The sequence below is a fragment of the Primulina tabacum genome, chromosome 6 (assembly GCF_025594145.1).
Source record: "Primulina tabacum isolate GXHZ01 chromosome 6, ASM2559414v2, whole genome shotgun sequence".
NCBI lineage: Eukaryota > Viridiplantae > Streptophyta > Magnoliopsida > Lamiales > Gesneriaceae > Primulina > Primulina tabacum.
Genome location: NC_134555.1, coordinates 5,272,119 through 5,343,081, shown reverse-complemented (window position 1 = coordinate 5,343,081; position 70,963 = coordinate 5,272,119). Strand labels below are relative to the sequence as shown.

The following is a 70,963-nucleotide window of genomic DNA, read 5'->3' as shown; positions in this document are numbered from 1 at the left end:
AGGATATCTGCAAACATAATATGGTGCAAGTGAAAATTTCTACTGATGAATTTTTATTTGTAAATCTTGAGTCCTCGACATCTATTAAACTTTTTACCCTGGTCAGGTTGATTTGCTTAGAGGTCAGAAAGCAGATAGAGTTGATGTCACATTGGCACCGGAAGAGTTGGAACTCATGGACAATGTTTTGCCAGCCAAGTAAGTTCCACAGCATCCGCTCCCTTTCGTTCATTATTGATTGTTTGATATAATAAGATCTGGCTTATTGTTATGCCACTTATCCTCAGATACGAGGAAGCTAGAGAAGAAGAGAAGCTGCGTACTCAACGGGAGGATTTCAGTGACATGGTTGCTGAGGTACACTTAGTAAATAATATTGCGACCAAATATTATCCTCTTAGCGGCATTTTTATTCATTTCCTTTGGAAGAACTTCTGACCGGGTGAAATTGATACAGAATGAGAAGAAGCGTAAACGAAAGATGCAGGATAAGGAGAACAAATCGAAGAAGAAAGACTTCAAGTTCTAAGTGTCTGGTGGTGTTTTTTAATGAACAACTTTTTTTGTATGGCCTACGACCTCGTATGTTTGTATTAGTGCATTATCGTAGTGTAACAATAATATCCACCTTTTGCACTATTTGTTGGTCTTTATTTTCTATTCTATATTTCTCGAGTTTCTCTGCAGGAGTGAGCAGATCCAGACAATCAGCTCCTGAAGTGAATGTTAAAACCCACACACACAAGTTTAGGAAATTTAACGTATTTTACTTCATATTATGCCAAGCTACGTAAATTCATGATTCAAAATTTTGAACTAAGAAACTCCATCTTTTCTACCTTGACTTTCAGTGCGGGGCCATTCTTTTTCCCGACTAAACCCGTTAAAACTTCACATAAAAAGACTGTCGGTTCCTGTATCAGGGTAGACCTACGAGACTTGAGAAGAACAATCGAGCTGAAGAACAGTAGAGATGCTTGTAAAATTTCATGCTAATTTTCCTTGATTTAAGATAATATGGTCTTGTTCTCCTGTGAATTTCTTGATATAACATTGTCATATATGCTTCGATGTTTCGGCATGTGTATTTTTCCTTTCACGAATGATCATTATTACATCGGCGATTATGCTGCCGACCCTAGTGGTACCCACTCACTACATGGCCAAAGGGGTTCATGCGTTTTCAAGACATGACAATTGACAATCAATCGTGAGTCAATTTGTGTTGGATATAATGATATTTCAAGATGTCCATTAAATATAACATACGATGCGATGCATCGACCATAGGGCCAAATATCTTCGAAGTGGCTATCATTTCACATGGCTCTGCACATTTACGGAAAAGTTTAAGGTCGATATCCATTCACTTTAAAACTTGGACACAATCTTTTTTCTTGTGATCCGACTAATTTTACCCACACATAATGCTATCTCAGTGGGAGGTTTACAATACTTCATTTTTTTTCCTTATTTAAATATCATTAGTCAGGTAGCAGGACTTTATTAAAAAAAAGTTGATGATTTTATGGAATGAATCACACGCCATATAGCAGAGAGCATGCACTAGATATACGGGGTCCAACACAAAAATTTACATGAGAATTTATGTATTATATAATCCAATGGTTTAAATTTTATCGAATATTCATGTTTCTCCTCAACACAATATACGCTTACCCTACAAAATTTTTGAAATAGCGAATGTGTCTATATTTATACATCTCATTAGGGTGTTTGTGTGTTATTCACGCTTATTTGCTTGATAGGTAAGGATGTAAATGAGTCGAGTCGAGTCGAGTCGAACAGTATCAATTTTGAGCTCGGTTGTTTAAGGTATATATAGGCTAGAGCTCAATTCGAGCTTTTGTCATGAGCCTCAAACTCGACTTGTTAATAACCATTTTTCTTATTTAACGAGTCTGACTCGAGTTTGACTCGTTAAGCTGACTTTTTTTTAGCTAATTATACAAGCTCATCTAGCAATATTAGCAAAAAGATCAATTAAGATATGAGAATTTAAGGGATAACTTATCATTTTATAGTATTTCAATCACTTTCCTACACTCAAATTTCGATGTGAGATAATGCAAGTTATTATTGTTCACTCAAGGATCAACAAACTGACTTCCTCGATTTATCAAACAAGCTCATGCGCTAACGTGCCGAATATCCTTAAGCTCGAGTTCGACTCGATAAGTTCAACGAGCAATCTCAAATGAACTTTTTATCAAGACGAGCTCCGAATAGTGCACAAACGACTTGATTCATTTATACCCCTAGAGATAGAGAAAATACACATCATAGACACAAGAGATAAATAATAAAACAAATCATATGAAATAAAAAACCTTCGAATAGTGAGATGCTTTCTACATCTAAAAAATAACTTCCTATGCATTGAAAAATTTGATATGCTCAAATATATACATAAGTTTTAGATATAGAATTCATGTACAATTACATAGGAACTAACTTTTGCATAGACATGATAATTAATGTGTAAAGTGAGTGAATTTTCATGGAACCCACCATAAAACCAGTACATGTGATTGGGCCATAGACTGATCCCCAATCAATAATGAGTCGAACCACGTGGTGACAACTGTACTATACCTATATCTATATCTATATCTATATCTATTATTTCTCTTTATTTTGCTTTATATGAAAATTTTAGCACCTCTACTTTTCTAAGCAACAGGGGAGGGAAGGAGACAAGATAATGAGTAAAATAAGTTTGGTTAAATTAATTTAAAGAATATAATTGAATTACTGGGTTGAATAAATTGGATTATGGAAGAAAAGTTTTTATTATTGCAATTCTCAGATATTTCGGTTTTTTTTTTTTTGAAAAATATATATTTAATTCAATTAAGTTGGTTTTAACGAAAAATCCAACTAATATTATGAATTCAGGTTGTGTTTAGATGGATGCATTTGGATTTGTGGGAGAATTTCAAATCATAGATTTTAAATAACTAGGTTGATGAGTGAATATAATTGAAGCAAAAAAAAATATTTAACTAATATAAGATATTTTAAATCTGTCAGTCTAATTTTGAACCAAATGAATACAATAGATTTGAGGTGTGGATTTGAAATCAAATAAACACAAATACTTCAATCCAAGCACAACTTTTAGCGTTTTAAACTTTGGTTCTATCGATGACCAAATAATGATCGTTAGTAGGATCCATTTTTTACTCAAATATGTATATATATATATATATATGTGTGTGTGTGTGTGTGTGTGGGGAAAAAACACACACAAATAAAATAAATTTTGAATTTTATTTGGTTTTATTAGTTTTATACAAAAAAAGTTCATCCCTCAAATAAAAATGTACATCTGTTTTCATACCTTTAAAAAGATTTCAAATCACACTTCTAAATCTTAGGCACAAGCTCATAAATTCTTCGAATTTTAATTCTAACGAAGTCATTTTGTCAAATCTGTTGTAGAAATGTTCCAACTTGACTTAGAATATGAATAACTAGTACCATTACAAAGTGTATCATGGAGAGAAATGAGACGTTGTCGTTATAATAAAAATTATAAATAGATACGATTTTCATTAATTTATTATTATTATTGTTGTTGTTATAAATATTATTATTTTCCTCTAAATATATCATTATATATATATATATATATATATATATTGAGTTATGTAAAGTTTAAAACTGTTGAAGACGTGAAATGATATATTTTTTAGTAATCACATAAAAAAATTGAATATTATTTTACTTGTATAGAATAATCTTAATTTCATGCATCTAATCAAGAATTTTAATTATATGATCAAAATTATATATATATATATATATTCAGAAAATACATGCTTAATTATTTTATTTGAAAACATTTAATTTATATTGTACGTACCCTGTGTACCAGTAATATGCATGCTTGATGCAGATATGCTAGTGATGTGGGGTTAACGAGGGATGGATTGGGGGAACCAAAGTGTTACGACTGTGCATAGTAGGCACTCAGTTTGCACCCCACATACAGCGATTATTACATGGTCACTCATGAACTCTCTAGCACACAGACAATTTAAATATATTTATTACACATGTATATAATCTTGATACGTTGTCCATCAACTATATTCATATTTATGACCATATCCACTAAGTGTCACATCAGCGATCAATACAAAGATGAACAAAGTTATAGTAGGTCTTTTGTGAGACGGTCTTACGAATTTTTATCTTTGAGATATGTCAATTCTACCGATATTCACAATAAAAAGTAATATTTTTAACATAAAAAATAATATTTTTTTATGGATGACTCAAATAAAAGATCTCTCTCACAAAATACGACCTGTGAAGTCGTCTCACACAAGTTTTTGTTAAAAAGTTAATGAACAACGTATCAAAATTATGTAGTATATACGTATGTATATATATTTATGACTTGGTGGTGGTTATGATGGTTAATTTTTTTATTTTTTTTAAAAGACAACACAAAATTAAAGAACCTAACATTTGTAACATGGATATCATGGTTGCTTAGTGTCCTAATTGAGACCCTTTGGACCCACAATGGAAGAGATGCCTGATCATTGATATCTCCATAGATTTATTTCCATTTTAACAAATAGATTATTACTATACATTATAAGAAAAACAGAGTATATAGATTGGCGATATAGAATCTCACGGAAGTACTCTCACTTCCTTCACCCCTTCCAAGAGTTTCTTTCTTCTCCCTTGTAATCTGCTTCAAGAACACATTTTTTTTTTAAAGATCGAACTTAAATTTGCTGATTGTGGTTCTTTGAGCTGAATTATCGAAATTTGTAAACAAATACATGGGTTGGAGTGTTAAACAGGACGTTTCTGTTAGTGGAGGAGTTGGTTGGAGCCATATTTTGCTGCAGTCAGGAGCGGCGGCGGAGCTGGTAAAACCGCCATTGATGCGGCGGCAACAGCAGCCGGAGTTCTTGAAGTGTCCCAGGTGTGGTTCGACGAATACAAAGTTTTGTTACTACAATAACTACAACAAGTCTCAGCCACGCTATTTCTGCAAAGCTTGTAAGAGGCATTGGACTAAAGGTGGCACTCTTCGAAATGTTCCGGTTGGCGGTGGCCGGAAAAGCAAACGGCCCAAGAAGTCAACTTCCGCCATCCCCATCTCCTCCTCCTCCTCCTCCGCCGCCACTCCACAACACCGATATTTACCAAATTTTCCATTCGCCAGTACTACTAATGATCCTGATCAGAAAATCATGTCCAGTACCCTTTATCACACCCTCTCCCGTTCTTCCTCTCCCATGTTACGAGATATTCAGAAGACTTCCATGGTGGACGAAAATGGCCCAAATAATACCCCAAATTCGAATGTGACAGCATCTCAAATCGAGAATGCAGAGTGTCCGTTCTCGAGTTTAGGCATATTTGACCTGAATTCTTGTTTAAATGTGTACCAAGATCACTACACGTGGAATCTTGATTCTGCAGCGGAATCGACCATTACCTCTGTAAATAACCCCACCATGAGTAGTAGTGTGCAGATTGTGGAAAGCTGCAGTGATACCATGGACTTGGCAAATGACTGGAATTGGAATGAAATTGATGGGTTAGTTTCACCTGATCGATTCAAATATATAATGGGATAATGATCCAATCGTGCAGAGATTGGATTCCAAACAAGATTCCCGATTGCATATATATATAGTGTATATATTGTTGCATTTGTATGGTTGAAGTTTGTATCTATGATGGGCAGTGTGTGTCATAAGTTTGTAGTTTGAAGCTGTCATTTTTGTACCAGCTTCGGTTTAGTCATGTGTATTAATTTCCTAGTGTACGTTGGTTGCTTCCCTATTGTTGTAAAAGAACCAAGGAGTTGAAGTTACTCGGTTACTGGTGGATTTTGACAGTGGAGAATTTCAAGATTTTTATTGTAGTTTCATTTGATGTATGTACGTAAAGAGTATATACTTACAAAAAACAAGCGTGTAGTGCCATAATGTGGAGACATGGGACATTAAAAAAAATATGTTGAGAATTTTGAAGTTGGCGATGCAAGAGGGAAATGGGACCATTGTAAGCTGGGGTGAGGGTGGGGGGAGGGGTGAGGGTGGCTTAATATGTGATGGAAAATTATTGTGGATATTATCTCTGTTTTGTATGGATATACATTGAACAGTTTCTGTCCTGATTTGTTCTGATTCGTTGCAGGTGTCGTGCTTCGTGCTCTGTCATAGACCAATTGCAAGTTGTAAAAATATGAGATATTCTGTGACAAAAAATAAGGTCTTGCTTTCTTGTTGGAATGATCTGAGTCAAAGTTAATTTTCCTCGAGTTGAGTAATTTAGTTCGGACTTTTTCAAGACATGATTAACAAAATAAATAGGTTAATGAGTTGCTCCTTTTTTCTAACCATCATCACTGATAAATAGATGAGTAGGTCTTCGCCCCAAACATTGTTAAAGAACCAATCTTTCAAATATGCTTTCAATTTTTGGAATGTTTCTTCACTTTGCTCATATAGTCTAGGAATTTTCTGGTCTGAACTCTCAGTGTTCACTTACTTGATTTAGCTTCAATATGTAATCCAAAAGTTTTTTGGAAAGTTTGTTTTAGGTCGGATATAAAGTGCTCGAATGCCTTGGTTTTGATTAGGATGTCATCAAGATTTCTTTTTATGTCTTAAATTAATTATATTTTTTTAAAGTACGTATCTGATAACTTTGGGTAGTAACTTAGCAAATTTGCTCATATACCCCAAATTCGAAACATGGAGTCCATCTCATACTGCACAACTTCAATTCATTTGGATGAATTGACATATGATAATTCTTCTTTGAAGTTTCTTGGATCACATCCAGTAATGAGCTCGTCTTGACTTTCTTCAAGAAACGTGTGTTGATAAAAATATATGGAAAAACATGACAGATATGCAGTAAATCAAACAAGCGTGCTGTTCACAGTAGAGTATGACTAATGTATAAAACCAGCAAATCAGTATCTTGAAGAAAACAATAGAATAATGCTTAATTAAATCAAACCGAGGACTGTAGCTTGTACAGTTTCCTTAAAACAGATTCGCCCCCTCCTGTATGTGCTCCGAGGATTCAGCGGACGTCTGTTTCCCAGGATACAACGGGCAAACCAGCAGAGTTGCAGCACAGCACTATGCTAGCGAACAGAATCAGTACCTGAACTTTATCAGTGAACAGAGCAGAAGCAGAACAAGCAGAAGCAGTACTGTAGCAGCAGAAGCAGTACTGTAGCAGCAGAAGCAGTACTCTAGCAGAACGAACAGTACTGTAGCAGAACAGAAGCACTGTAGCAGAAGTACTACTGTAGCAGAATAAGCAGAGGAACTGTAGCAGCAAGAGAAAGTGAATTTTTTGGTCTCTCTTTCTAGGCTAGGCACATCCCCTATTTATACATGTCAATACCATCCATATGAAAGGTCACAGGTTGCCTTAAATATGCCTTAAAGATGGTAGATGAAGCATCAACAGTTGGGGAGATGAAGCACCAACAGTTATGCCATGCGAAATGTCTCAAGGGCATGTGAAAGGTCTTAACAAAAAAAATAACAAAAGATGGCATAGACTGCTAGGCAAATTTTGCCTTGATCGGTCCGACATTCGACGCGCCCAGGTCGCGCTCGTACGCTTGCACACAAGTCAAGCCTTTTTTCCACTGCAAATCGAGCCCATGATTTGCACCCCCATGCGCCTGTGTGCGCGAGAGAGAGCTTCTTGACCAATAATAGTTACACCTCCATAAAGTGTAACACAATATAACTTATCTATATCACTTCATTTTTCCAATGTGGGACAAACCCACATTTCCAAATTTCCATTCACTCACATGGAAAGCCCATAAGCCTGAAAGCCCACCTTTAATCCAACAATCCCCCACATGAATGGGAATTTAAAGTTATGCGAAAGGATTCCACTGATAAAGTTCAACAGTTGAGTCTTGCATAGGATAGGTAGGTGTTACCCTTTGAACCTTCCTTTGTAAAAGCATATTAATTCACTGGTTGACAGTAGACGTGATGTCTTTGAACTGTACATCCGTTTGTGTGAATGGTGATATACTTCACACAAGACTCTCCCTGATACTATTGAGTTCTCATGATTGTGTTCTTTTTGGCCATGAACACACGCTTGGTTCTGCAAGAGGGTCTAGAATTGAGCCCTGCAATTCCTTCGAAGCGGCCCCACTTCTCTCTCACATAGGTGATTCTATATTGCTTCTTATCAGAATCATTAAAAGCCGTAAGCTTATCCTCAACATTCATTGTTTCATAATAGGAATGGATTAGGGATAACCCCCACAGTGATTCTCCAAATTAGTGCGATTAGGTTGTCCCATTGAACCTAGTTCTTGGGATCTCTAGTCAGCGTAGGTTGGGTTTTCCTTCACACCAATTTATTCTATAGGGTTGAGCTCCATTCCCCTTGACATTTTCGCAACTAACTCTCTGTTTAACCCTTTGGTTAGCGGATCCGCTATATTATCTTTTGACTTTACATAGTCAACAGAGATAACTCCAGTTGAGAGTAGTTGTCTAATGGTATTATGTCTACGACATATATGCCTAGACTTACAATTATACATTTTATTTTGTGCCCTTCCAATCGCAGATTGGCTATCACAATGTATGCAAATAGCCGGCACAGGTTTTTCCCATCCTGGAACATCTTCTAAAAAATGACGCAGCCATTCAGCCTCTTCACCACACTTGTCAAGAGCTATAAACTCAGATTCCATCGTGGATCTGGCTATTACAGTTTGTTTGGAAGATTTCCACGCAATTGCTGCACCTCCTAAAGTGAATACAAATTCACTTGTAGATTTTGAGTCTTTCGTATCAGATATCCAATTTGCATCACTGTATCCTTCAATAACAGCAGGATATCTGGTATAGTGCAGCCCATGATCACGAGTGTACCTTAAGTATCTTAGCAATCTGATAATTGCTTTCCAGTGTTCAACTCCATGATTACTCGTGAATCTACTCAATTTGCTTACTGCATAGGCTATGTCTGGTCTTGTACAACTCATTAAGTACATCAGACTTCCAATGACTCGAGAGTATTCTAATTGAGACATACTCTCACCTCGATTCTTTGATAGATGTTGACTAGTATCTATCGGGGTTCTAGCCAATGCAAAGTCATCGTTATTGAATTTCTCAAGTATTTTTTCAACATAATGTGACTGACTTAGGACTAGCCCTTCTGATGTTCTATGGATTTTAATTCCAAGGATTACATCGGCTAAGCCCAAATCTTTCATGTCAAATCTAGAGTTCAATAACTTCTTGGTGGATTTGATCATTTTATCATTACTACCAATGATAAGTATGTCATCTACGTAAAGACATAAAATGACATATCCATTTTCAGTGGTTTTTATGTATACACATTTGTCACAATCACTGAATTTAAATCCACTTTCCAACATGGCCTTATCAAATTTTTCGTGCCATTGTTTTGGTGTTTGTTTTAAGCCATACAGATACTTCACCAGTTTACAAACATTATTTTCTTGCCCAGTCGTAGAAAATCCCTCAGGTTGTTCCATGTAAATTTCCTCTTCTAAATCTCCATTTAGAAAAGCTGTCTTTACGTCCATTTGGTGTACTTCAAGATTCCGCAAGGCGGCAATCGCAAGTATCACACGAATAGAGGTTATTCTCGATACAGGAGAATATGTGTCAAAGTAATCAAGCCCTTCACGTTGATGGTAACCTTTAATTACCAATATGGCTTTATACTTATCTATGGTTCCATCTGATTTCATTTTTCTTTTGAAAACCCATTTACAGCCTAGTGGTTTGCTTCCCGGAGGAAGATTTACTAATTCCCACATATGGTTTTGTAAAATGGATTCCATTTCGGAATTGATAGCCTCTTTCCATAGAGGTCCCTCAGATGAACTCATTGCTTCCTTGAAGCTTTGAGGTTCACTTTCCATCATGAAAGTGATGAAATCCGGACCAAAGGATTTCTCAGTCCTAGCTCTCTTGCTACGTCTAGGTTCTGTGTTTTGATCAAGCTCTTGTTCTTCATCATTTGTTTCATATAATCTTTTGGATGAACTTGGTTCTTCCTTAGATTTGCATGGAAACATGTGTTCAAAGAACGAAGCATTTCTTGATTCTATTATCGTATTCTTGTGAATATCAGGTATTTGAGATTCATGTACAAGAAAACGATATGCACTACTGTTTTGAGCATATCCAATGAAAATGCAATCCACAGTTTTTGGTCCTATCTTTACTTTCTTTGGAGTGGGTACTGCTACCTTAGCAAGACACCCCCACACTCGCAAGTATTGGTAAGAAGGACTTCTATCTTTCCATAACTCATATGGACTTTTATCTTGCTTCTTTGGGGGCACCTTATTTAAAAGGTAATTTGCTGTTAGAACATCTTCCCCCCACATGTTCTGTGGTAAACCAGAACTTAATAACAACGCATTCATCATTTCTTTCAATGTGTGATTCTTTCTCTCTGCAATGCCGTTTTGCTGAGGAGAATAAGGTGCAGTTCTTTCGTGTTTGATACCGTGTTGAGCACAAAACTCAGCAAATGGTGATTCATATTCACCTCCACGATCACTTCTTAGCACCTTAATTTTCTTGCTAAGTTGGTTTTCAACTTCACTCTTATATTGGACAAATTTGTCAATAGCTTCATCCTTACTTTTGAGGAGATACACATAACAAAATTTTGTGCTATCGTCAACAAAAGTGATGAAGTATTTATTTCCACCACGAGTTTGTACACCTTTTAGATCACATATATCACTGTGAATTAGATCAAGTGGTTCACTATTTCTTTCAATAGTTTGAAAAGATGATCTTGTTAGTTTTGCCTCAACACAAGTTTCACGTTTGTGTTGTTTATCAATTTGGAATGCAGGAATGCTTTTCATGTTAATTAGTCTACGAATTGTATCGTAATTAACGTGTCCAAGTCTACCATGCCATAAACAAGAAGACTCAAGAAAGTAAGCAAAAGTATTAACTTCATTCATCACAGGCTTAACAGCCATAACATTGAGTTTGAATAACCCATTACAAACATAACATTTGCCAACAAACATTCCACTTTTCGACAAAACCACCTTATCTGACTCGAATACAATGCGGAAACCATGCTTGTTCAGAAGCGACCCTGACATCAAGTTCTTGCGGATGTCAGGCACATACAGCACATTGTTCAAAGTCAGTTCTTTTCCAGATGTCATCTTTAGGACAACTTTCCCTTGTCCCTTGATCTCGGAAGTGGCGGAATTTCCCATGAATAGTTTTTCACTCTTCATAGATTCCTCAAGAGTAGCAAACATCTCCTTGTCGGAGCAAACATGGCGAGTGGCACCAGTGTCGATCCACCATTCCCTTGGGTTAGAACCCACCATATTAATTTCTGATATTACAGCACAGAGATTCATGTTCGAAACCTCTTGAGATATGTTCTCCACCATATTCACCTCTCGGTTTCTCTTTGGCTTTTTACGTTCAGATGCCTTGTGACCCATGCTATCACAGTTATAGCATTTTCCAGAGAACTTCTTCTTTGAAACACCTCTTTGGGTCTGAGGTTCAACTTCTTGTTGGAGGGAGAGAAGTTTCTCTTTTTCGAGCTTTGGCCATGCTCGACAACATTTGCCTTAGCGGCAACAGGAGAAAACAATCATCTTTCCGAACTCTTGTTGTCTTCCTCGATGCGAAGTCTAACAATGAGCTCTTCAACGTTCATCTCCTTTCGCTTGTGTTTCAAGTAGTTTTTTGAAATCCTTCCAAGCTGGTGGTAGTTTCTCAACTATAGCAGCCACTTGGAAAGATTCGCTCAACGTCATCCCCTCGGCGTGAATCTCGTGAAGAATCACTTGGATTTCTTGAACTTGACTGATAACCGGCTTAGAATCCACCATTTTAAAATCCAGAAAGCGGTCTACAAGAAACTTCTTGGCCCTGGCATCCTCGGTTTTGTACTTTCTGTCAAGGGATTCCCATAGCTCTTTGGCTGTCTTCTTTTCGCAGTACACATTGTACAGCGAGTCTGTCAATCCATTCAGCACATAATTTCGACATAGGAAATCAGAATGATTCCAAGCCTCTAGTGCACTGACGGATTCAACATCTCCCTCACCCTCTTTCAGGTTAGGAGCATCCTCGAATAGGAATCTAGCCAGGTTCAGTGTTGTCAAGTAAAATAACATTTTCTGCTGCCACCTCTTGAAATTCACACCAGTGAACTTCTCAGGCTTTTCACCGTGGCTGGCTGGGACAGTAACCGCAGCAGCACGTGGGACAACTTGAGTAGGCACAGTAGGGACAACATGACTAGTTTCCCTTTGCACGCTGGATTCAGTAGCCATATCTGAACTGAAACCACGTAATGAGTAAATCTGTTTTAAGTTTGTTGATAAAAATATATGGAAAAACAGGACAGATATGCAGTAAACCAAACAAGCGTGCTGTTCACAGTAGAGTATGACTAATGTATAAAACCAGCAAATCAGTATCTTGAAGAAAACAATAGAATAATGCTTAATTAAATCAAACCGAGGCATGTAGCTTGTACAGTTTCCTTAAAACAGATTCGCCCCCTCATGTATGTGCTCCGAGGATTCAGCGGACGTCTGTTTCCCAGGATACAACGGGCAAACCAGCAGAGTTGCAGCACAGCACTATGCTAGCGAACAGAATCAGTACCTGAACTTTATCAGTGAACAGAGCAGAAGCAGAACAAGCAGAAGCAGTACTGTAGCAGCAGAAGCAGTACTGTAGCAGAACGAACAGTACTGTAGCAGAACATAAGCACTGTAGCAGAAGTACTATTGTAGCAGAATAAGCAGAGGAACTGTAGCAGCAGGAGAAAGTGGATTTTTCGGTCTCTCTTTCTAGGCTAGGCACATCCCCTATTTATACATGTCAATACCATACATATGAAAGGTCACAGGTTGCCTTAAATATGCCTTAAAGATGGTATATGAAGCACCAACAGTTAGGGAGATGAAACACCAACAGTTATGCCATGCGAAAGGTCTCAAGGGCATGTGAAAGGTCTCAACAAAAAAAAATAACAAAAGATGGCATAGACTGCTAGGCAAATTTTGCCTTGATCGGTCCGACATTCGACGCACCCAGGTCACGCTCGTACGCTTGCACACAAGTCAAGCCTTTTTTTCCACTGCAAATCGGGCCCATGATTTGCACCCCCTGCGTCTGTGTGCGCGAGAGAGAGCCTCTTGACCAATAATAGTTACACCTCCATAAAGTGTAACACAATATAATTTATCTATACCACTTCATTTTTCCAATGTGGGACAAACCCACCTTTCCAAATTTCCATTCACTCACATGTAAAGCCCATAAGCCTAAAATCCCACCTTTAATCCAACAACATGCACATCATATTACGTGGCCTTGAGACCCTTTCGGATCTCCTAGGAGCTGTATCTCTCTTACTAGTCGTTGTGGTGTGGGTTCTACTATTTCAAGAGTGTGTTTCTCGTATCTATTCGAGTTCTATCATTTCAAATTTTCTATCTAATAGAAACTCCTTCTCAAAGAAGGTGTCATTCTTTAAAACAAACATCTTTGTTTCATTGTGATCATATAAATAATATCTAACGGAATTCTTTGAATATCTCACTAAGAAGTACAAATTGGATCTACTATCTAATTTTTCTGCCAATGTCTACTTCACATAAGCAGGACATCCACTTATTTTTAAGAAAGAATATTTTGGAGGTTTTCTGATCCATATCTCATATAAAGTTTTATCCAATGCTTTTCTATGGACTTGATTCAACAACATTGTCGCAGTCTCAAGCGCAAATCGCTAAAAGGATGACCGAAATTCAGTGAATCTCATCATATATCGAACTGTGTCCATCAATGTCCGATTACGACGTTCTGACACGCCATTCAAATGAGGTGTGGCATGTGCATTCCAATGTGAGTAATCTTGAAATAAAGTACTTAAGTACTACTCTCCGCCTCAATCAGATAGAAGTGTTTTAATATTATTTCTTAATTGTTTTCTAATTCAACTCTAAATTCTTTGAAATTTGCAAAGACTTCAGACTTATATTTTATTAAATACGGCATATACATACCTCAAGAAGTAATAAGTAAAAATAATGAAGTGAGATTGCCCAGCATGCTAACACTTAAAGGACCATACATATCTATATGAATCAAATCAAATAGAACAACACCGTAGATGTGTAGATTTTGAAAATCACAAAAGAGAGAAACATTGTAAGGTCTTCCAACACCAAAGCAAGTTGGAAAATTGTTTAAGTCATATGCGAGTGAAGTCAGTCCAATTGTACGTGGCTATACTTCGAGTCCTTAAGGCCAAGAAGACTCGGGAAGAGTGAGTGGCAAGCTTAAATCCCTTAAAGCCAAGAATCATATTGTTCTAGTGAATCCCTCGATTCAAGGAATTATAACTGGGAAGAGGGGACATGAAAGATTTTTCGTCAAACCTCTACAACATATCCTTATGTCTTTATTGCTTTCATTTACATTCTGCATTTATTTTCTTGTATAATTTTATTTTTAAATTGATTGACTATTAGTCTTTTCCGTTATGCAAACTCAAAAATTTGAGAAATCACATTAAATATGCTAAAGTAACCAATAGAACCTAATTCACCATTGTTAGGTTCTATTGGTTAGACAAAGATCAAGTGAAAAATCAAGTGAAGGAGACAAAGATCGATCTCTTGCAACTCAAATACGAGACATATTAGATGGAGTACGAAGAGAATGTTGATTCCATGTTTAGGAGACTCACTCAAATTATCAATGAGCTTGCAGAACTTGGTGAAAGATAGCCCCCCAAGAAAATTTGTAGAGATAACTTCGAGCCTTGCTTAAAGAATGGGAAGCAAAGAGGACGGCTGTCATTGAATCCAACAAAGGAGAAAGTGCATCCTATATAGGACTTCGATGAACTTCATGACATGCCTTGGTGACCGATGAGCTCGAGGTTTCAACTCGAAAAAAGATCATGAAGGAGGAAGCAAAAGCTACAGGAAAGGGGATTGCCTTGGTTGGAAAGCAAGCAACTTGTTATAATTGTCAAAAACAGGTAATTATGCAAATGAATGCCCTCTAATAAAAAAGTGGACAAGAAGAAAAAAAAGACTTTGATGGCCACACGGAGCGATAGCGATTCCGAAGATGATGAAGTATCCAACCTTTTTTATGGCTCTCGGAGAAGAAGATGAAGAGGATGATTATGAAGTACCATCCTATGCTGAATTGCTTGATGCTTATTGTGGGGACCCGGACGCTAATCATCATCTTAATCATCTTTGGGATTTAATTATCAATTAAGATAAACAGGGTCTAAAAATTTTTTTAAAATGCGGAAGGTAATGGAATCAATCTATTATACAAACCAGTATAATAATACAAATCTTGGACAACATGCTTCTAGTTCAAACTAGTCTAAGGTTTAACTACTAAATTTCAAGTATTAAACCAAGTCTACATCCAAGTCCGGAATCACCACTCTAATCTCGATCTCTCATCATCTTTTTGACCCCGATCTTGTCCCACCTGTTGTCATGCACACATACAAACAAGACAACAGCCGGATACTCCGGTGAGAACAAATCCCAGTATAAATAATGTATACATGCAGTTAACTGAATTAACATAAAAGCATGAATTATATCTTATCACATGTAGCATAATCAAACAACATGTATCCATACCAGTCTGTAAATAAAACATGAATCGTAATCTACGAAACATAAATCAATATGGATCTGTAAATCAAGTTCTAGTCTCGATATCTAAGACTCGACTCATCTCTTATTCTAATCTAGGGATCCTGATCTAATTTAGACTTTGGTATGCTGTATCGAATGTCTACAATAGACGTCGATCTACATCTAAGCCCATCGATACACCGAAAGTCTAGAGTTTACGCGGTTCTGACAAAGACTCGGCGGTTCTGCCCTAGCTAGGCTTATCTGCCCTAGACTCAAACTCTGGCTCTGCTATAATTCAATAGACTAAACATATCAATCTGATAATCTGCAAATATCAATGCAATAAAGTAAAGTATGTGATTTTGGGAAACTCAAGTCAAACCTAACTCGAGTTGTGCAATCCCGAATCAACATTTATTTATACCTTTATCTTCTCGGTCCGACGAAGACGAAGTATTGAAGTCAACTCTGTCCATATCAAATCTGATAATGACAATCATATAAATACCATATCAGTATATAACTCAATTCAAGACATGTTCTGATCAATACTCAAATCGGTATATAATCTGATCCATATCTGAACAAGGTACAATCTAATTCATATCAATGATATCACGATACAATCGAAATTATTACTGAATCTGATCAATCTCAATCAATACTGAATCTGATCACTATCAATCTACTGATGTTTCGACGGCATAACAATACAGTTACGATAACCCCGTCTATCTCAACATCACAGATATAATACCAGAATTCATAACCAGTATCAGTACAACTCATAATCTGAATAATAACACAATTCTGATATAGAATCTCAACTAAATCAACTCTGAAATTCATAACAATTTCATAAACAGTCTATTCTTTAATCTGACTTCGATTCTATGATGTCTAACATGTCAAGAACATCATATATGAATTCCATTTAATTCTGACAACATCATAATTTCAAAACATATCAAAACGTAACAAAACTTACGCCCAGTTGTAGCTGTCATCGCTAGGAACACGGTGTCGTACTCGGATTCAAGTTCGGACGGACGGATCCCAAAATCTTCAATTTCATCATCAAAATCTTCCCTCGTCCTTTTCTCGACTTTCCCTCAAGATTTACGTTTGTATATATATATATATACACCCACGTACATGCAAAAGGACGAGTGGCTTAATCTTTGTAGCACACGTCTCGCGCATATGCGCGACCCCAATCGGCGCATATGCGCGAGACACTCGGTCTCCGCGCGTATCATGCACATCGCCTCGCGCATATGCGCGACTCATCTCCGCGCATATGCGCGAGACTCTCTGGAGTTACTCGCATAGGCTTCGCGCATATGCGCGAGGTCTTCTGCCTGTTTGGCGCATGTGCGCGCATCCGGTCACGCATGTGCGCCGATGCTACTGTCCTCGCACATCAATTTCCACACGCGATCTCATTTCGTGTCTCGGTTAGCCCTTTCATAATTATCTCGATTAAAAATCAATAATCGTAATTTAACACGGCATAAAATCTCGGGCCTTACACTTATAATGAGCTTATTGATCTTCTTGGTAGAACTAAGAAGAACAATAAAATGTTAAAACTGGATTGAGCAAACAAGGAAGACGAAAATAATATTTTGAAAAACGAACTTAGTAATTTGAAGAAATCTTTTTCCAAGTTTAGTAATAGTAGTTTAAAGGCTTGATGAATTGTGTGCCCAAATTTCCTATTATTACAACCAACAAGGACCCAAAGAACAATTGTGTACCAAAGTGTCAAACATTAAAAATTTGCTTTGTATGGAGGTGAAAACAATAAGACTTCCAATTCTTGGTATCGATAGTGGATGTTCAAGACATAAGACATGCGACAAAAAAATTTATTGTCACTCATACCAAAGAGTGGAGGAAGTGTCACCTTTGGAGACAATAGCAAAGGAATCATTGAAGGAATTGGCTCAATTGGTTACTCTTTAACTCCACTATTATTGATGATGTACTTTATTTAAAAGAATTAAGCATAATCTTCTTAGCTTAAGTCAATTATGTGATAGAGGTTGTGAAGTCTCTCTTGCATCACAACAATGCACCGTATCAAATTCATTGGATATATAAGTGCAAATGTATACAAGTTTGATCGACTAGGATAATCTTTCTTCTCAAAATGTAAAATGCCTTGTTACATTGAGTGCTAACAATAGTGTGTTATGGCATAACGACTTGGTCATGTTGGTTTAAGTACTATTGAAAAAATTCGAAAACTTGATTTTGTTGTTGGATTGTCTAATCTTGAATTAAAAGTTGAATTCATTTGTGATGTTTGTCAATTAGGTAAGCATATTAGAGAATATATATTGAATATAAAAATATTATTTCCACTTCTATGCCATTTGATTAAAAATATGCAGTGTGACAACGGAACCGAATTTGAAAGAGTACATCTCTTGTGAGACGGTCTCACAAATCTTTCTCTGTGAGACGGGTCAACCCTACCGATATTCACAATAAAAAGTAATACTCTTAGCATAAAAAATAATTTTTTTTATGGATGACCCAGATAAGAGATCTGTTTCACAAAATACGACCCGTGAGACAGTTTCACACAAGTTTTTGTCAATTTGAAAATGAAAATTTTATAAGTTTTTGTGAGGAAAAAAATTGGTCACGACTTTTCTTGTCCTAGGACACCTCAACAAAAGTTGAAATAAAGAACATGACTTAGTGGAAATTGCATGTTATTTGTTATGTGAATATTTGTTTCCAAAATGTTTTTAAGCCGAAACAATGAACACCGCTTGTTACATTCATCAATAAGACCAATTCTCAAGAAAACTCCACATGAATTATGAAGTCATAGAAAGCCTGACATTTCATACTTTAAAGCATTTGGTTTAAAATGTGTTGTTCAACAACGGCAAAGACAATCTTGATAAGTTTGATGTCAATTTCAATGAGGGAATTTTTCTTGGTTATTCAAATACTAGTAATGTGATACTCTTGTCCTAAATTTTAAAAATTAAAAGATTTAAAATAAATTTATAATAAATTTACAATCGACTGTGGTTGTGGGGCCTGTAAGGGGGTGGGGTACATGGGAAGAGCTCATCCTGGGAGGCACGGCACCCAAGACTGGAACGTCCAGCTCCATTCGCCCCTTCACCTTCAGGTCCACGTTTTCACCCTTCGTTCTATGCCTTCCTTTATGCTTGCCATCTTAAATATGGGTTTTTTTTTGTTTTTTTGTTTACATTTTCTGTTGTCTTTTAAAATGAAATTACTTTTGAAATTAAATAGCAAAATCGAAATTCCCGAGTTTGTGTGTTCTCATAACCCCTTGTAAGCTATATCTAATGTAATCTATATCTAAAACGGATAGCAGTAGGAGTCTCAACTAGCATAAGATTTTCCTGTATTTTATACTTAATACAAATGGCAAAAACTTCCTTTCATTTCAGGCTTGTAAAAGCAAGTACGAGGATCTGCAACGGCATTATTCTGGATCCAGGTAAGTTAAATATTCATTTCTTATCTCACCATTTGTGGCCAATACTTGGTACATCGAATCTTGAGTGGTTTTTGATAAAAATGTGTATCTTATATTGCTGTCATGTTTACTGTGATGACTTACTCAGGGCTTGGTTTGAAGAACTGAGAAAGCAACGAGTGGCGGAGTTGATACTAGAACTTGAAAGATCTGAGGATTCAATCGGACAAGTGCAGATAACAAAACATTTTTATATTTCTTCACATGGGTTGTGGCGTAATCAGCTACTTATTTACTATTAAGTAAATTAACTCTTGTTTCTGCTTTTAATGCAACTCTTTTTGCTCAAAATTCGGGTTGCTGCTTAGATATGTTATGTTGAGTGAAAATGCGGATCCTATTGACTATACCAATGAGCACGAAGTCGTAACTTCCAACATGTGTATATTTATTTATACATCAAGTAATTTTATAAATACATTTGACTTGACAACGAATGCGTTGAGCTTAAAACCCCTTCACTTGCATAGCTTCTGCCTACAAACCTTCAATTTTTGAACAAAGTGACCTTATTTGACTCAAATACTATGGGGAAATCGTTTTCAACTAAAAATGATCCATTAACCAAATTCTTCCGGATATATATATATATATATCTTTTTCGAAGTCATTTCTCAAAGTCAAATAATTTCCACGAGCCATCTTCAGAATTACTCTGCGTTATCTTTTGATATATGAGGTTGTATTCCCCATGAACAACTTCTCCCCATTCCTCAGTGTTTGTTGGAACACGCATATAGGATGACACTATTGTTAATCCGCTATTCTTTCGGGTTTGAACTCATTAGGTTCACAACCGAAATTATGGAACAAAGATTGATATCCAACATATCAATGCAGATGTAATTAACATTGTTAATCTCTTTATTCTTTCTTGGCCGCTTATATTTAGAGGACTTGTGACTTACACCATCAGAATTGAAGCATTTTCCATTGAATTTTTTCTTGGAAATGTCTCCCTTGGGACCAAAATTAATCCCTTTGCCAATTTTCCTTTTCATTTTCGAGCTTTGACAAGATAACATTGGTTTTTTGCTGCAATAGGAAAAATTAAATGTCTTTATAAACATTTATTGTCTTTTCAATATGAAGTTTAACAAGAAGTTCCTCAACATTCATTTCATTCCGCTTGTATTTCAAATAATTTTTAAAAATTTTCCGATCTACAGGCAACTTCTCGATTATAACAGCTACCTGGAAGGATTCACTTGCTATCGTCCCCTCACTGTGAATCTCATGTAGAATCACTGGAGTTCTTGCACTTGGCTGGACTCCGTTTTAAAGTCCAGAAATCTCCATACTATAAACTTTTTGGGATTCAATGTCCATCAGTTTTGTATTTCTGGTCAAAAGATACCAAAAATTCTCAACTGTTTTCATTGTTTTACACACATTGTACAGTGAATCGGCTAAGCCATTCATCATATAGTTGTGACAGAGGAAATCCTAATGATTTCATGCCTCTACCGTACTAATGGCTTCCACATTTCCTTCATTCCCCTCGAGTTTGAGAGCATCCTCTGTCAGGACCAAAGTGGTAAAATAAAACAGCAACTTCTATGGACATCTCTTGAAGTTCAACTTCTCCAGTTTTTCCCCACAAATTGTTAGAATCAGAATCTATTTTTGAATCACCAAGCCAATAGTTAATATTTTATCTCAACTGATGGGAATTTGTTTTAAGTTTGTTAGAAATATTATTGTATATAATAACAATAATAATAAATCACAATTGAGATAAAGTATAATTTCGATTAAACAACATAATAAATAATTGTATACTAATTAACTTATTGGCTAAGTCTAGCAATTGCATTTGCAGGTGAATCCAAAATATTTAAACTCAAACATAGATTGAGTGTTAAACTAATAGAATAATAATTCTTACAGAATATCAGTAGATATTTAATAAAGGTAGAAATTCAGCTAATATTAATTATTAGTTGAGTGATATGGACCTACACTTTAGTCAACAAAAATATATACTCGAAGCGAAATAAATTATCAATACCGAGGTCTGTGAAACTTACATTTTTCTTAAAACATATTCGCCTTCTTACGTGAGTGCTTTGAAAATTAATGAGCCTTCGTTTCTCCATATACAACGGTTCAAAACCAATAACACTTTGAGCACAAATTTTTTACTTCAGGTGAACCAAAAACATATATGAATGTTATCGTTTTGAACAAGAAAAATAGGTGCAGATAACAATTATATATATATATATATATATATATATATATATATTCTAATGGTTTAGTTTACATATTCGTTCTATTTATTCCTTTAGTTCACGATTTAAATGGTACATATATCATTAATATTAGGGCACCCACATGAGTTTGAACAACAACGTGGTGTTAATATCAATGTGGACCCACTTGGCCAACGCCCACATTACCTTTATATATATATATATATGTATATATATTATTTTATTCTTTTTTTTTTAAAAGAGTGAATGGGGTGGACCAAACATTAATTACATGTATTAATATTTTATATATATGTATATTATTTAATTTAATAATGTATTTTAATAATTAAATAAAGATTATTTAATTTTAAAAATATTAATAAAAACATATTATTATTTATATAAAATAATAATAATTTAAATTTTGTAAATAATTTGAAATTGAATTTATGTAACGTAAAATAAGAATGAGATGAATGAGTGGACAGCGAGACCTATAAATAATGAATATTAATGTTAAAATGAATGTGATTGAATAGATGTGTTAATATAATGTGAATGTGGCATGTGGACCCTACGATTTTTGCTGAGGTGGTGGGTGTTATAACAGTAACGTATGCAGATGCCCTTAGTTATTCGGGACACATGTATTACGTGTAATATATATCATATGAGATTGTCAGAACTTCAAACTAAAATTTGTAAAATAGGACAAGATATTATCGCCTAGTTGGGAAACTTATCTACCTCTCACAAACTCGACCAGGCATTACATTTGCAGTGAATCTAGTTAGTTAAATATATGCACTCACCTTGTCTAGGTCATCTGGATGCTCTACATAGAATCCTTGGACAGCTTGAAACAAACTCCGAGGAGAGGATTGTTCTTTGCAAAAAATAACGATCGAAAAGTTAAGACATTTACAAACGTCGATTGGGCTGATTCAATTTCTGATAGAAAGTCAACATCAAAATATTGTACTGTTGTATGAGAAATCGTTACATGAAGAAGCAAGAATCAATTGAGAAGTTGAAGACAATGACGGTAGAAGTTACAGATATACTAAAATGTTGGGAGCAAATTTGGAAGAAAAATTTTGTGTCGCACAAATACAGTTGATCTAAGGTGCTCATCTATTATTTATACTAGTTACTCTGCACACGCGATGCGTGTGTGTACAATCATTTTTATCATTATCGATGGACTAAAGTAAAATTTGACAAATTATGCAGGGACTAGATTGATATTTGAAAGGTTGAAATAAAAATAAATAAAAATAAAAGTGTGTGTTGAAATTTAAAAAAAATCAAAAAACAAAAGTGTAATATTAGTATAATATTATATATATATATATGTGTGTGTGTGTGTGTGTGTGACAAAAACTTGTGCGAGACGGTCTCACGGGTCGTATTTTGTTAGACGGATCTCTTATTTGGGTCATCCATGAAATAATATTACTTTTTATGCTAAGAGTATTATTTTTATTGAATATCGGTAGAGTTGACCCGTCTCACAGATAAAAATTTGTGAGACCGTCCCACAAGAGACTTACTATATATATATAATAGTATTAGAGCTTAATTAGTTATTAGTCGTAGTTGAATGAAAGTTTTTTTTTAATTAATTTTTTGGGGACAAAAATACAATCGGCTTCAAAAAGATAATAATAAAAAATAATTAATGATAATAAAGCCAACTGCATGGTGGCCGACGTTGAAATTGTACCCACTTCAAGCGCAACCTACACCATGTTTAGCTTGTGGATGAGAGGATTGAAGTATAAAACATTATATTTATTAAAATAAAAATAAATATTTTTAACTCCTATTACAATAAAATTTAAGTTAAGCACGATAAAATACAAAATCACATGTAACCAAAAAATATACATTGCCCATTATACGAAATATTAATGTGAAAATCCCTTCATATTTTTACGGGAATATATTTCACATCTCGGGATCAGAATTTTAAAGAATTATTCATTTGATTAACATGTAATGTTTTAAAAAAGCAAAAAGCTTTAGAGGGTAGGTGTGTGATCAGCCTCTGCTTAGTGAATGTGCTTTTTTTTTTTGCTTTATCTCTGTTTTTCCTTCTCGTTCATCTTCATATTTCTTCAACACTTGTTTTGTATCATATTCAAACTCAAATCCATGGCATCTTCCTCCTCTTCAGTCTTCATTCTATATATTCAAATTCTTTTTCGTGAAGTTCCCTCGTCTTCAACATTTCAACCATCAATCCTTGTGATATAGTTGTTTCACTTAGGGATGATATATCGTATGGTATCATACCAAAAAAATTATATTGTATATTGTACCGAAATTTATGATATTAAAAATATTATATCGATATCGTACCGAAAATTTCAGTGTCTCGGTATACCGAAAATTTTCGGTAATATCGATTATACCGAAATGTCGAGGTATGTGATTTCATTACAGTATCGGTATATACTGTTTATACCGAAAAATACCTTATTTATTTTTTAAAAAAATTAACTTTATTATTTAAAAACATAATTTTTTTAAAAAAAATTATATATATTATTTCGATATTTTCATATTTCGGTATATAACGAAAATTTTCAAATATTTGTACCGAAAATTTCGATATCGATACCACAATGTATCAAAAATTTTGATATTATTCGGTATGATAACCTCAGTATACTGAAAATTTTACATTTTTTCTCACCCCTAGTGTCACGCCCCGAGACCGAGGTTAGTCGACACCAGCATTATTCAGCAATCACATAATTGCTAAACAAAAAGTATCGTAATACATTGTAAACCAAAATCAGTTTATATCATAAATATCATCAAATATAATCGTTTGTACAACGTAACCTCTAAAAACGATAAAAATATGTGGAAACGTTTACAACTTGAATTAAAAACTCAAAAGAACATAAAATTAATTAAAATTCTCCATGCGTCCACTACTAGCCCCAAAATTGTTGTCTAATCTTTCTTTCTCTATTTTTTCTTCTGACTTACCTGGGAAAGATAGAGTAAAGGGGGAGTGATATGGTCGTCACTCGGTAAGCGGGGGCCGTTCAAGCATATACATAACAAATATATATAAATTTCGAAAACCACATATCATATTATGCATAACATGATTCTCATAACATGTCATCATCATAACCATAAGCATAATTTTGGCCAAGACACTGATATTTCTCTCATTTTCATGATTGACTGATAACAGTCCCTAATTTTTATTCATCTAAAAGGGCGAGGCCATATAATGGTTACAATACTACCGTGTAAGGGCCATAAACATATCATGCCCAAAACATAAAACATACGATAATCGTATCAAGAATGGGGTAGAAGAAGAATTGTACTCGACCGTAATTTTCGGAAATGAAATAATTCATAAACGAAATTATAATTTTAAAATAAGCCCACTTATATTAGACCCGGAAGAAAATATGAAGAATTCGAAAATCATTGAAGAATCACGCAACCAGCACTTCGAAAACGCATCAGCACATCGACCGAAAAATCGGTCGTTTTGAAAAATTCTTTCCTTATTGAACCATTGGATCGGGCTTAAACTTTTACAGTACGTCAAAAAATAATAAAATGTGGAGATCGGGTTTGGAAGTCGTTTTAACCTGCTTATGAACGAAAAATCGTAGGTATGTTGTTTCCGCCTAGAATCTGAGTTGTTTTCTTGCAAATGCTAAATATAAAAAACTAACCGTTGGATTTGACCGAATTTTGACAAAAACATATTTTAAACGATAGATATCGGATTCCAAGCATCGAGTGAAGGAAACATTTTTCCGAACTTGGACATTAATTTGATGAATGCAGAAGAATTTTTGTAGAGAAATTTCAAAAATATGGAGAGAAAAATCGAAAATTTGATGTGAAAATTTTGAATGGGAGCTTCTCCTATTTATAGAAGTTGATTGCTATCCAGAGCGTGTATTATCTTCTCGTTTAAACTTTTGAATTAAATTTTGAATCTTTTAAAATTTGCGAGTTTTACACCTAGCTTCACTTGCAAGTAGCAAATCCACTCTTTTTTTTTCTTTATCTTTTTTTGTTAATTATGCTACATGTACATCAATATTTATACAATACAAAAATTAAATTCAAAAATTAAACTTTTCAAAATCTCACAAGTACATTATATATTCGTTGTAAATAACGTTGTAACGATATATTGATTGTACATTTAGCATTATTCTTTTTATTCATGATCTTGACATTGAATTGACACATTGACTAAATTGTTCAACCTTTTCGAATATGAGAATTTTTTAATATATATATAATCAGTTTAGATGGATTTTGAGCCGCTTAGACGGTCGATTAATGTCGTTACGCCACTTTGTAAAAATTGGAACGGCGAACAACTGCTGATCATTACTAGACAATATCTTTTTGAATATTGATTAAAAAAAATGAAAAGTAACATTACCGATAAAATCCAATATAACAACCTAAGCGGCACGTTTTAAAACACAAATTAAATGATAGAAATATGAAAGCACTAGTATAGAATCCAATATGTCCATTCTCTGTTGTCACCATTTGAATTTGAATCAAATATAAATATAATTTTTTTAACAAAAAACAAACAAATTGACTATTTTCACATGGAGGATATCATACCTTTTTATATTAAACAAATACTTGTGTGAGACGATCTCACGGATCGTATTTTGTGAGACGGATCTCTTATTTGGATCATTAATGGAAAGAATATTACTTTTTATGCTAAGAATATTACTTTTTATTGTGAACATCGGTAAGGTTGACCCGTCTCACAGGTAAAAATTCGTGAGACCGTCTCACAAGAGACATATTTTTTATATTATTTTTATTATTATCATTATTATTATTGTATACATCAAGTCATTTCTTATATATATTTTTTACTATATCTAATGAAAATTAGACGAATATTTTAAATTACCGGTAAATTCTTCCAAACTCTAATATTTGGTTTGGCAGTCCGAACCTTTGATAAACATTTCATTCTGGTCCTCAATAGTCAATAATTAGTCTTCCTAATTAAATTATTTAATGCAACTAACTTCACCAAATTCACAAGATTTTGAATTAATTCTAAATTATCAAAATTTGACCCTCTCAATTAGGTTGAGTGGGTTTACTTCCTCTATCCTAAACAAATCATCAAATTATATTTATAATTTTTAATAAAAAAAATCTTCAAACATAAAAAATTCGGTATAGTTTAGAAAATACGAAGACTAAACAAACAGTCATATATTTTTTTTTTTTTGCAAAATGATCTTCAAAGATTTAAAAAATACGAGACTGAACAAAAAGTAAAAATTGAAAAAAAATAAATTTCAAATTCATGGTCAAACAAAAGTCATTTAGTTAAATAATTCTTATATTTTTTTTGCAATATTTAATTTTAATTTTTTAAAATAAATTGGACACCTTTAAATTGTATATATGATGGCATTTAGAGATGGACCTATGCTTGGCCCGTTTTAGGCTATATCATAATCCAATTTTTTTTTTACAAGGAGTTGTAGAGATTCGAGTCAATTCTATTTTTTTTTTGGTAAATATATATAGAGATTTAAGCATAATCTAATTTTTTTAAAAGATATCACGGTGCAAATAACTCATAAAAGTTAAAATTTAGAATACATATTTAACTTTCACAGTGAATAAATGTAGATTTTCGATATTTCAAAGGGAGTTTGGTACAAATAACTCATAAAAGTGATAAATTTATTATATCAATTCTTTTATTTAATAAAATTTAATTTTGAAAGTACATTTAAAATATATTAAAAATAGTTTTAAAATATAAATTTTGAATCTAAGTGAAACTTGTTTTATATTACACATGTTACATATTAATCTAAATAATATATAAATTTTGAAAAATGATATTGATTAAACTTCTTTTTTAAATTAACTCTCCTATTTCGAATACGTTAGAACAATAAGTTTTTTTTTTTATAAAAAATTATCAAGGTCATTTTGTTAACTATTTTCATATTAATATCTCATATATATATATATATATAAATTAACTTACTATATTTAGTTCAAGCTCACCTCAACTTTAATTTCTGGATCCGTATATGATGGCATTAATATTAATTTAATCATCAGTAATATTAAACTCTTTAAACCCCCTTAAGTTCTGGTGCCTTCGCATGTCTGTAAATTCGTTGTACTGCGAATCCTCACTTTTTTAGTTTTCTCCGCTTTGTACGTGGCGATTCCCATTCCAGCTCGCACTTGTCCAGCCTTTTCTTGTTTTTCACACATAGATACACGCAGTTATACTCACCAAATTATCTGTATCTACACTTGTCTTGAGATAATAGTTACTATTACATTTAGTGTTCGTTCAATCCAGAAACAATATGAGAATGGAAACGTGGGACATCTCTTGTGCTGTATTTTCATCTGGGATTTGATCACTTGCTGTTTTTTAATTGGTTACAATAGTTTAATAGTCGAATCCGTGGGTTGAAGGTACGCGTTTTCTGTTCTCTCTCTTTTATCTTTTTCTTGCTCTGTATGTATTTCTTGAAACCTTGTGTGTGATTAATGACTCAGGAGTTCATTTAAAGGTCATAAGATGCAGGAAACGAAACGGTTCTTTAATGACAAAGTTGTGGAGATTTAATTTAATTTAATTATTACTTCATTTAAAATAAAATAAACAAGAATTGTCACCCTTAAAATTGATTCTTGAAACCGTGAGTGTGATAAATGACTTGGGAGTTCTTTTATTTAAATTTAAAGATTATAAGATCAGGAAATGAAACGCTTCTTTAATGGCAAAGCTGTGGCGATTTCATTTAATTAAATCTCAAAGAAAAATAAAATAAACAAGAATTGTCACCCTTAAAAGTTGATTAAAAATGCTTCCTGGTTCTGGTTTTCTCGTTTAATTCTTGTAGACGTAGCCTATCTTCTTCACAATATCTGAACTTATTAGTTTCTTTGAAATTTGAAATTCATTTTTTTTATTCGGGTTCTGGATTTGGGGTGATGGTGAAAAAATGGTGCGCAATTTACTTACTTTAAATCATTCACGAACATCCTTTGCGCTGCTGTGAAATCTAGAACTTATTTGGGCATCATTGCTCCTTGTGAACACATACGTGAAGATAACGAAGTGGCTCTTGGAGCTCCTCACAAGACCTGCATGTCACAATTTCAAGTCCCATTTAATCAGAACTTTTGAATTGCATTTCGAAAAAAGTATGGACTTTGCGTGGTAGGATGAAAAATATGTTTCAAGTTGATTTTTGCAATGCGTTTCCAAAATTTTCCTGGGTATCTGAACTAGGATGGATTGGAATAGTGATGTTGAAGCCTTTACTGTGTCCCTAATGACTATTATCGAATATCCATATGAATATGAGCCTAGATATGGTTAGAAATAAAAATGCGATTTTGTTAGAATTCAGTGGTTTCTGGTTGTCTTTTTCCTGAGTTGTATGCAACTGGTTGGCGTGATATATATCTGATGTACTTCCACTAATTTCAGTTATGTTGAGACAAAATCCATAGTTTCCTATGAAGGCATCCGAGCTACAGAGATGGCTATTAAAGAAATGGTATTTCTTGTTTGACATGGTAGTAGCCTGAATTGATTTTTTTTTAATTCAAAATTCTGATAACAAAGGGCTCTGAATTTATATCTGCTGTTTTTTAAATTTTGAGCAACTTAACATATGCGCCCTTTGTAAGATCTGTATCATCTGTTGAAATAATAACCCATTACTCATAAATGGAACTGCAGCGAGTGACTGGCACGAAGATGAAACAGCTACCATTCCTTGGAGCTTTCTGTTTACTAATGCTGTTCTTACTCTATAGGACCACAAATTATCAGTATCAACACATGCAGGTGTGTTGGTGCAGTTTTCTTGGTTTTAGTTTTCGTGTATGAAGTTGAATCATAGTGACTACTATAAATAGAAAAATTGATTGAAATTTTTATTGGAAGTTTGTCCGAATAGCTACTTACTACTATTGTTTTTGTCAGATGGAGTCAAAATTACATCCTTTTTCTACTTTAAAGGTGATTATCCACACTTATAATCTATCATTCTTTGTCAAGGCATTTGTCACTGTTGCCACACTGAGATGGTGTTAATACTTTGATGTAGGACATTGATGTGGTTACCAAAAGTTTGAATAATTTGCCTCGTGGTATCATTGAATCAAGGTCAGACCTAGAGTTAAAGCCTCTATGGAGAACAAGCAGTTCCAAATCTAAGGTAAGATGTAGCATGGATTTCTGTTTCATCTCTAGGCCAATTTTGTTCTTTGCTTGGGATGGCATATTTTGATTCAACTTATATTTGATTGCATTTGATATGAAGTTAGACACACCAAGGTGGTTCTGAAAAGGTGATATAAACTCTAACGAGCACGTCCCTCTTAATCTTCAGGTCAATTTTACAAACTATCGTAATTTGCTGGCAATGGCAGTGGGAGTCAGACAAAAACAAAACGTTGATACAATTGTCCAAAAGGTACTATTACAATACTAAATGAATGTTTGTATTTAATAAATTCAGTCATGTACTGCTACATGATTTTACTTCTTTTATTGCCTCTTCTATTTTGAATTCAGTTTCTTTCGAAGAGTTTTACAATTGTTTTATTCCATTACGATGGCAACTTGGACGGGTGGTGGGACCTGGAATGGAGTAGGGAAGCTATACATATAGTTGCTCATAACCAAACAAAATGGTAATTCCTTCCATTTGCAGTTCTTAATGGAAGTTCTTCATAGCATTTAAGTACATGATTTGAGAAGGATATATGGTCGTGGCCTATGGATTTGCCATCATATCAGGGATTGTATGTTAGAAGTCCCAGTTAAGTAAACAATTGAAAATAAGGATAGATTGAGTTGGATGTCTGTAAAGATTTCATCACTAAGTTGTCTGGACTGACAAAGTCGCATTTTGTTTTATTGACGCCAATAGTTTCTTTGCTACATCTTACTCAAATTTTGTTATGTTATATTAATATCCGTGATTTTGTACGGACAGGTGGTTTGCAAAACGCTTTTTACACCCAGATGTGGTCTTTATTTATGATTACATATTTCTTTGGGATGAAGATTTGGGAGTAGAGAATTTTGAGCCTGGAAGGTAGATAGCTTCACAAGTTTAACTATTTATTTTATTATTTTATCAAAATTTTTGAATTAAATTTTTTCCTTGTAGTTAAAGCTCCCAACATGTGAATAATCTATTTTTTTAGCAGTTAAGGTTGCCAAATGGCATATGTACTACTTCTCCTTGCGGTTAAAATTTTCAATCATCAACATTTATTCTGAAACTATCAATATTAAATTGAAAGTAGACTCTCTCTGTCAAAATGAGAACCGTACCAACTAAAGATGTTATCTATTCTTCTTGAATAAAAGCAAGTCTTGCACTTTTCCTTTTGAACCAGCATGATGTTTATCACGTGCACTATCTTCAATCTTGATGGTCATATCATAGAGTCTCAGTTTCAACTTCCAGATACGGAGGCTTTTTACATTTTTACTGATGCTTAAATCTTACAGTAGTATTCTTTTTTTCCCCTTTATTATCAAACCTTCTTCTATCAGGTACCTGGAAATTGTGAAATCCGTAGGACTGGAGATATCGCAGCCAGCTTTGGACCCAAATTCTACAGGCATACATCATAGGATTACGATAAGGAAAATGATGAAAAAATTTCACCGGTGAGTTTTGTTCAGTACTTATGTGATTTGGCATCTGACAGTTGATCTTTAAATATTTATGTATCTCAATATGGCAGAAGAATATATGTTGAGCGAGGCAGTCGCAAGTGTTCCCATGATAGTGAGGGGCCGCCTTGTACTGGGTAAGCACAATCTTTTTTTTTGAGTAATCCTCAACGGTATTAATTTTTATTCATCCTTCATGCTTTCTTTTGTATCACAGTGTATAAATGCTCGGTGATTTTTTTGTGGAATGCACGCTAAAAAATATCCAATATAATGTCGTCAAAACATGTAACTTGAACAAAAAAATACCATTAGAAAACGCAGAGCTGTTGCTGTTGCAGATCTTAGTTGTATGCTAATATTCTCAAATTTTCAGATTTGTTGAAGGAATGGCTCCTGTGTTTTCAAGAACAGCATGGCATTGTGCCTGGCATTTGATACAGGTTCTTTTTTATGCTTTTCTCTGAACAATTGTACGAAACGCTGTAATTGCTTGTATTTCCTTGAATATGCATAGCTAAAGGTAAACAAGAAAAGAGAACCAAATCGATGGGTGGATTTATTGATCAAAGCTGAAGTTTGGTTATTTACGATCTTGGTCTCATGATTGCAGTTCCTCTTATGAAGTCTTGCGTTGCATTATTGAATGGATATTGTAATTGAATATACTATTCGAGTTTCCATCATACAAAGATATGATATTTCTGTTGCATTTCCATAATCTGAGACTGAGTTTTCACTTGGTGCCAGAATGATCTTGTTCATGGATGGGGGATTGACATGAAACTTGGTTATTGTGCCCAGGTAAAACTTCTTTCTGCTTCTTCCATAGATTCTCTTATACATTTATCCATACAACAGAGCTCTTTTTTCATGTTCTATTGGGCGGCAACATGCTATATTTTAGAATATTTGAGCTGTGTTATTACCATTTTTTGGTACAGTTATTGGTGCTCGATTGTGTACTTGATATCAAATCTAATGTCATGTGTCCAATTCCTATAATATTTTAGTCAAGACCAACTTTTAGGGGGATTGTTGGTTGGCATTAATTGTCCCACTATTCCTTGGTTGCTTTGTGGTTTGGTTATCAAAACGTAGACCTGTGTTGGTGTATAATTAAATGATTTAAATTGCACCTTGACCACCATCAAGTTGTTGCTATGGTGGCACGCTCTCGGTCCTAAATTTGAACAAAGAAAGCAAGTAAGAACAACATAAACCACATTCTCGGGAATCAATTTCGTGCATTTGTGCTAGTAATTTATCTTTGATACTGGACAATGCCATTTGAAATTATCTTAAAAATGTTCGTCCGACTTTCTTTAACGTCTTTTATTGTATGAACTTGGATATATACAGGGAGATCGAACAAAGAAGGTGGGAGTAGTAGATAGCGAATATATAGTTCATCAGAGTATACAAACATTAGGAGGAGTATCAGCCAGGAAGGTGATTTCTTTAAGCATCAGCTTTTCGAATTTATCAGTCCTTTTTCCGTAATGTTAGTTGCTTCATCTGCTTTTCCAGTCCTCCAAGTTCTTTTTTTTTCCCCATCTGTGCAGGTCTCAAACCCGGAAAAGAACACAAAGGTATATAGCTTCCAGTGCCTCCAATTCCTATTCTCTTATGTTTCCATTCTAACTCCCCCACCGGGATTTCTTTCATCCTCAGTACTAAGATGTTATTTGTTCTGTTTGTTTTTGTCACCCTGTCTTACATTCAGAGGCACGCCATGGACGTTAGATCAGAGGTGAGATGCGCGAAACAACTCTACTTATGCTATGAATTGTACTGATTTCTTGGAAACTTTGCTAGTTCTTGTGAAAACTACACTATGATTCTTTTGGAAAATAACATGTTTTGAATATAAAGTTATAGCTTCGAATTGGGGTCGTCGTGCAGATTCGGAGGCAATCAACTATAGAACTTAAAAAATTTAAGGAGAGGTGGGAAGATGCTGTGAAGGAGGACAAGAAATGGGTGGATCCATTTGCTACCAGAAAATTCACTTTAAAAATCGATGGTTTAACCTAGGATTTCCTTGTGTGACCCAAGATTTAACTTGGAAACTAGATTCCCATTTGTCATGGTGGCCTACAATTAAGTTCTAGCCTCATATTTGTTGTATTTTGTTAGGCTAATGTAGAATAAATCCCACGTAATTCTTTTATTCTTTTAATGATCATCTTCGTTTTCATTAATTATTCTTCCATTCATGTGGAGTGTGCAATCCTGATTTTCGATTCATGCGTTTGTTTGGATATATCGAGTAGCTCACGATTTATTTAAATAGACACATGTAAAATTCGAGCTTGGTTCTATTAAAGATTTGATATATTCAAACTCGATGTGGAAGTATACGTTTTAATTTTGATTTTTTTTCATCTTTACAAAAATGTCTAGATCCTACTATGTTCTAACATTTACATATTTTGTAATAAAAATTTATTATATCTCGCACAACCTTAAAGATTAAGGAGCTAATCATATTTTTGTGTAAAATTGTATTTTTAGTATGATATTCATATTCATTTGAATTTATTATAAGAGAATGAAATTTTTTACAGTACACAGTTTAACAAATTTCTTTTCACAATTTTCATTTCGCGGCTTTGTTTTCCAAAGTTCCAGAGCTCATTTTTATTCTAAAAACAAAAATAAATATTACAAATCTTTTTAAATAAAATGTAATCGACATATATTTTTAATTTTATATTTATATATATTTACATGTGCAAGAACACAAGAACACCGTCTTATCATAATCACACATGCAATGTTATGTCTAAAAATTAATTTTCAAAATCTTTCTTTAATTTTTTTTTAAAAATTAAAATTTAAAAAAAAATTGTTAAAAATAAAAATTTACGGTAAAGAATAAAATCTCAAACTCACAAAATATATTAAACTACACACTTTATAAAAATTTTATCAACTCAATTGTGTATTTTCTTCGCAAATTGAGAGACCTATTTATAGAAATTTTTTGACAATAATCCAAAAATAATTACGTCATTACATACATCATCACACACTAATTTTCAATATTTTCAACACTCCCCCTTGTGATGATGATCATGATACAATGATTGTCTTCATTACGTGTTTTTATAATGCCTCGTTATAAATTTTACTAGGAAAAATCCATTGGAATAAAAACCTAGTAAAGAAAAAAGTGTGCAGTCATGTAAACTTTCCCTCATGCTAACACGAATGATTCTTCACAAATTTCGTAGATTGTGCATCCCAATATTATATATATGATTTCTGAATATTATCGTAGGAAGTGCTTTTGTGAATAGATCTGATGAGTTTTTATTTGATTGAATGTATATCAATATCTTTATTCTTCTCAAGCTCTTGGGTGAATACGAAGAACTTAGGAGAATATGTTTAGTTCTGTCACTTTTTATGTGTCATTCTTTCATTTGAGTAACACATACAACATTATCTTCATATGGTGTCACAGGCTTCTTGCCAAATGATAATCCGCGTAAGATTTGAATATGTTATGTCATTGATTTTAGCCACACACATTCAAACCTTTCTTTATGTAGTGCAATAATCTCGGCGTGATTTGATGAAGTTGTTACAAGTGTTTGTTTCTGTGAACGCCAAGAAATTGCAGTGCCTCCACGAGTAAATACATATCTGATTTAGGAATGTGCCTTGTGTAGATTAAATAAGTACCCAGCATCAGTATAACCAATTACACTTTAATTGATATATTTTGAATACAAAAGTCTGAAGTATGTCGTTCCTCGTAGATAAAGGAATATATGTTTAATTCTGTTCCAATATCTCTTTGTTGGATATGAACTAAATATTTCCAATAAATTTACAGCAAAAGATATATAAGGTCCTTAGCAATTTGCATGATACATAAGGGCACGAATTGCATTTATATGTGATATTTCTGGACTAAGAATAACTTCAACATCTTCACATGGACGAAATAGATCTTTTTCTATATTTAATGACTTAACAACAATTGGATTACTTAAATAATTTGATTTATCCATATTAAAACATTTAAGGACCTTGTCTGTATAATTTGACTGATAAACAAATATTCTACATTCTTTTTGTTCAATTTGCAAACTTAGACTATATCTTTTTCAAGATCTTTCATTTCAAATTCTTCCTTCAAGTACAACACAACTTCTTGAATTTCTTTATTCGTTCCAATGATGTTTAAATCATCAACATATACGACAATAATTACACATCCGGATGTTGTTTTCTTAATGAAAACGCGAGGGCATATTGAATTGTTTACAATCCCTTTTTCATTAAGTGTTCACTTACCCGATTATACCACATTCAACTTGATTGCTTTAACCTATATAATAATCTTTGCAATTTCACAGAATAACATTCTCTGGGTTTTGAATTTGTGATTCAGACATCTTAAATCCTTCGGAGATTTTCATATATATATTACTATCGAGTGATCCGTATATGTAAGCCGTGACAACATCCATAAGACGCATTTCAAAATTTTCAAGTGCTGCCAAACTAATCAAATATCGAAATGTAATTGCATCCATAATGGGAGAATACATTTCTTCATAATCAATTACAAGCATTTGAGAAAAATCTTGAGCAACAAGTCGAGCTTTATATCTTACTATTTTATTTTTCTCATTTCGCTTTCAAATAAAAAACTCATTTGCACCCAATAAGTTTTACACCTTCAGGTGTAAGGATTATAGATCCAAAAACGTTATGTTTATTTAGCGAATCCAATTCAACCTGAATGACGTCTTCCCATTTTATCCGGTCCTATCGATTTTTACTGTTCACCAAAAGATTTTAGTTTATGATCTTCATTGTCATTTATGATGTCAAATGACACATTGTAAGAAAATATCTCATCAATTTTTTTATATATATTTCTGGTTTCATATTTTTCCAGTATTAATATAATTGAAAGAGATTTTACGATTTTCGTCAGTTTATGGTTCTAACATAACATTATTTTCATCATTTGTTTATGCCAGAATATCATTCTCTATTTTGTGATCATCGTGTTTCTCTATGCATTTTTTTCGATGATTTTTATCCTTGGAACCGATTGGTCCTCCATGCTTCAATCGTTTTATAACATCATGAGTGTCTTCAATTTGTTTATTTGGAATTTCAATTCGAGTAGGAAGCATTTACAACATGTATATATGATTTAGTGACCCTCTTTTGTGTCTACAAATGCATCTGGTATTTGATTTGTTATTCTTTGCAAGTGCACAATTTGTTGTACATCTTTTCCTTATTGTTTAGTTATTGGATCCAGATGTAACAATGATGATGCATACCATGTAATTTTTTTCGATATGTATCTTTCCCCCCTAACATCGGGAAGATTTGCTCATTAAAATGACAATCAACAAAACGTATTGTAAACACATCGCTTGTTTTAGGCTCAAGATATCGTGAGCTATCATAACCGATATAAATTTCGATCTTTTTTTGAGGTCCCATTTTTGTTTGTTGAGGCGGTGCAATAGGTACATAAACCATGCATCCAAAAATTCTCAGATGAGAAATGTCTGGTTCTTTGCCAAATGCAAGCTACAATGGGAGCATTTATGATATGAATTTGGTTTGATGCGAATTAATGCAGCAGCATGTAAAATTGCATGTCCTCATATAGAAATATGGAGTTTTGTTTTCATATTAATTGGTCTAGCAATTGGTTCTAGATGTTTAATCAATAATTTAGCTAATCCATTTTGTGTACGTACATGAGCAACATGATGCTCAACAATAATTCCCATTGACATACAATAATCATTGAATGTTTAGGAAGTACATTCACCAGCATTATAATGTCTAATTTTATTTGATTGTATAATCGAGAAATTGATCGCAATTTTATTATTTGAGCAAATAATCTTGCAAATACCACATTGCGAGTTGATAATAAACATACATGTGACCATCTACTGGAGGCATCGATCAATACCATAAAATATTTAAATGGTGCACATGGTGGATGAATTGACTCACAAATATCATCCTGAATACGTTCAAGAAACATGGGTGATTCAGTTTGGATTTTAGCTGATGATGGTCTTATAATAAGTTTTACAAGAGAACATGATTTACATTGAAACTTGATATTTTGAAAGATCTTCTGATCTTTCAGCGGAAGACAATGTGTATTTTCTATAATTATTCGCATCATTATTGAACCAAGATATCCTAATCGATCATGTCAATTAATTAATATTGAAGAATTATCAACTACCATGTTTGATTCAATTGGACTTATATGTGTATAATGCAATCTAGTAGGGAGCATTGATAGTTTTTCAACTACATATTTCTTTCCTGATTTATATGTGGTAAGACACATATATTTCTCATTTCATTCATTTATTGTCTGAGTATCATACCTATGAGAATATATGTCATTAAAACTCAACAAATTTTTTTCGATTGTGGTGAATACAAAGCATCATTTATCAAAAAACTTGTACCATTAATTAACAAAAAATATACTTTATCACAACCTTTAATCAAGTCTATATGACCTGGTATTGTATTCACTATTGTTTTGATTGGTTTAGTTACAAGAAAAATCTTTGATCTCGGAGAATAGCGTGCGTTGTACCATTATCAGGTATACAAACTTCCATGTGATTAGTTCCGTTTCTTGTTTAGCTTTGTTCGTAGCATTTTTCATTTTCGAACTTCAAAAAAAATATGCAATGAAAAAAATTACTGATAATGCAAATGTAATTTATTGAAAAATATAACACATATCATAATTATACAAAAAAAAACATTATCATATGAGTATAAAAAAATAAAATATTTCATATTTTTATTCCACCAGTATATTGATTATAACACATATCATAATTATACAATGAAATATTATCATATGAGTACATGAAAAATAAAATATTTTATATTTCTATCCTACCAATATATTGATCATTTTCATAGAATCATTTAAAAAATATACGACATCAAAATGAGTTGAATCACTCAAACGGTCACTGTGTTCAGTGAAGTTGGTCTCTTTTTCTTTTCTTTTTATTGATTTATTTATAGATCTTACAAAGATGCTCAGGGACTCGACAAATACCATACCAATGTCCTGCATTGCCGTATCTAAAACAAGAACTTTCAAATCGTTTTGAGTAATTTTCATTAACAATCATGTTCTCATGATGTCTTTTTAGTTGGTGGTTCGTGACGTTTTTTTTAGATGAGTTATAAAAGTAATTATCTCGATTGTTTTCAAAACCACGGCCGTGACCACGACTACTTCCACGTCCACAACCTCGACCAAAACCTTGTCTTCGACTTTGATTTTGATTTCCATGTTTAAAGTCATTTTTATTTACAACATTTACTTCTGGAAATGTTGTTGATCCAATGGTCGGGATTGATGATTTTCTCATTAGCACCTCGTTGTTCTTTTCTGACACAATTAGACATGCGATAGTTTAAAATATCTCTCAAATCCACGCACTCTATGTTGTTGTTTTATAGTTATATTTGATGCGTGAAAAGTGAAAAATGTTTTTTCAAGCATATCTGATTCTGTAACCTCGTGTCCACAAAATTTTATTTGCGAGATTATTCGATACATTGTCGAGTTGTAATCACCGACTTTCTTAAAATCTTGGAATCTTAACGTATTCCATTTATTACGGGTGGATCAGAAATATAACTTCTCTTATATATTCAAATCTTTCCTTTAATCTTTTCCATAAAGTCATGTGATCTTTTTCAATGAGATATTCATATTTTAATCCTTCGTCAAGATGTCGAAGCAAAAATATCATATCTTTTGATTTTTCTTGTGATGATGAGTGTAGGACCGAGTGCTTTTCGCTTTACTAAAAGCTATAGCTAGTAGTAATGATGCAACTCAAATCTTTTAAACCGCACTAGCAGCTCAAGTACCACTGTTCGATCGTTCTACCAAGCAGGAACAATTATTGCACCCAACAATCTCCCTCCCAATAATTGCACTCCTTGCAATTAATGGGAATCGAACCCATGACTTTGGCTCTGATATCAATTGTAGGACCGAGTGCTTACCGCTTTACCAAAAGCTATAACTAGTGGTAATGGTGCAACTCAAATCTTTTAAACCGCACAGCAGCTCAATCACCCATGGTTCGATCGCTCTACCAAGCAGGGACAATTATTGCACCCAACAATCTCTCTCCCCAATAATTGTACTCCTTGCAATCAATGAGAATCGAACCCATGACCTTGGCTCTGATACCAATTGTAGGACCGATTGCTTACCGGTTTACCAAAAGCTATAGCTAGTAGTAATGATGCAACTCAAATATTTGAAACCGTACAGCAGCTCAAGCACCACGGTTCGATCACTCTACCAAGCATGGACAATTATTGCACCCAACAATCTCCCTCCCAATAATTGCACTCCTTGCAATCAATGTGAATCGAACTCATAGCCTTGGCTCTGATACCAATTGTAGGACCGAGTGCTTACCGCTTTACCAAAAGCTATAGCTAGTGGTAATGGTGCAACTCAAATATTTTAAACCGCACAGCAGCTCAAGCACCATGGTTCGATCGCTCTACCAAGCAGAGACAATTATTGCACCCAACAATGAGATATCATTTTTTAATGGTCTCATTTAGACACAACAACTCAAGATGCATTTCTACATCGAGTGTCCATGACATATAATTTTTTCCCATAATGTCGATTGCAACAAATTCGAGTTTTGCCAAATTTGACATAGTTGTACTAGAAAAATAACAATGCATTTTATTAGTTAAGTTCTAAATTTATTAATATGGTAATACAAAAGAACGGATAAATTATAAATACAAGCATTCTTAAAAATAAAGAAAAACGTGATGTGGATATTTTTCGATAAATACAAAACTAGTGCGTATAATAACCAAAATAACCTTGAAAGAACAATCTTCTTCTTCTTAGAAAAATTAATGAAGAAAATTTTTTAGGAAAGATGAGTAAGTTTGAAGTGATTGAATGTGTTAGTAAAATCATATTTATAGGGTAAAAACTAGCCGTTTATCCGTTTACAAAATCTTTAAAAAATAAATGTATGTATATGTATAATTTTATGGTAATAATATGATGTATATAATGTTAATCATGAAATAATTATGTATATCACATCACATTATTATAATGAGGTGTCAATGACTCCTTTTATATAATATTGTGACATTATTCAAATATACATATATATAATTATTATATAACACAATAAAAATATATAAACAATGAGATGATCACATCACGTTATTTTAATGAGGTGTCATATAATCCTTTTATATAATAACATTTTTTATTAAAATATATATACAATAAATAAACAGTAACACAATAAAAATATTTAAACAGTGTAATAATATAATCACATCACGTTATTATAATGAGGTGTCATAAACTCTTTTTATATAATAACATGATATTATATATTAAATATATACATGATAAAAATAAATAAACAATAAACTAAATATTTTTATTTAGTAATATTGTTATTTTTTTCTTATATTTTGGAGCTTGGTAAAATATGAGAACCTTCGAATGTCGTAATGATAATGTGTTAAAAATAAAAATTTACGGTAAAGAATAAAATCTTAATCTCACAAAATATATTAAACTACATATTTTATAAAAAATTTCTCCACTCAATTGTATATTTTCTTCACAAATTGAGATACCAATTTATAAAATTTATTTGACAATTATCTAAAATTACATTATCATACAATTATTTTCAAATTTTAATTTCATCTTAAATAATTTTTTTTATGAAATTAAATACGATTAATATATTTATATCTAAAAGATAGGCTCTCTCTCTACGTCAGGCATTCGAAGTTGGAACCCGTTTTGTCTTGAAATTCTTCCTACCTCGTCGCTTTCTTTTCTTGTGTTTTTCTACTATTTGTCTTCCCATTTCTTATTTTTACGTAGATCTGAAAACCCTTGGTGTCAAAAAGACAATCTCAAATCTTTGTTTCTTGTCTCCGCAATCAAATTTGAGTTCAACTGAGTCAATCAGATGGCCGGCCGTTACGATCCTAATCCTTTTGATGAGGAAGAAGTTAATCCATTCTCTGTAAGTTCTCTGCATAAACACTCCCACTATATTGTTTTTAGACGAAAATGTTTCCTTTTTAATTGCTGGACTTAGGAGTTTGACGAGGTTTTTTTTTTTGATAAAGTTGAGTCTTTGGTTGTGATGAGTTGGCTATTGTTTTGGTGGGTTTGGTTCTGTTATCGGAGGTACAAGTTTGGTTGACTCTATGGCTGGAACCAATCTCTTGCCGTGTCCGTTGGAAAGGATTAGAAGTTGAAGCCTGTAGCTGATTCTCCAACATGAGATTTATGCTAGAATAAAATTTGGAAGTCACCGGTGCCATTAGGGTTTTAGTAGTGTTACTGACACGATTTTGGCGGTGCCTCATAAGCTTTCACTGGTGTGGCGGGTAGTGGTGTCTAGAATGAGGTGGTGGAGTAGAATATTTGGGGTGAAGCTTGAGACTTGAGTGGCCTGGGTGGCTTCATTATTTGCATTTTCAGAAGTTAGGTTCTACTGAGAACTTTGAGAGTTGGAAAAACTAGGAGAGGACTGGGTGGGGGAACTGCATTAAAGGCATATGTGAACATTTCACGATTTTACTGGGCTGAACATTTTGCGAGTTGAATTTTAGTTAATCTACCAAGTTACGTCCAAATTTTTTATGTTAAACTTAATCAGAAGAGAGAACTACCTGATAGTTATTGATATTAATGTGAGCGCCTGAGCGGGCAGCTTTGTGATTCTGATCTGAGCTTACATAGATCTTACTTTAATCTCTTTGATATGTGTGGGTCAGTTTTATTAATGGAGTAGAATTGGAAAGCCTTTATTTTGTTGGTAGTGTTTATGCATTTGATAATTTTGTTTTCTGAAACTAGGATGGAGGGGCTAGAGGAAAAGGAACGGGTCGATCAAATTTCAGTGGTGGTGCATTTTACACGACGGTTAGTTCATCTTTATTTTGATTCCTTGTTGTTAAAGGGTCTCGCACAAATTTTGTGACTTTAGATCCATAAATTCATGACTTGAAACGAGACAATGTATTAGATCAATTGTCAATCTAGTCCTTGCCATTTTTTCCACCTTTTGCAGTCTTTTGCTAATGTTTGTATACTTAAATTTCTGCACATCGTATAACTTCAAAGATGCTCCTTTCACACTAAATTGTGTTTTTCTTTGCTTTCAGAGTTCTGGTAGTGTTCCTCCGGTGACAAATTCAAGGCTTTCACCCCTTCCTCCAGAACCTGCTGATTTCTACAATCCTACTGCCCCTGTTGATATTCCTCTTGATAGTGCTGGGGTGCAACTTTTTACTTGTTGAACATGATACCTCATTGTTTCTTTGGTGGTTCTTGACACTCGAACTTTCATCTTCTAATCAAAGTAAATTTCAATCGCAGGATTTGAAGAAGAAAGAGAGAGAGCTGCAGGCGAAGGAAGCTGAATTGAAAAGGAGGGAACAGGTTTATAAGACATTGATTTCAATTCATTTCATCTTACTCACTGATTCTCGACAATGTTTCCAAAATGATACAATTGGATGACATTGCTTGAGAATTTTATGAAAAAACCCTTTCCAAAGGGAGACAATTGTAATATTTTTATTTGAGAATTTTATGAGTTTACTGCTTTCTTGTAACCATTCAATTGGTAGTGCCGTGATTCTGGATACAATGGAAAACCAAACCATGGTAATTTCTATATTTCGCGTACTAGATGAAGGAATCCAGATTTCCTACTTCTGTGTGGGAGAACAGTAACAAATTTATTTTTGTTTTGTCGAGTAGGAAGTAAAACGGAAAGAAGAGGCTGCTGCACGGGGTAATATGTCTCTGCTCTAGCATTATTCTTATTTCTTATTTTCTCTGCAATGCACTTTATCAACCACAAAACATACTTTACCTTGTTTAGCTAGGAAAATAGACTTAATAAACCATATATTTTTTTCACTATCATAACAAAATTGTGTTAGATACATAAATTGCAGGATGCATGTCCGATTATACCCGACAAAATAGGATAACAGTGAACGTGTTTTTTCTTTTGCAAGTGAAAAATTTTCTGGATGTCTCAAGTAATTTCTGGTTTCTTTACAGCTGGTATTGTTATTGAGGAGAAAAACTGGCCTCCATTTTTTCCTATCATTCACCATGATATCGCAAATGAAATACCAATTCATTTACAGAAGCTGCAATATGTCGCCTTCACAACCTTTTTGGGTATGTCAAATTGCAAGTTGAAGCTTTCTTGTTTTCTTGTCATGTGCAACTATGCTATTTTAGTCCCATGATTGTTCTCTCTCAATAAAATTTGTTAATAGTAGAACTTTGTTGAGGATAGAAAGTTGGTTTGTTTTACTGAACTGGAAGCTTCTTGTCTGATAATAAGTGTGTGTAAGGAAATGGTAAAGATATTTTTACCAGCATTAATTGGGTGACCTTCTACTTTCTCAACTTGAGGTATCAGATTTTTTTCACATCAAAGTTTGTGAACTATTTAAGATTGTGTTCATTTGTGCTTGACAAGGATATAACTTCAACTTTGGTTTATGTTATTAATGTTACTGAAATAGTTTAAGCAGAAATTGACTCATCCAGGACTTACTTTCAGAATCGATCAAATTGCTTAGATTTGTTCTTAGGTTACTTTATCAAGTCAAATACATTGATAGAGAAAAGTGATGTTTAACTTTTTGTGCAACCTTAAGGTTGACCAGGTTTTCTCCCTGTGTTTCTTTTTGCATTTTCCATTTTTCTTTGCTCATAAATCCTTTTTCAGTAGAGGTTATTGGAGAGATTTTGGTATATTTCGCACTGGTTAGATTTGTCAAATTTTACAATGTGTGATTTCCTTCTGTATCGAAAGGTTTTAAGTGTCTTGAGATGTTTGAACTGCAAGATTCCTCCTTATCTCTCCGATATGACTTATATTAATGGTCACTGGTATGATGTTGTATTGGTGGTGATAGGACTCTCCTTTTGTCTTCTATGGAATTTGATATCTGTGACCACTGCGTGGATTAAACAGGGAGGTTTGTATTCATGTTTTATTATTATTAATTATTGTTGTAGCAGGTTTTTGGATTCAATGTTCCTAACTTAATCTTCTGGCTTCTAGATGCAAAGATATGGTTTCTTGCCATTATCTACTTCATATCTGGGGTTCCCGGAGCTTATGTGTTATGGTATCGTCCACTCTACCGTGCTTTTAGGTACGTACATCCATTCTTTTGCAAAACCTGCATGTACGATTTTGAATTTGCATAGTTTCCTTTTGTATTTAATAACACGGGAAATACAGAAGGTTAAGGCTGCAAACATGTTCATCGTGTGACTTAAAATGATTTTATTTTGACATGTTTTTACTATTTTGGAAAATGAAATGGTGCAAATTGCAATGACTAGTATCTCATTCAATCATATAATACTTGAAATTATTGTTCAATGAACTACAGATGTTATCAAGAATGGATGAAAAATCGCTGATGTCTGTAGTTTAACATACCATCTGTGTTATATTTGCAGAAATGAAAGCGCTATGAAGTTTGGGTGGTTTTTCTTGTTTTACTTGGTAAGTTTTCTCAATTACTTGCCATGACTTCTATCTTTCGCAACCAACTAAATAAAAACTTTTTGTTTTATCCATTTATAGCTTCACATTGGCTTCTGTATCTTTGCCGCTGTTGCGCCTCCCGTAGTTTTTAGAGGAAAATCTCTGGCGTGAGTTTGCTTTCTATTATATATTGCTAGTTTGCTATTGTTTTATTTAATTTTTAAGTCCACTTATTAGCCTTTTCAATTTATTACCTTCAAGTTTTAATTGTGTCTGTTCAGGGGTATTCTTCCGGCTGTTGACCTCATAGGCAAGCATATACTGGTTGGGGTAAGTTCAATCTCCAGTAGACGGTGTTTATGGATGCGACTCTATTTGTGACACTGTTCTAGTTTAGTCACCTTACGAAATATGCTTCCCTTGGTACTAACTTTTTATTTCTTTGGTTTAGATTTTCTACTTCATTGGGTTCGGATTATTTTGCCTCGAGTCAGTTCTCAGCATTTGGGTTATTCAGGTCTAACATGTTTTCTTATTCTTTTGTACTGTTGTATCGATTTTCTTGAAAATATTGAGAGAACACAATAGCATGATATAAGCTGTATTATTTACTGTTGTTGACTTCTCGTTTTTCAGCAAGTATACATGTATTTCCGAGGCAGTGGTAAAGCCGCTGAGATGAAACGCGAAGCTTCAAGGGGCGCCCTTAGAGCTGCAATCTAACATATCCATCATGATTCCTTGAGAATCCCAGAAAATCTACTCGACTCTGCTGATTTGGGATACTGTTCTGTGCAAGCTATTGAGGGAAGAGGTTCTGCAGAGGAAATTTGTGTATGTAAAATCTTATTCAATGATGCATTGATGAGTGTTCTTTACTTGATTTGATTTGATTTAAATTTTTTTTGGTTTTGTTTTGTGAGAAGACTAGGAATATTGTCTCGTTGTTAAAATCATTATTGTTTGTACAATCATAGTTTGACATCTGTTCTTGATTTTGATTCATTTTTGTCTGTATCAATTCATCGATGTGAGCCCTGAAACAAAAGGATTTTTTCTGTTTTGTTTGTAGTAATATCTGAAAAATGGTTTTATAAATTAACTATGAATCTATGATGCATATATAACAATAGATTAGAAATTTTATAATGATAGAATTGACTCAAGGAATTATGAAAATTTGAAATAGATTATGGTTGCATGGATGAACATTTATAGAGATTGCTCACTTGAACCTGTAAGATTCATCTTTTATAATTTTTATGAATATTTCATAAATTCAACCGAATTTTATGGGGGTGTTTGATCTATGACTTACCCAAGAGAGAGTTGGCAACTTTCTACAAAGTATTCAAGACCCGCTGTTAATTGACATGATCATTTAATCTCAAGTCCGTGCTTAAATTATTTGAAAGCTCCTGATAGTGTAGGAACAAACTTGCTATTACACATGATTCGTAAATTAAAGGCTAGAAGAATTCCGGCTGGCATCGACGGACCCGATTATCTTCTCGTGTAAGCGAGCTCCAGAACAAGCAACTATATTTCGATCAAGTCCTTCTAAGTACACACCTCTTGAAAAGTAGAGTAGATGACCTCCGGCATCAGTTACGACGCCACCAGCTTCTTGGATAATGACACCGGCTGCATGATCCCATATCTTTTCCAAGTAACCTGATCGCGCAAACTTCATGAATATTTTGGCATCTCCTCTCGCTATGGCTGCAGATTTCACCATTGAATACAAACGTAATGGTTGGTTCCTGCAGTTCATATGAACTGAGGTTTCCATGTAGACTAAACTCTGGTATTATTGTGATCCTTGAACCGAAAGCAAGAAACTTGAATTTATAAAGATTTGTACAAAATTTTGAATTCGTGTTACTTCCCGGCATGTATCCTTGATGTATTGGAAGTTAAAGACATAGAAGCCACAACAAGAAAAGGTATAATGAAATAAGATCGATATCTGCAACAAAGGTGACAATCAAAGACAAGGGAATATCACACTGCTTCCTCACTTTGGAACTATGCTGGAAACTGACAATGGGCTGGAAAAGCCCATTATTTTTAAAGGCCCTTTCAATTGGATGCTCTTATGGGGCTATTTAGTTTATTTTAAGGGCCACGAGGAATCTCAACGAGCCCAATTATGATTGGATTTTCATGCCTTCGAATCTGAAAAGCGACTAGGGAATTTAAACGGAGCGACTGCACTGACTTGCCTCTTTCGAGTGGGCTTGGCGTTTCAGTGAGGCAGATTGAGTATCTTTTTGAAAAGAATGGCGGCCGGCGGCGGAGGAGCGGTGAAAGAGGTCAAATCAAAGGCTGAACTTGACAGCGCCATCGGCGGCGGAACTCCTGTGATTCTACACTTTTGGGCTTCGTGGTGCGATGCCTCCAAGCACATGGATCAAGTCTTCTCTCATCTCTCGACGGATTTCCCTCTCGCTCACTTTCTACGGGTATACAATATATTAATATTGTATATCGATACAGTTTTTGTCTGATTATTAACCGTGAATATATTTGAAATTAAGTCTTGCCCTAATTTTTTTTCCCCTGCATATGATGTTAAAAATAAAGTACTATCAGGCAGTTGTTAGCTAATGATATTCTTTGGTTGTGTCGTTGAGAGGTGTTAATCGACTTTGCTTGATTTACATTAGTTTCAAGTTCAAGCTGAAGAATTAAAAAAGAATTATGCAGTTATGGTAAACGCACTTTTTGACGTGAGTTACTAAGATACAAGTTTTTGTCCAAAGTCTGAGGAGAACAAATTCTTTTGGCCTAAATTAGGGGAGAATTCTGGAGTTGCAGGGGGTGGATTGTGGAAAGAAAAGACATCAAGATTTTTGGGTACCTATGTCTTCTGTTTCTACTGAACTACCTTTTTTCTCACTAAAAGCTATATCTATAAGATGAGAGTTAATTAACGGAGCTGAAGCTTAATATGTAACCCTGAAAGTAAGTAGAAATTGTTAATAATTTGCATACCTGCATTTTAGGTTTTGCTACCCGCTGACAGGCTTTGGGTTCACAGTTCCAATTTTTTGTTTTAGTTACATGTTCCACGAATCAACAATTGACATGAGTTTACTCACTAAACAGTGCATTTTTTCTTCTCCTGCGTCATCCATGCACCACACGTCCATCAATTTGCAGATATCCGACACTGCTATGTTTATACCATATAGATCCCTATCAATAATGTCACAGCCTCCATTATTTGCTTCGCAATAAAGTATTTGCTTGCCTACTGATGAAAAAACCTCTGTGTTGTGTCATCACATTGCTTGGTCTTGCCCATTGCCAGCAAACCTTCCTTCCTTGTTCACCGCCTCCAAAACCTTACATCAGATGTTCAAATCCATCATGATTTCATTATCGTTTAGGTACCATTTAGTTATGGATCACCTACATTGTTTGCTGGTTCATCTTGTTTTTGTTCATAGGTTTTGGATCAAATATGTAGTGCACTCTTGAAATATTATATCTTGTAAATTTGTTAAGAAAGATGTTCATGAAATCATTCATTGACTTACTCGTGCATCGCCTTTCTAGTTTACAATAGTGGGGTGTTTGTGGATGTGCTGGTGGTTGTGGTTTTGGTGGAGGGGGAATTGCAAACTGAAGATAGCCTAGTGGATAGTAGACCGAGGGAGAGGGAGAGGGAGAGGGATACTTTCTTGTTTTTTTCTTTCCGTAGATTGAACATGAGGCGATTGTTATGATGGTGGGCCACTGAGAGAAATTGGGGGTGATACAGTATCTATTGTGTGATCACACAATTCTCTCAACTGGAGAAGGATCACTCCAATCATATCTTTGTAAAATACTTAAAGTTCTGAATTAAAAAATATTTGGGTACACTTGTTTAGCTACTGTTGGTTTGTATATTTCGTAGATATGTTGGTCCAAACAATGTGAAGGCTATGCACAAATTTATTCAGATTTTCTCTGTTCCCTTTCTTTTCTTTTTGGAGTTGTTAGGTATCTTCAAACTGCCTGCTCCTGTTCTATTGATTGTTGATTAAACTAGAGCTATTAATTTGGTGTTCTTAATGAGAACATTGATGGATTTGAAAATTTGAGTGGTCGTCTTGTCAATCGAAGACGATTTGGAGAAGGTGCTTCATGAACAGGAGAATTCAGAAACTCAAACAGAAATTTATTTCAAATATAGACCTCGTAGAAGTTAGCAGCAATCCAAGTGCAAAATTTAAAGATTAACAGTAGTAGCAAATTGGAATGCTGGGAAGAGGATAGCCATTAACTTGATGGCTTCTAAGATCTAATACTAGGTTGTGTTTGTCCGCGAGAGGAGAAGGAAGCTAATATTTTTTTTATGTGTAATTTGAGATGGGTTAAAGTAAAGCTTCCTGATCACTTTTGAACATTTTAGTTGGAAATGAGGCTACAATTCGGATATTTTTCTTTTTGTTTGTCCTGTTTTCTGTTAATTATTATGTCCTTTAAGCATGTTTTGATCTTTATTGAGTTGATAATTTTTCTTAAACTATTGGCTAGTGTGCCCATTGCTGACATAATTTTATTCTGGTATTACAGGTTGAGGCCGAAGAACAACCTGAAATTTCTGAGACGTATTCTGTTTCTGCTGTCCCATATTTTGTGTTCTTTAAGGTAAAAGGAAAGGGATGTTTTTATTTATTTTTTCCCTGTGTGATATTCAGTTGCCATGGATATGTTTGGATTTTTTGAGAAGTTCTTGAGAACTTCATGTGATATTTTGAAAAATATGGTCAGTCCTTTCCCTGTGTGATAGTTGCCATAGATATGTTTGGATGTTTTTAGTTCTTGAGAACTCCATGTAATATTTCGAAAATATGCCCAGTCCTTCAGTTTTACCTTTCCCATTTGTTTGCTGCTGCACAATTTTTTAATTCTTGATGGAAATCACATTTTCTAGAATTCATGAACCTTTATCCATTATATTCAACTATACAACCCACTCCTGCTAAATGCACATATCTCGCTTGACACACTTTTTTCTCAATGGTAACAGTTGAGAAGACCTCCTGCTTAACTTTAATACATTTTTAATAGATCTATTTATTTTTTGTCACATTAGGGTGGCAAAGCAGTTGATACATTAGAAGGTGCTAACCCATCGAGTTTGGCCAACAAGGTTGCAAAAGTTGCAGGCTCAATCATTCCTGGGGAACCTGCAGCTCCTGCTAGTCTTGGCATGGCTGCTGGTCCTGCTGTTCTTGAATCAGTCAAGGCTTTTGCTAAAGAAACTCATGCTTCTGAAAATGGTAGCCAAATACTTTCTGGTACAAGTGATGGCCTCAAGAAGAGGCTTCAGGAGCTTGTTAATTCTCACCTAGTCATGCTTTTCATGAAAGGAAACCCCGAGTCCCCTCAGTGTGGTTTTAGTAAAAAAGTGGTTGATATTTTGAGAAAAGAGAAAGTCGAATTTGGAAGTTTTGATATTTTAAGTGATAACAAAGTTCGCGAGGGACTGAAGAAATTTGCAAACTGGCCAACATTTCCTCAGCTTTACTGCAAGGGGGAACTAATTGGTGGATCTGATATTGCCATTGCCATGCACGAAAGCGGTGAACTCGGGCATGTTTTTAGGGACCACGGAATTCAAATATTGGACAACAAGGTGCTCACTGGACCTGATGTAGGAAAAGGCGGTACCGTGGACCCTTCAGGTTTGAGTGCAGCTACAACTTCCCGTTTGCAGACCCTCATTGATTCAGGTCCAATCGTGTTGTTTATGAAGGGAAAACCTGATGAACCACGTTGTGGTTTTAGCCGGAAAGTAGCAGACATCCTCAGACAGGAGAAAATCAAGTTTGAGAGTTTTGACATTCTTACGGATGATGAAGTTCGTCAAGGGCTCAAAATATACTCGAACTGGTCCAGTTATCCTCAGCTATACATAAAGGGTGAACTTATCGGTGGATCAGACATATTGTTGGAGATGCAACAGAGCGGAGAGCTAAAGAAGCTTCTAGCCGAAAAAGGGGTCCCATTTGGAGAGACACTCGAAGATCGTCTGAAACAGCTTGTAAATTCTTCACCTGTCATGCTCTTTATGAAAGGTACCCCAGATGCTCCAAAATGCGGCTTCAGCTCCAAGGTCGTGAACACACTTAAGGAAGAGGGAGTGGATTTTGGATCTTTCGATATTCTTAGTGATGACGAAGTGAGGCAAGGATTGAAGTCATTCTCCAACTGGCCAACTTTTCCACAGCTATACCATAAAGGAGAGCTGATAGGAGGGTGTGATATCGTGATGGAGATGCGTAAAAATGGTGAACTGAAGGATACCTTGTCCGATTGAGTAAACGGTGTGAGTCATAGACGTTTGTCTACCTTTGCATATTTCGTAAATTTTCGACGCTGGTTGAAGCTGTAGACATGTTTATCATATAGTTTGACCATTTTTAGCATTTCCTTCTTAAAATGTTATAAAAGCATGGCAAGAGTATTCTGCCGTTGGTGTTATAAATATGATTAGAGGATCGGTTATGAATTTTGATTTAAAAAAATAGAATAGAGTAATATGATCACTCACTGTATTTCTGGTCACTAGTCTGAATGTCTGATTCTGTTCCAAATCAGATTTTAGTTGGACCCTTAATATTGGAATCAAAGCTGACTCGTCGGCAATGGTATTAACACCTATGGAATTTTTTAATTCATTTTCAAGAAGTATGAATTCTAAAATTTATCACTTTAGTCACATTTCTCATCAATTTTCCTACAAACGATACAATTCTATTTCTTGAATGGTGTTCTGCAGGCCATAATGAAGTAGGCACAGAGCAAGCAAGCCCAAGGTTGAAGCCCAATCTGTAAAGAAAAGGAAAACCCGATCCAAATAATATTACGCACACTTGAATTCGGTTTCACTTTCTTCGCAGTTTCACTTCCTGAAGCCCTCGACTCCATCGATGGGGAGATTATTTACGGTGTGTTTGTATGTTTAAAATTTTGAATTTAGATTTGAAAGTAAAATTAGATTTGGAATTGGATTTAAAAATCCATAGATTTAAAATTTCATCTTGTGTTTGGCTCTTGTGTTTAAAATTTCATCCTGGATTTAAAAAACATTTAAAATTTAGATTTGAAAGTAAAACTAAGAGATTCGTCTCACAAAATACGACTCGTGAGATCGTCTCACACAAGTTTTTGTCCTATGGTTTAGGTCATGATTGTTCTAATTTGAGGTTCCTTAAATTATCATTGACTCGTTCAATAAATAAAATCAATAAACAAATCCTTGAGTTAAACTTAGTCTTAGCTATAATACTATTTTTAGGCAATGAATTAGTGTTGTTTATATAGAAGGATTACATTTGTTTTTTTTTTTTTTGGGCACTAGTATATATGAGTACACACTCGTATGTTAAATATAATTTTAAAAAAAATAATGATGTATAATTTTGTCATGTAAACCAAACATTGTAGTTTTGTAAAACTAACATGTCAAGCATTGATATAATTAATTTGGATGGGAAATTTCAAATTTGTGTAGCATTATTTATTTAATTTTCTAAAAGTCTAAACATCACTTATCTTTTCTATATAAAAAAAAAAATCACATTTTTCATAATTCTTTTTTATAATTTTTTTTAACCTACATTTAATTTTTATAATAGAACTCAAGATTTTTTTTAATTTTATTACAACACACGCGGGATGAGGAGATCGAACCCGAGAAACCGGCTACTCCGACAGGAGGATGAGACCATTGGCCTACAAATTCGGTCTCAATAGAACTCAAGATTAATACCAGATGATGTCCAAAACCATCAACATCGACAGAAGCCAACAACTTTGTACCCTAAGTTAATTAATTATCCAAACTAGGAATTTCTCAAAACAGGTGAACTGAAAAGAAGTAGCCCACAAGAATTTAATGTCCATCCACTTATTCATGATTGCAGATTATTTATATAGCTGGTTTGAATCCCAAACTCCAACCGGCCAAGTTTTTTGTTTTTCAAAATATGGCTTCCATTCTCCTCCTCTTGTCTGAGCTTCTCCGCCGTGAAAACCTAGACATCCTTATTATGTCATCATCATTCGATCACTCCACCGCCGCAAAAAGTTCTGCCGACAAGTCCGTCGACGTCATTGGAAGTTTGCCTCAAAGTTGCAAAAACAATGCCCTGAAGGATAATCAAATTCAAGAAGATCTGATGAAGGTCTCTATAGAATACTTAATTTGGCCTTGAGTTGTCCTGATTATCATAGCATCCATCCACAGATTTTACATTGACAAAAATATCAATCCTTGTATGTACTGACGTGTGATATTTTAGTCATATATGTTTCGTTGAATCAATTATAATTATATAAATATGTTTTTAATCAATTTTAGTCTTTCTTTTCAAAATCATGTAATTAAATGATCGATATTACTGTTATTTTTTGTAACTATGTAATTAAAAAAATTCGAGATATGCGTGTTTATTTATTTAAAAAAATTTACGATTATATATATATGTGTTTTTATTATATATAAAAGAAAAGTATCCCCAAAAAAATGTTGCTTTGTCCCACGCATTGTCATGAAGAAATCAGGCATGGACCATATAGGTGGTTAAAATCTTCCATTTTTATTTGAAAATAAATGGTTTTTTTTTTTTGGGTTAAAAAGCCCAATGTAGACCGAGTGTTTATCGCTTTATCAATAGCTATAGTTAGTAGTAATGGTGCAACTCAAATCTTTTAAACCGCACTAGCAGCTCAAGCATCACGGTTCGATCGCTCTATCAAATAAGGACAATTATTACACCTACAACCAACGGTACTCAAAAGCTTGTTATTTAATTCTAACCAAAACAAAGTCGCACCAACTCCGTATAGAGGTCAAACCATTACTATACAAAAGGAAAAAAGTACAAAAATACAAAAGGATTTCTGGCAGAGTGGTGGTCCTTATTTTGGGATCATACTTTCAAAGCATCCTACGACCATTTTACAATCATACTTTGACTCACGTAAAACTTCTTGGGGGATTCTTGAAGCACAAATATACATTTTAGAAGTCCCGACTCCGTCTGAAATCTATTTGGTGTATTCTTAAAAAATTAACTTTCGGGGATTGGATTCTTCAACAAGTTCCAACTCTGCAAGGTTCTGATCCAGCTCCTGAATCCAAAAACTTATTCTGAAACTGAAGCTTAATGATTGACCGATATTCTCTCAAGCATCATGTTAAGGAACATTATGCATTTTGACGTAGAGAAAGCTTGCAGTCTGTACATGGAGAAGTACTTCGTCTATCATGTAGTGGTGTGCGAAAAAATAGATGGACATCAGTAAGAATCAACAATTCTGACTCGTCTTTTTAAATTGAAACTTTGTGATTTCATTTACTTTTTTAGTGCTAAAAATAATAGCATTATATATTTGGCTGGAATTCTTCTAAGTTATCTTATTTCTAAAGTAAGTGGGGCTTGGATTTAGTGTTCAAAAGCTGAAACATGCCTAGTTTGATTAGTCCAGTGCCTAACAAGGGAAAAAGAGAACAATTACATGTTATAGTAATTTCTTCAGCACGAACTTGGGCCCAGACGAATGGTAAAATTTTGACACACACACATTTGCAGTGCATAGTTTTTCGATTGTGCATTGTAATGTATTTCGGGACTGACTTGGAGCTAATTGACAGGAGATTGACAGGGATTTCCAACCTTGTAAGAGAACATTCTTGCCTTCACTACAGGAAACATCAGTAATTTGCTAGGCGCAGAGATGATAGACACCATCCTCAACCAATCAAATTCCCAGGGACATGCCAATAATGTATGCTCAATGTTCTTGTATTAAAAAAAAAAAGTGGGAAGAGATTTTATACTATTACTGAACATAATCTTGATGAAAACTAAAAGTTCCACTCTCTCTGAAGTCAGTTGCAGGAAGAGAGTTGGATTGGAGGGACCATCTTACATTTACATGAAATAACAAATTGTGGATTTGACTTCATCTAAACAAGCACATAAATTTGAAATCCAGTGGTCCAAACGCACTTGTTCGAACTGCACACATCTTGTATGTTCTGTGTAAACAGATTCTGGGATTGGTTTAACATTCACAGATCAAAACATCATTAGTGTAAGAAATAATTAATATTTGACGAATAGGATTATAAAACAAGATTCATATTCATTATTATATAAAAGACGACAGTCCCTCGTTTTAATTTTATTTATAATGAAACGGATATCCGACACTTGTCAAACTTATCACGAATATAAAAACAGTCTAACAAAGCATCATCTCTCATTATTAGAATTACAAAACAACTAAGTGAGGAGGGATTTCAAAAACACACACGATATGTACACACACACAGCTCAACCTCCATCTTGGATCTGCTTAAATGATTTAACGATATTTGCTCCTTGAGTCACCAATGTAAAGCCTATAATAAACCAGTGGTAGTTCGATCAGATCAAAAAATAATAATAAATGTTAAATAATTTGAATGATCTTTTAAAAATGGAGAAGGAAGTGGAATTTCATTAATTCGGTTGGTTACCAGTCATAGACAGTAGGGGAGTTGGGTTGTGGCCTGTCAAAGTAATCAGCCCCAACTGTCTTGGTGGCCAGATTGCTGCCGGGGTAGAACACACTCCGCCACACGTTATCCCTTTTCGCCGCCGTGGGTGACGGTGCTGTCGGCGTTCCTGGTGTCACCGGCGTCACAGGACTGGCTGGCATCGAAATCGATCTCGCATACTTGCTGCTGCCCTCTCCTTCACCATCTAAAAAAATCGACACCAGCTAGCACGTCACATCCAAACTGTGCATGGATTAAAGAAAGCGAATTAAAGGGGGGCTATGGGCCGGGCTTACCTTTGGTGTTCAAGGGCTTGGTGGTGAACACTTTCTTGAGATGTTTGAGGCCACGTTCGAGCTGAGGCCCGGTCACGACGTCGTCCCAGAGGTGATCAAGCAACACCATTTTCCCTGCTTTCTCTGGATGTAAAGTTGGCTATTTGCTATATTAATACTGAACAGAAGGATTTGTTGGTGAAATATCTCCAACAGTATTTGATATATCCAAGTCGTGTATTTCTATTTCCATTGCTCAACTTTAGGGACGTAATCGAGTCGAGTCGAGTCGAGTCGAGCCGAACTCTTAAATGTTTGAACTTGGCTTGTTTATAATCGAGCCGAGCTCGAGTTTTATTTAACGAATATATTCACGGCTCACGAGCTTATTCAAGCTTTTATCGAACCTAAACGAGCTCAATAAATATGAATTGTACATTTAAATATTCATTAAATTAATTAAAAATAAATTATACATTTAGAAAAAAAATATATCATTCTTATTAAAATTTGTCAATTTATTATAATAAATAAATTTAATAGATTTTTCTACATATTTCATAATTAATGTGTTAAATCAATAAATTAAATATCAAAATAATTATTTTTCATCTGATATATTACTTATGAATTTACTAACGAACATGTTCACAAGCTAACGAGCTGAATATTGCAGAGCTTGAAATTAGTTCGTTTATCTTAACGAACCTCATTAAACGAGCTCAAACGAACTTTTATCGAATCGAGCTTTCGAATAACTCACAAACAGTTTAATTCATTTACATCACTGGGTAACCTAGGAGATGCAGAGTGTGGACAACGAAAAAGAGAGGTGGCAGTAGATGGATAAGGATGAAGACTAGGGGTGTCGTTGTAAGACGTGTCAGTTTATTATTGGATTTCACCTTTATTATTTTCAATAATTATTATCCACGATATTTTTTTTTTAACTTCTTCGTAGTAAGTGGTTTATAGTATGGTAAAACTTGACGACTTTCTAGATGCTTCTGAATTATTTTAACATTAATTAATTAAGCTAGGTTATCTAGAGATTCATGTAATAAACTTGATTATTTGACTTCAAATGAATGGAGCTTGCTTCGAACTAATTAAGATAGTTATGTTGGCGTTGAGCAAAAATCAGATCAGATTTGGGTACAGACCCAGATCTGATGGGTAAGATTTATCGGGTTCAACTTGATAATATCCAATTTTGGGTATAATTTTTCTATCCGACAACTGGGATTGGGTACCCAATTAAGGTTAAAAAATATAACTTAAGACCAGTGGACTCGAACTATTTACTGTTATCCAAGCCTTTTTTTCAATTTGTTGTTCGTTCAAGGAGAATAACAGGGTGCTCGATTATGCCGGACAGTCTAGACTCTAGACACCAGATTAAGTTCAAGTATCATGGAAATACCACCTGAAAAATGAAGTACGCGACCCGAACTACCCAAATACCTGGAAAACTCGACCCGGTCTCCAGAAAGATGTAGTGATCATTGGATAAGAGTAAAAATAGTTAACTTGGATGATGAAGAATACCCACTCAAACATTTAGGATGTGAGTCGTTCAAACAGATATGTGATCATAAAACATGTTGACACAACACCAATATTAGCTTCTAGTGTGCAAGTCGTCAATGTCCTTATCAGTATCCGACTATTGTCCACATTGCGCGATCATACTTCACATCAACTAAGCACGCGGGCAGGCTTGTACCCAGGCGGCCGCCATGTATAAAAACAATCTTAGAAATTCATTCATGAATTTCTTCCACCCCAATCACTGTCCCAAAAAATAAAAACATTAATTACTTTTGTCCCTTTTCGGACTTGTACGATGCGAGCATCCAATCTCTAGCATATAAAAGCTCAAGAAAATCTAGCCACATTATCAGTAACAGAATACTATAAAGTAGTAAATGTACCCGGACATGACTGCAGACAGTGCCTGAAATGAATCCCTTTCCTTCGCATGACTTGCACTTGTTCAAGACAAGAATTTGCCATCTCGAGCAGATGATTTGCATACAACAACTGAAAAGAATATGCCAAAAAGCATAAACAAGAACCGGAATTTGGCTTTGGCTCCATGGTTGGAACATAAATTGTTTCCTAATGGTCAGCTCCTACTAAATGTAATTCAATACCGTTCAGATCAACCTCAAGTTGCAAACAAGATAGATGTATAAGAGAATTGTCACCAATGCCAGACCATTGGAGATGATCAGATACGGATCAGTCAAATCTCATAAGTTGTAGTAAAGAACTATTTAGTGAATTTAAAGGGTCAATCGAAAACGCACCTTAATGCAAAATTTGGGCCAAAAGATATTCAAGTCAATTGTTCCACCATTGTCCAACAGCAACTAGGAAAGAAATACATACAATGAGGAAAGAATAGTACAGCAATCCATTTTAGAATGGTGGCATAGACAGTCACCTTTTAATCTTTGTCTCCGGTCTCCTAGTTAATGAGTGTTGTCATTCAATAACAAACAGGGCCAGCACAGTTGCAAGCTTAGGCATTTCATAATATTATGTCGTGCTCCTAATTAAAAGTTGAGTTGATTCCTTAGTATTGGAATGATGACTTAATTTTGTAAGGCTAATTGCATCAACACCCCCGTAAAAAATAAAAAATAAAAATCCAGAAAAACACCCTATATAAAATTAATAGCATTTTAGACCCCGTGTTTTATAAAATCAGAGATAAGCCCTCCTTTGTAGGGGTAGTTGTGCTTGAGTTTTTTTCATAGGGATGAAAGTTTGATTTTAAAGAAATAAAGGATGTGTTAGCCTATTAATATTTTTAGTGGGTTTTATGTCTTTTAAACTTTTTATAAGGTAGATCGGTGCAATTAGCCTAATTTTGCACAACAGCACCTCTGTAGTGGCACATTTTTCCGAAACATATTATCAGACACTAGCTCTTTCCGGGTGTGCATTGTGACAGACAGGATAGTCACAGCAGTGAATCTCAAGTTATTCTAGAGAAAGTGATCATACCAAGTAAGTATCTCGCTCAATTAAAGGTCTCAACAACATATTCTTTACTCATTCAAAGGGATTGTGTTGTGAGGTCATAACAGAACCCTTTCTTCCTCCTTTAATATCTTTCATAAATTCGAGTTCAGCAGAATATTAGATTCACATGTACACATATGTTGGTCCAAAAATGAGGTAACATGGTCCATAATATGCATGGTATTATCACTTGGCACCACATAACATCAGATAAAATAACATTCACAGTATACAGATGTGGAGTTAAGCTATAAAACGAGCATCACATCAATCAGAATCAACTGCATAGATCAAGATACTATATAACTTCAACTTCAGATAACTTGACAATGACATAAATCTTCTAAGTCAGATTAAGCGCAAACAAGCATCCATCAGTAGTCAATAATATAGAAGCAGTAAAACTGGACGGTGCAATTTTTCTGTTAAGAGACAGCAATAACTATTGCAGCTTAGAGCTATGCAATTTTTTTCCCGAGCTATAATATAATAATCCAGTCTAATTATCCAAAAATTACTCTGTAAACTAGAGTTAGAAATAAGACATCTATAGAGCAGATTCAAGTTCTATCCACAGTACAAGATTTTTCACAAACTTCCCCGTCAGCGGTCTATGTGATAAGGGAACATAATGAGGATGTGAAAAGGTTCAAAAACCTTCGTTTGAAGGAGTATGTGATTTTGTAGAAAGACCTACAACTCTGCGGCATCAAAACTTCCCATATTTTTCAATATATCCCTGCAATAATAATGACCAAATGTTAAACACCAAAGACAGATTAAACTACTGTCGATGTCAATGTTTAAAAAATAAATAATACCAAGAACGTGACACTAACCTCGACAAGATTGGAAAGTTTGACCTGAGATATAGAAAGATATGACTTAATTGATTCAGCTGTGTTAGGAATTTGTTCAGGTTGTAATGTGCTCAGAACCTTATCAACTGCACTCTTGACAATAATTTTATGAGCATCCCTGCTCATAAGCCCCTCTCTCCAAGATGGTTTCACCAGTTCTTTCACATATTCCACAAGCGCAGCATGGAAATACTTCAGAGCTTTTGATTCATTCTGCACATTATCATCTCTTTTTATAACACCATTCTCAGTTTTTTTGCCACATTCATCCATTTGCAGTTCCTTCTGGTGCATTGTTTCATCCAGCTTCAGTCCATTATCACAACCGAAGCTCAATCTGCTAGCTTTTCTGGTATCTTCGACATGATTAGCATCCAAAAGCTCCTCTTTTTGCAATTTATTTGATTGAAAATGTGCATCATTAACATATACTCCTGGGTCAGAATAAGAAAATGCAAATGGCCCATCTTTGGCACCGATTTGCTCAACACTATCAAGAATGTGATCATAAGGACTTTCTTTCAGTAATAAATTCTGGGTAACAACATGTGATGGACGAAATGGAACAGACGGCTCCCAACCATCAGGGAAAATTTTGGTTTTATTTTTAGTTGGCTGTTTATTCGTGAGGTTATTGTTTCCTGACAGACAGCCTGAATTAGAACCAGATAATGGTGAGGGGCTTTTCCTGAACGAAGAGGATATGGAAGCACGATATTCTTGATTGCTCTTTGAAGTATTCCAAGACCCAATGGCATGGGCATTAGTTGTCCAGAAGGATGAACCAAAAGGCACCGGAGGTCTGGAATAAAATGGTAAGTTTAACCTATGAGCATCAGGCACGAGTTCATTTTTCTTGCTAACAGTTTCCTCGGTCCCAAAAGAAAAAAATCTTGACTTGTCATAAGTGTCGCATGATACACCAGAGAAATTTCCATGGAGTGCCCTATTCATATCAATTGAATGGCATTTGATCGAAGGGGAAGTATAGCAGTTGAAATCATCCGAGCCTGAGTTTTGTCCAATATGTATTTTACCAGCCTGATCAAGACCACCAGCTAACAGATCATGTTTATGGACAACCGATTTCTCAATCTGACAGTTTATGGGGGGGTTATCTCTAGTTTGTGGTGGCAGCATATGCGCACCGGAACAAGCTGTCACAGCCAAAAAACAATGGTCTGGTGAAAATCAAATGCAAGATTATTTCCATGGCAATATTGAACGTCAAAACACCAATATATATATTTATATATATATATATATATATATATATATCCAAAAGTTCACTTTTCTGACCTGCAGCATCTACTCCTTCCTTTATGTGAAGGAACCTACAGGATTTTCCTCTAATGCACCACCCTTTGGCATGAAATTCACACAAAATTCTTGGTTTTTTATTCGCAACATCAAATTCAGCACCATAAGATGAATCTCTTGGCGTTATCGGTGGACCACTCAACCTGAGAACCAACATGAGAACATAAGGCTCACAAAACTAAAATAACCTACTTCTCTGTGTATAATACACACACAAACATCAATATCATCCAACATCAAATTTGTGACAATCAGGTAAAAATAAAATTTTAACCTCGATGTTGTTTCTTTCATGACCTTCACACCTTCTATAGCAGTCTGAAGAGGCTTTGCTACAGCAGAACCAACACCGCCATCCTTCTGGCTACAAGCATCTGTGATTGTTAATGTAGCATTGCCCTGACTCCAAAATGTTTTGTTGTTTATGTCATTCGCTTCCAAATTTCCATCTAAACAAGCCTTGGCATCAGTGTCTCTAAAGGTTATTTTTTCTGCAAAAGCTCATAATTATTAGTTGAGACTAGTGATTCATAAGGTCGACCTCAACGATGACTAATTAATTAGTATGGAGGAATATTATAATGAATCATTGTAATGTCCTGGAGTCAAATGATGTAGAAAGTTCCGTGTGTATTAATGGAGTTCATGAATGAAAACATAAATGTTTTCTAATGATGTATAGAATACATGACTAGGAAGATATACTTTCCAACCCTGTCTAAGATAACCAATATCATCTTAGTTTGGCGAAAATACCTTCTCTGTGAAGAAAAGTGTCCAAATCTGAACTTTATTAGCTTCATCGAGGAATTTTTCCTCTTGGACAAGTTATAAATGAAAAGTGAACATCGTTAGAGATGTTCTAGTAACAATTGTTGAGATGTGACTCATTTCATAAATTACTACATCAAGTAGTTCATAGATAAATTAAAAAAATAGTATTCAACCCAAACCAAAAATCAATTTTTTGGATAGTTTAGCCACTTTATTCGCAAATACTTTAAGTGATGCAATCAGAACAATGAAGGCAGAAAAGAGAACAAAATTTTTAGAATAAAGGCTACCCACTATTCATTATGCAAATTTTTTAAATGGATAAATTCACATCTGAGAATGCATAACCACATTCAAAATAAATGAAATTACCATAACACACTTTTATTTGCTAAATATTAAATTTACCCATCAATGACTTGTTTGCTGTAATTAAAATTTTCAATTGTCTATAGAGAGCAATAACTAACAAAAGAAGTCAATAATGTTAAATCTTCATTTGATTTATACTAATCTTGATGGCTCTGAGGTATACAAGAAAGCAGTAATATAGCAGGTTTAACATAATCTATATTCCATTCCCCATAAATAGAGACATGATTTTGATTTAAGGAAGAGGACATTTCCACATCTGCTGGTTCCATGCCTTCCATATACTTATGAGTCCTTCATGGCCTTTGCTTGGCCTGAAGTTCTTTCACAGATTGAATCTCTATATAGATTTTCCTGCTTGTGAACAATACAAAGCAGCACAAGCACATTTCTACATTCAATTATGCAGATGCTCTGAGTGCAATATTCCATGTCACATGCAAGGTCAAACCCATCTTTTGTATATACAAAATAATGGTCATAAAAACAAATAAAATCCTCACAAGTTGTTGCAAGAAGTATTTGAGAGTTCATTTAATACAGATGTTTGATTAATTGTTTCATGTCCATACAACAAGTAGAGGTTAGCAATAGTAAGAGGAACTAGGACGTTGATTTTGTAGCACTAGCTCATTTTATTGTCAATGGAAAGAAAAGTTTGTAAATGACCAAACAAAAAGTGCATCAATCAGTTAAACAAATTTTCTGTGCTGGTAATATTAGGCATGGTTGCTAAAAGCCACGAGGGGCACTAAAGCGCATAGTTGTCCTGGAGACTGGAAAAGTCCCAAAGCAAGACGCGTGTCACATCAAAGAGCGACAGGACAAAACATTTTAAAATCTAATTTGTTTCATGAAAAAAAAACTCACACACGCAGGACCGTCATTCTGAAAGCTTGCTAAACCAGGATTTGACCTTTTAAGGCTCACCAGTAAATGGGCTTCACGACCAAGTTCGTTAAAGTGTTGTGCCTTTACATGAGTAGGGCAGTGCCTCACCACATCTAGTGCCATGGCACGCTTTTAGATAAATTACTGAGTGGGCCTAGGCATGTTTGCAACAATTAATTGGATGCGTAAAAGAGAATATTATGAAGATTGTAGCCACTTTTCGTTTCCACAGTTTACATTTTGACCTCATTTAATATTCTTCCAGATATGATCGTGAAAGGGAATAACATAAACAATGTCGAGGAAGGACAAAATATTGGTTACAAAATTTGTGATTAGTGCACACGTGTCACGTCAAGCCACGTAAATATTACAGAATCCTTAGCCAAAATATCCATTATCTTATGCAACCAGTGATGAAGATGTCATAATTAACAACATAAGTGCCTTATAAGAAGCAATTGCAATTCGTTGCCAAGATGTATCAATTATTATTGATTCAAACTAGCTGAACTTGATTATAAATTCTTCCGTTTGGCATAAGATGACTATAAAGTGACTTGATTTTTCGCATGGAAACATTTTAAAGCAAAAATTTCCAAATAGTCGAGGTCGCGGGAAGCGTGTGGAGCAAGTAATCAACTTTATCTATTCAAAACCATCTGCATCGCCTTATAGGGGAAAAACTCATTCTACAAGCATTGTCACTAATACGTACAACTATACAAGGATGAAAAGATTGAAAATCTATAGAAAAATATCATAATATACAGGGTAAGGCAATCCCCTCATAAGGAATTCCGAGTGGATATGGCAAACTTTGAAATGTTAATACTCATAAAGAAATTAAATTTTTGATTCACTTCAAAAACTCTGAAAACCCATGGATAAACACACTCACATTATATAATTCCTCAATATTTCTTTGCACGAATAGAATTACAGACACTCAATTTGAAAGTACACTGCATTTACAGAACAAGATCAATGAATATACAGGGAAAAATCAGCATTAGCAACACATTCGGTAATTCAACAAAGAACAACTTTGAGATAAGTGTGATCACTTAGAACAGATTAGATGAGGCACGCGTATAATGAAGGTGAAAAAAAAAACATGCATCTCAATAAAAACGCATCCGCGCGACATATCCGATGAAAAATAAAGATGCCCAGGAACATAAATAGTAAAAAAAGAAAAAACCAATCAAGGTTAAGATTTCCAAAACCATCAATCACCGTCAAAACGTGAATGTGAAACAAACCGTTTAGGTTATTTTCTTCCCTCACAGGGGTCAAGTCTTCGCCAATTTCAGACCCATCCCCGTCTTCTTCCTTTCCTTCTACGACTTCTTCCTCCGCCCCTTCTTCAACTTCGACCTCCTCTTCTACTTCGATTTCTTCTTCTATCTCCTCGTATTCGATCTCATCTTGGACTTCGTCACCTCCGGCAGGCGAGGGATGAATCGGAGACGGCGACACCACCGCGGAAGACGAAGGCATTGCGTGAGTGCTTGCGGGGAAGCAAAAGGCGTGTCTGGGAACCACAGCGCTCGGAGGTGACTTGTAAGACTACCGCTGTAACATTTGTCGGATGAGAGATTTATTTCAGGAACTTTTACTTTGACATTAATCCGAAATATTATTTTAAAAAATCATATTTTTTAATAATAATAAAACAATAAGCTAAATTCAAGTACAAATGTGCAACAAAATTTATAAATTAAATCTAATATTTTAGACAAATTCAAAAATATTTATTGACCATCTTTCATTTAAAATTAAATATTAATGTTAAAAATTTTAAGATAAAAACTTTGTGTGAAACGGTCTCACGGATCGTATTTTGTGAAGCGAGTCTCTTATTTGGGTTATCCATGAAAAAAATTAATTTATAAGTTAAGAGTATTATTTTTATTGTGAATATCGATAGGGTTGACCCGTTTCACAGATAAAAACTCATTAGATCATCTTACAATATACCTACTCAAATTTTAAACGAGAATTATTCATTTATTTAATTTTTGGATACAATAATATTTAAAAAAATACAATAATTTTTTCAGAGAGATATACAACCAAAAGGTCCACAGTCCACGTCATTTCACCAGCATTCGGTGCACGTGCATTGAGCGTGCGTGGCAATTTTTTTATCTTTATTATATTTTTTTATGACAGTTTTTAGCAATATATAATAATTTAATTATTAAAATATATTTGGTGCATTGATTCGAACAGGCATTATGCAAAGATAGGTTTTAAACCAGACAAATCTCAAGACAGTTTAAAAACATAGGTTGTATATTGTTATATTAAATTTTTTGTGTTTGATATTTTTATGAAAAAAATATATATTAATTTATTATGATAGGATATTTTTAGATTAGTGATTAATAGAATTTCCTGATATAGTTTGAATTTTTAAATAAATTAGAGATAAATTGGAGAACAAATCAGAAAAAACAAAGAGCTATACAAAAATTACTAATAAAATACACCAGAAAAGTTGCTAACAAATATTATGAAGGATAAAACTGGAAAAAAAAAAAAAAACTTTGGTGTCATGTTGGCATACCAAAGTTAATTAATATGAAGTGTTCAAGTTTAATAATATGGTAATATATATAATTTTGATATGTTGGACGTCTTTTTTTTTTTATGTGTTTGATCGATGATGTAAGATTTTTACTGTGAACATCTTATAAACATTTAATAGAATACGTTTATCGATATCGATTGACGTGACATTCACACTATGTTCGACACGGATAACCTAGAAGCATCCAACATTTTATACCTTCGTATATACGTGTGTGATAAAGTTGATGGTTCTTCAATTATTTGTACTACAAAATTTTTAATCCATTACTTTCCCCAAAATTTTCACTTATATATATATATATATATATATATATATATATATATATAAAGACCCTAACTACGGATTAGGACAATCTTGGGCCTCGCCTGAAAGATTTAGGAATTGTTATTTTATTAAACCCACTAACCGTATCGATATTAACCTAAAATATTTATTAAAAATAATTGATTTTCTTATGTATAAATAATCAGTAATACACATGTAGTACTTGTAATGAGAAAGTGTCGAGATTATTATACAGTTTAAAGATTTAATTCGTATCGGAATTAATTATAGCTTATGTTAAAATGTCAGGTGTTTGGTCATTCAAATAGTATCGAGATCAAGATTTCATGTTATATTTCTATGAAGCACAAAATTAGTGTAATCATCGTATTGTGCATGGATACTTGAATTTATGTATATTTTAAAATAATTAAGTTGTGTCTTTTTCAGCGATAACGGTAGACGCCGAGGAATACTGCTGAAACCTAATTTGTTTGTATTCAATGGCTCGCTCGAGGCTCGCTCGTTTTCTCGAGCGAATTAGACAAAATCAAATGACTCGATATTTGTAAATAATCGCACATTTTGTATTGTTAGGTGCATAATTCATGCACGTTCAGTTGTCCAAATATGATTTTTCCAGTGCATGCAATAAATGGATCCTGTAATATTTGCGTCACTTTAACCGCTAAAATCAACATAAATCAGAATTTATTAATGACCTCTTTTGATTTAAAAAAAATGGGATTAAGACAATGAATGGTATTTACACAGATTTCAAACCTCGCTTTTTTGTCGTTACCTACTTTTATATATGTCTTTCTATGGAAGATTATTTGTTAAGATTTTGTTCGAAAACAAATCTTTCAGAATTTTTAAAATCTTAGAGATATTTCGTTAGTTTTTAGGCAAAAATTTATGTGAGACGGTCTCACGGGTCGTATTTTGTGAGGTGAATCTCTTATTTGGATCATACATGAAAAAATATTACTTTTTATGATAAGAGTATTACTTTTTATTGTGGAATATCGGTATGGTTGACCCGTCTCGCAGATAAAGATTCGTGAGACCGTCTCACAAGAGACTTACTCTAGTTTTTAATTTAAGATGAGAATCTTTTCTTTCTGTGCTATATTAAAAGACAAAACTTCTGTGAGACGGTCTCACGTGTCGTATTTTGTGAGACAGATCTCTTATTTAGGTTATCAATGAAAAAGTATTACGTTTTATGCTAAGAGTATTACTTTCTATTGTGAATATCGGTAGGATTGACCCATCACACAAATAAAGATTCGTGAGATCGTCTCAGACTTAGTCATATTAAAAGAAAAAAACTTGCTGTGCTCAAATTAGATGGATATTTTTTGGATAAGTTGAATTTTTATTGCTTCCAATTCCCTTTATAAAGAAAATCTGTCTGTGATCAAACTAGTTTTTATTTTTAGAGGAAAAAAAAAAAGTTTTATTAAACAAAAAAAGAAACGAACAAAGGAAAAACAAGAAAAGAGTGTGATGGAGACGTAAAAGTATAATTTCTGACAAAGGATTAATTGAAATATTGTCCGTACTAATATGAACCGCACGTGAAAAATTTGCACGGCGGGAGGGAGACGGCCCTCAGCCACCTGCTCACCCAGTTCGATTTCCAGGCGAAATCTATGATCTGGGAAATAATTTGGAAGAAATGATATTGAAAATTAAGAAAAATTTAAATGAATGGTGCTCTTCGAGAGTACTGGAGAAATTTAGACCTGCTTTGCTTTGATCAGAATTCAGAAGTCGTAGCCTTTGTTGAAGAAACAACAGTCACAAAATTAGTTGGAATCATCAAGTTCAGATTTGGAAACAAAATGAAGAATAAAGGGTTGCAATAATCTGGCTGTTTATATATTAATCATCACCAATTATTTACAAACAGCGTGATCTTTTGTCTCTTCTCGGAAATGAAAAACAAGAGGGTAAATTGATTAAATCTTCATTAAACAAATCAAACAACGGCCGCCGATGGAGTGAGTCAGGGGTGGTGGGACGGTTTGAGTTTGAGGTCCAGATTGACCCCGGTACTGACTGGTGGGCTGGGTTCCTCCGGCGGACCATCGACAACCGTGGAGGACGAGTCCGTTTCGCTCTTTGCAGGCGTACAATATCGGCCAGGGAATACGGGCACATGCTGCATGGAGTTCATCACGTCCGCGATTTCTTTGCGGGAAGCTGGGCCGAGTTTCAGCATACTGGTCTGCACGGGCGTGATCTTCAAACCAGTGAAGGCAGCAGCGGTGGGGAGGAGATTGATGTATCCCACTTGGTAAGGGAATCGCATCGGGATGCCGACACTGAGGCCTAGATCAACCGACTTACTCATAGACGCCGGCGGAGAAGCTTTTTTACGGTTGGAGGACTCCGCGGTGCTGCTTTGGCTGGCGCTCTGGTAGTTGACACGGTGGTTGGTGTTAACTATCATGGATTCCGGAGGAGGGAAATTGGTTCTAGCCCTCCATCCGCGGAACCTTCGGGCGGCGGCGTCGTATGCTCTCGCGGCCTCCTCTCCCGTGTCGAACGTCCCCAGCCAAACGCGGCACTTCCTCCATGGATCCCTGATCTCCGCCCCATACCTTCCCCACTGACGCTTTCTCACCCCACGGTAGCGCACTTCCTCACCGTCATTGCTGGCTTTCTTGTCTGCTCTGGTCGGCGGCGCCATTGATCTTCACAGCAAAGAATTTTGTTCAGGTGTGAGGTGAAATGAAAGACAAGAGTACTGGAATATATAGAGCGAGCAGAGGAGATGACGTGGCTCGTGGATTTTGTTTGGCCACCTTGCTTTAATTAATTTCAAATAAAATTATGCTCTTTGACTTTTCCTTTTTATATTTTACATTTTCGTGAATTTTATGCAAATTTGAGGTTAAATATTCAAATATAATATACATTTATGTGATTAGGAACATCTTCGATATAAAAAAATAAAGATTATGTGTAATGATTTTTCATTAGTTTTTTAATTTAATAATGCCGATGCTCTCCTATAATTCCTCGTGCATGAATTCGGATGGGTAATATGAGGAATTTGTGCTAAATCATGAGATAAATTCCTTGAGACATAAGCAGAAAATTACTTATTTGTCGTTAATATACTTTCGACGTATATTTTCGATCTAACGTTCGAAAGTAAAATTTTGTCGTTTATACTTTTTATAATCATGGTATATGATTGAGATTTATTCCGATTGTGTGATCAAACAAAAAAAAAATTACTTATTTGTCGTTTATGTTTTCGACATGTATTTTCGATCTACCGTTCGAAAGTAAAATTTTATCGTTTATATTTTTTATATTAATTGCATATGATTAAGATTTATTCCGATGGTGAAAGTAAATTTTGTCGCTACTCGACTAACTTATTCAGTTATTTTACGTTTGTATGAAATTTATTTAAATGTTAACGCCGTCGCTTCAGAAAATATATAAAATCAAATAACTAATCGAAAGTGAACCCTAATATTTTGTATTAATGATAAATATATTTGTGATCCATAACCCATAGGGATAGTCTCGATTTACCTGATAGGTGTAATATTAAAGCAACAAAGATATTAGTTTGTAATTCCAAAATATGAGCATTGTATGCGTATTATTAATTTAAAACTAATTTGTAAGACCGAGCATTTGAATCTTATTACTTATATGTGGTAGGGTGATCAAATGTTGAATGATTTTATTTTTTTAATCACAAAAATTCTCGTGAAACGGTCTTATATGTCAATTTTATAAGACTAATCTTATATTTGGATCATCCATGAAAAACATATTTTTATATCAAAAATATTACTTTTTACGTCAAACATGGGTAGAGCTGACTTGTTTCACGAATAAAAATCCGTCAAACCGTCTCATAAGAAATCTACTTTTTTCCATAACCAAATTTATCGATTTACTAAATAATAAATAAAACAAAACCATTAATAAATAAAAATCAAACTAAACTAAACCTAATTTTCGGTATCGTTCAGGTCGATCTACTTGGTTTGAATATTCTCTTTTAGATTATTTTTTTTCAAAAAGAAAAATCTGATTATTTTTATGACATAAGTTAAAGTTTATAGACTAGTTATTATAAATAATATAATATTTGCTAAACAACAAAAACTCATGATATTTATTTTATATATAAATAAATTCGAAGAATTTACCATTGTACACTTTTGTCATAATTATTTATTTGCAAAAAATCGAAGAGATTTTTTTAAAAAAAATTGAGATAGAAATAAAATTACAGATTATATTTAAATTGAGAACTTTAAAAAAATTACAGCTTGTTTAGGGTATGTAGTGACAAAAAGAGATTGGAATATATATGCATATATATAGTTTTGATATGTTGCATACTTATCGTATGTATTTATGTGAGTATTGATGAGACGACGTTTGCTTTTTGAATATGATAAAACATTAAAAAATCATACATCCAATAAATGTGTATTATTTTTTCGATACTTACATAAGTGTGTATCACGTGAGCCGTTGGAGATATAAATACATTTACAAGGTAAGTTGCACATGTATTAATTATTGTATTTTAAACTATATTTTATTTTAATATTTAATTATTAGTAATAATATAAATCTTTCGTGCATATTATGTGCGTATAAAATGCACATAATATGCAAATTTTAATTTTGCACACAATATGCACAATTTATACGCACGTGATATGCACAATTTATACGCACGTGATTTACAATTTTTTATTTTTTATGTTACATAACTTATGTATTAAAAATTTATAGATATATTATATTTAAATTAAGATGAATAATTATTCTCTTCATTTAATGCGCAAAAAAAAAATTTAGCGACGGTCAAAACAGTCTTTAAGATCGATTTCAAATTTCATTGCTAAAGCTACTGTTGTTGGCTTTAGTAATAAAACGTTGTTATTAGTGACGATTTTGTACAAATTGTTACTAATTTGGCAATGATTTATTTAGAAAATGCTTGGAATCTTGAAAGGAGTTTTCACATGAGAAAATCGCATTATTGAAAGGTTTGAGCCATCGGTTTCATAGCTTTCAAGGTCTTTCAATGCTCAAAATCTTGAACTCGATTTCCAATAAAATCGAACCAAAAGTAAAGTGGAGAATCATCTTTTAGAATCTCTAACAACGATCAAACGAATACATCGATTATCAGAAATCGAATTG

The 70,963-nt window shown here is 34.2% G+C and overlaps 8 protein-coding genes and 1 long non-coding RNA gene across 21 annotated transcripts in view; 6 read left to right on the top strand and 3 right to left on the bottom strand.

Moving 5' to 3' along the window:
- The window catches only part of LOC142548951 (uncharacterized), a 7,541-nt gene extending 6,860 nt beyond the window's left edge, over positions 1–681 (top strand). Inside the window, exons 16-18 of the mRNA XM_075657617.1 lie at positions 107–198; positions 288–357; positions 458–681. Of these exons, the coding sequence (XP_075513732.1) occupies positions 107–198; positions 288–357; positions 458–529 (234 nt within the window). The 3' untranslated portion in view covers positions 530–681. The remainder of the gene's footprint in view (positions 1–106; positions 199–287; positions 358–457) is intronic.
- A 3,886-nt stretch (positions 682–4,567) lies between these two features.
- Positions 4,568–5,912, top strand: LOC142548950 (uncharacterized). Its single transcript, XM_075657616.1, has one exon. The coding sequence runs from the start codon at positions 4,827–4,829 to the stop codon at positions 5,631–5,633; it is 807 nt and encodes a 268-aa protein (XP_075513731.1). The 5' UTR covers positions 4,568–4,826; the 3' UTR covers positions 5,634–5,912.
- A 21,701-nt stretch (positions 5,913–27,613) lies between these two features.
- LOC142548949 (uncharacterized) lies at positions 27,614–33,406 on the top strand. 4 transcript variants are annotated; one of them, XM_075657615.1, is made up of 15 exons: positions 27,614–27,964; positions 28,989–29,058; positions 29,244–29,351; positions 29,490–29,525; positions 29,614–29,724; positions 29,899–29,982; positions 30,084–30,202; positions 30,508–30,609; positions 31,077–31,193; positions 31,271–31,336; positions 31,576–31,642; positions 31,950–32,003; positions 32,562–32,651; positions 32,765–32,952; positions 33,105–33,406. In XM_075657615.1, exons 2-15 carry the CDS (start codon positions 29,041–29,043, stop codon positions 33,124–33,126), a joined length of 1,182 nt encoding a protein of 393 aa, XP_075513730.1. In that variant the 5' UTR covers positions 27,614–27,964; positions 28,989–29,040; the 3' UTR covers positions 33,127–33,406. The 4 variants fall into 4 exon arrangements, with proteins under 4 accessions (XP_075513730.1, XP_075513727.1, XP_075513729.1 ...); XM_075657612.1 differs by having other exon boundaries at positions 28,989–29,077; XM_075657614.1 differs by having other exon boundaries at positions 27,614–29,077; positions 32,765–32,791; positions 32,926–32,952.
- A 7,631-nt stretch (positions 33,407–41,037) lies between these two features.
- Positions 41,038–45,891, top strand: LOC142548948 (secretory carrier-associated membrane protein 1-like). Its single transcript, XM_075657611.1, has 13 exons — positions 41,038–41,302; positions 42,145–42,210; positions 42,453–42,566; positions 42,667–42,729; positions 43,054–43,087; positions 43,363–43,485; positions 44,235–44,297; positions 44,384–44,477; positions 44,791–44,836; positions 44,918–44,985; positions 45,100–45,148; positions 45,270–45,335; positions 45,455–45,891. The coding sequence occupies exons 1-13, from the start codon at positions 41,246–41,248 to the stop codon at positions 45,539–45,541; spliced, it is 930 nt and encodes a 309-aa protein (XP_075513726.1). The 5' UTR covers positions 41,038–41,245; the 3' UTR covers positions 45,542–45,891.
- A 1,120-nt stretch (positions 45,892–47,011) lies between these two features.
- LOC142548947 (monothiol glutaredoxin-S17-like) lies at positions 47,012–51,320 on the top strand. Its single transcript, XM_075657609.1, has 3 exons — positions 47,012–47,283; positions 49,388–49,462; positions 49,911–51,320. Exons 1-3 carry the CDS (start codon positions 47,101–47,103, stop codon positions 51,135–51,137), a joined length of 1,485 nt encoding a protein of 494 aa, XP_075513724.1. The 5' UTR covers positions 47,012–47,100; the 3' UTR covers positions 51,138–51,320.
- Positions 51,321–55,030: 3,710 nt separating this feature from the next.
- Positions 55,031–55,900, bottom strand: LOC142548946 (auxin-repressed 12.5 kDa protein-like). The gene is made up of 3 exons (XM_075657608.1): positions 55,667–55,900; positions 55,350–55,575; positions 55,031–55,232 (listed from the first exon to the last, which is right to left on the bottom strand). Exons 1-3 carry the CDS (start codon positions 55,773–55,775, stop codon positions 55,196–55,198), a joined length of 372 nt encoding a protein of 123 aa, XP_075513723.1. The 5' UTR covers positions 55,776–55,900; the 3' UTR covers positions 55,031–55,195.
- A 1,275-nt stretch (positions 55,901–57,175) lies between these two features.
- LOC142548944 (protein FRIGIDA-ESSENTIAL 1-like) lies at positions 57,176–61,431 on the bottom strand. 10 transcript variants are annotated; one of them, XM_075657604.1, is made up of 7 exons: positions 61,133–61,431; positions 60,838–61,001; positions 59,518–60,695; positions 59,336–59,417; positions 58,095–58,202; positions 57,802–58,020; positions 57,176–57,688 (listed from the first exon to the last, which is right to left on the bottom strand). In XM_075657604.1, the coding sequence occupies exons 1-4, from the start codon at positions 61,150–61,152 to the stop codon at positions 59,388–59,390; spliced, it is 1,392 nt and encodes a 463-aa protein (XP_075513719.1). In that variant the 5' UTR covers positions 61,153–61,431; the 3' UTR covers positions 57,176–57,688; positions 57,802–58,020; positions 58,095–58,202; positions 59,336–59,387. The 10 variants fall into 10 exon arrangements, with proteins under 10 accessions (XP_075513719.1, XP_075513714.1, XP_075513715.1 ...); XM_075657599.1 differs by having other exon boundaries at positions 57,176–57,437; positions 57,580–57,688; positions 57,958–59,417; XM_075657600.1 differs by having other exon boundaries at positions 58,095–59,417.
- Positions 61,432–62,893: 1,462 nt separating this feature from the next.
- Positions 62,894–63,643, top strand: LOC142548945 (uncharacterized). Its single transcript, XR_012821027.1, has 2 exons — positions 62,894–62,994; positions 63,054–63,643. It is a non-coding gene; the product is annotated as an uncharacterized LOC142548945 (long non-coding RNA).
- A 4,132-nt stretch (positions 63,644–67,775) lies between these two features.
- Positions 67,776–68,462, bottom strand: LOC142549949 (ethylene-responsive transcription factor 4-like). The gene has a single exon (XM_075659193.1). The coding sequence runs from the start codon at positions 68,460–68,462 to the stop codon at positions 67,776–67,778; it is 687 nt and encodes a 228-aa protein (XP_075515308.1).
- Between the last annotated feature and the right edge of the window lie 2,501 nt (positions 68,463–70,963).

Coding starts and splice junctions, on each gene's coding strand:
- LOC142548950 (XM_075657616.1), top strand. CDS start 4,827: ATGGGTTGGAGTGTTAAACAGGACGTTTCTGTTAGTGGAGGAGTTGGT.
- LOC142548949 (XM_075657612.1), top strand. CDS start 29,018: ATGAAGGCATCCGAGCTACAGAGATGGCTATTAAAGAAATGGTATTTC. Junction 29,078..29,243: donor GGTATTTCTTGTTTGACATG/GTAGTAGCCTGA, acceptor ATGGAACTGCAG/CGAGTGACTGGCACGAAGAT. Junction 31,643..31,949: donor GTGCCTGGCATTTGATACAG/GTTCTTTTTTAT, acceptor ACTTGGTGCCAG/AATGATCTTGTTCATGGATG.
- LOC142548948 (XM_075657611.1), top strand. CDS start 41,246: ATGGCCGGCCGTTACGATCCTAATCCTTTTGATGAGGAAGAAGTTAAT. Junction 42,567..42,666: donor TTCCTCTTGATAGTGCTGGG/GTGCAACTTTTT, acceptor TTTCAATCGCAG/GATTTGAAGAAGAAAGAGAG. Junction 45,149..45,269: donor GCAAGCATATACTGGTTGGG/GTAAGTTCAATC, acceptor TCTTTGGTTTAG/ATTTTCTACTTCATTGGGTT.
- LOC142548947 (XM_075657609.1), top strand. CDS start 47,101: ATGGCGGCCGGCGGCGGAGGAGCGGTGAAAGAGGTCAAATCAAAGGCT. Junction 47,284..49,387: donor CTCTCGCTCACTTTCTACGG/GTATACAATATA, acceptor CTGGTATTACAG/GTTGAGGCCGAAGAACAACC. Junction 49,463..49,910: donor CATATTTTGTGTTCTTTAAG/GTAAAAGGAAAG, acceptor TTGTCACATTAG/GGTGGCAAAGCAGTTGATAC.
- LOC142548946 (XM_075657608.1), bottom strand. CDS start 55,775: ATGGTGTTGCTTGATCACCTCTGGGACGACGTCGTGACCGGGCCTCAG. Junction 55,576..55,666: donor CAAGCCCTTGAACACCAAAG/GTAAGCCCGGCC, acceptor CGATTTTTTTAG/ATGGTGAAGGAGAGGGCAGC. Junction 55,233..55,349: donor TCCCCTACTGTCTATGACTG/GTAACCAACCGA, acceptor GGTTTATTATAG/GCTTTACATTGGTGACTCAA.
- LOC142548944 (XM_075657597.1), bottom strand. CDS start 61,152: ATGAAAGAAACAACATCGAG. Junction 61,002..61,132: donor ATGAAAGAAACAACATCGAG/GTTAAAATTTTA, acceptor GTTGGTTCTCAG/GTTGAGTGGTCCACCGATAA. Junction 60,696..60,837: donor GGAAGGAGTAGATGCTGCAG/GTCAGAAAAGTG, acceptor TGGCTGTGACAG/CTTGTTCCGGTGCGCATATG.
- LOC142549949 (XM_075659193.1), bottom strand. CDS start 68,462: ATGGCGCCGCCGACCAGAGCAGACAAGAAAGCCAGCAATGACGGTGAG.